Consider the following 71,534-nt stretch of genomic DNA (forward strand, 5'->3'; position numbering starts at 1 on the left):
TCCGCTGTCCGCTGTCCACTCTCTGCTGCCGTTCAGCCCACAGCCCGGCCAGGTGACGCGTCTAGAAGGTGGCTCTGCCCCGTCTCGTCTGCTCGGTGACACCGTTCAGGGAGCCGCACATCAGGTACAGGGGAACCTGAACAACGCGGGGTCGGGGCCTCCAACCCGCTGACCAAACCTGCCAGCTCTGCGCACGCGCAGATTCCCAGCAGTGGATTCGCGGCCGCAGATTCGCGGCCGGGTGGAGATGCCGAATCTGCGGATGGGAAACCCAGGTGGGGGCGGCCAGCTGGATATTTATTGGGGGGGAAATCCACATATAAGTGGACACGTGCAGGTCAAATCCGTGTTGTTCAAGGGTCAGCTGTAATTCTCAGCTCTGAGCATTAGATTCCCTAGAAGGTTCAAAGTGAGGCCTGTGGTAACGGCTTGGGCTTTCGGGGGGTCCTGCATGGGGACTTTTTAGGAGCTCGCCAGGACATTCTAGAGTGAGGTTGTTTTAGAACAAGGTCTGTGGTCTCCACCTGTGGCACAGGCCTTACCTGGGGGCTGGTTAGCAGCACGGTCTCAGCTCCATCCCAGCCCTGCTGAATCCAGACCTGCGTTTCGATCTGACCGGGTGGTGTGGACACGCGAGTGTGAGAAGCCCAACTGCTCAGCCCCATGGCGTTTGTTTCCTGGGGCTCCCCTAACAAACCACCACAAATCGGGAGGTTCACACAACGGAATTTTATTTTCTCAGAGTTCTGGAGGCCGGAGGTCCGAAATCAGGGCGTCAGCAGGCTTGGCCCCCTCTGAGGCCGTGAGGAAAAGGCCTGCCCTCTCCCTGCGTGTTTGGGGCCGTCCGGCTCTGCCTCGCCACATGGTCTTCCCGCTGTGCTTGTCTGTGTCCAAATGTCCCCTTTTACAAGGACAGCAGTCATATCACATCCGGCCCCACCCTAGTGACCTCAGTTAAACCCCACTCCTCCTGTAAGACCCTGTCTTCAAATTCAGGCACATGCTCTGGCCGGTGTGGCTCAGTGGTTGGAGGGTCGGCCCGAGCACCGAAGGCTCACGGGTTAGATTCCCGGTCAAGGGCACGTACCTGAGTTGGAGGTTGGATCCCCGGCCCCGCTCGGGGCACGTGTGGGAGGAAACCAATCCACGTGTCTCTCTCACATCGATGTTTCTCTCTCCCTCCCCCTCCCTCCTTTCCACTCTCTCTGAAAAGCAAAGGGAAAAATACCCTCAGGTGAGCGTTAACAACAACAAAAGGTCACTCCTCCCCACAGCTGTCCTGAGCGCTAGTCCTCCAGGTGGAACGAAGCGGCCCCGTAACCCTCCCACCCTTGCGGATCCCCCGCGGCTCTGTCTCCCACTGGGCTGGAAGCAGGTAAAGGGCGGGGCTCACGTCACATCCTTTCTGCCCAGCACAGGCTACCGTGGGTGAAATCCCTTAGGAATCAAAACTCAAAATCATCATTTCAAAAGTCCCTACGTTTTATTTATTTATTTTATATTGATAGTATGATTCCAAAGGTGCCTACGCTTTAAACCGGTTGCCGGTGGACGGGCAAAGAGAGCGCCGTCAGTCATGGAGACAAAACGGGTGGTCCCTGCTAGTCAGCAACTCTGGGCCCCTTTCCCTGGGGGTGGCCCACCCGGGCGAGGCTGAACCCCACGGGGGCAGGAGGGACATGCCAGGTGAGAAGGGGCCCCCCCTTGCTCCCCTCACATACCTGCTGCCCGAGCCAAAATCCTGATGACAGGTGGTCATTTGAGTCCCCAGTTACTTTTTAACAAGCGGCTGCCAAAACAGACTCCTGAAGTCTCCTGACCGTCGCAGGGCTGGGACGGACACCTGTGCCCTGAGGACAAGGTGCCTGTGCTGCCCCAGCCCCCTCGGTCCGGCGGGACCACACCCTTCGGGGCACGGCCCCCCCCGTCCAGAGACGGGCAAGCTTTAGAGCTTTGTCCCTCTGAGGGGCCTGGCAGGAGGGCACAGGTTTTCCTTGGGCTCTGCTGCAAGTCTTCCTGAATTTTTTTTAAATAACTAGGTCTAGATTGTTTCACGTTTCCACTCAAATCCCAATAAGTCCTTGTTCCTACGTTTGATTTCTCCCCTTCGCCTAGAGGGACACGAAACACTGCGCGCGTCTGTTTCTAACAACAGCTGCGTGGCTGCTTTGATTTTTTTATCGATTTCAGAGAGAGGGAGGGAGAGAGAGAGAAACATCGATCCTGAGTCACTGATCGGCTGCCCCCTGCACGCCCCCTACTGGGGATGGAGGGCACCACTCGGGCGGGCGCCCGGGCCGGGAACCGAACCGCAACCTCCTGGTTCCTGGGTCGACGCTCCACCGCTGAGCCACGCCGGCCGGGCAACAGCTGCATTTTCACACTTAGAGTAAAGGGAGCAAATTAAAAGGAAAAGTGAAGCTGGGGCTGAGCGAACTCATAGCGGGAGGTGGGCGGGCGTGCGAGGTAGACGCGGGCGCGGAGGCCGGGCAGTCACCGCGAAACCTGGCCACCACGCCGCCGCTGAGGGAACGTACCCCACGGTGCGTTAGCTCCGAGACGCGCAGCCCCCCTTCTCCCTTCCTGCCCGACACAAACACCCCGCGCTGCAAACGCGCTTTCGCTTTCCCCGAAAGCCGGCCCTTCGGTTCTCACGGCGCTCTGGACGCCGGCCGCGCAGGGCGGGTGAGTTCACACTCACTGCATCCTTAGAAGGCAGGAGGGCACAGGCCTGCTCTCCTCCCGGCCCTGCTTTTAGGACTGGGCGCCCTGTCTCAATCCGTCTTTCCGTGCCCCCCCCCGCCCGCCCCCTCGTCCCAGCTGACGTTTCGGGATGTTTTCTGCTCCCAGATCTGAAAACCCGTGGAAAGCTGGAGCTGGGAGCAGCCGGTGGCATCTGCGAATGTCTGCGCAAGTCCCCTCGCCACCGCTACTGAATACAAACGCACCCAGAGGACCAAAGAGAAACAGGCCATAGGACACAACTCATTTGAAGTTAAAAAAATTAGATTTACTCACAGCTCTATGATGAACTTAAAGAATCCTCCCGGTTCACCTCTCGTAAAGAGTTATTTTAGGGGTCACTGTAGAGAAAGATATTGCTTTTTTTTTTTTTTCTAAATCCAAGGACACCACAAATACAGCTTCTGCCGGAAGGGGGTGTGGGGGGCAAACGCAACAGTGCTGCCTCTTTTCCACGGAGAAAAGGCAGCTTCTTATTTTTATGTTACAGACTTGTCAGGACACTTATATTTTTCATAGCATTACAAGTTTTGGGTTTTTTTATCCTGCTTAATTGTTCATGGAGATTTCAACACCAAACCTGCCTCCTTGCCAGATATCTTTGTAATATGAATGCTTCCCACTGGCTTTATTATAATAGGTTTCCCGTGGGAGCCAGCATTCTGGCATCTGCTTTGTTATGATATTATAACCATAATTAACATTTAGCCCTCACTGTATAGCCAGCCTTTATCCATATTTTCCACAAAATATAAAAAGAATGCTCTTTCCCACCCCATCCTCCACCCGGGGCCTCACAGCGGTTGGCAGCCTCATATTATAACCCGAGGGAGCTGTGCCCTGTCCTGAAACCCTCCCGGCGCCCCCCGGGGTCCACGTGCGGCAGGCGCCTTCCTGGGGGGAGGAAGGTCGAGTGAGCCGCCAGCCCGCCCGACAGGAAGCAGGCGAGGCGTGGAACCCAGGCCACTCGCCTCCTCGGTCAGAGGCGCAAAGCTTCGACGCACCCGCTTTTAGACGAAGATGGCACTGGGCTGAGTAAGACAGGGGTGAGCACAGATCCCGAAAGTCATGCTTCGTCTTCTGAAATGAATCCTAGAGACGGAATCCGGATTAGACGATGGGACCCCTGCTCAACAAATACCAGTGAGCGTCTGCTTTGGGCTCCAGGCCCGGCGTCCCCTGGCCCCGTCCCTTAGAGAGGAGTGAGAAGGCGGCGTAGGAATGACTGAGGACTGTGATTCGTAGGCTCCGAATCAGGGAAACCGCAGACACCAAGCGGCACTGCTCACCCTCAACAGTGTTGAGTGGGTGGCCAACAAGGACCGACTCGCCCAGGGCTTCCCTGGGATCGGCTGTTTCTCTCTTCCGCTTCCCTCCTGTGGTCCCGACTCTTCGCTCCTAGGCATCTTCCCAGGAAAAGGAGCGTATCACCCTGTTAAGTCTGGGGGGACAACTAGTCCGGATGGTGACCCAAAAGAAGGCAGCTGTCACTCAAATTCAAAACACGAGCCTGGCCACCACAGGGAAATTCACCATCGGCAGAGCTGATTAGTGCTCGGCGGACGTGCACACATGTCCATCCTGGCTGAGCTTCACTCCCGTTCACACAGTCCTGCAGCCTGGCTGGCGTGGCTCAGTGGTTGAGAGTCATCCCATGGACCAAAAGGTCACTGGTTTGATTCCCGGGCAGGGCACACGCCCAGGTTGCTGGCTCGATCCCCAGCGGGGTGAGTGCTGGAGGCGGCCGATCGATGTTTCTCTCTGTGTCCCCCTCGTCCTTCCTCTCTCTGAAATCAATAAAAACATTCCTTTTTTTAAAGTTGAATTACAAAAGCCTTGGAGGAGACCGTGGACTGTCTAAACAAGAAACAAGTGCTCTTTGCGCAGATCCCGAAACCAAGGCGGTGCTGAGAGGCCGCCTGGCTACAAGCGCGTTGACAATTCAGTGCACTCGGGAAAGCACAGCGCCGCCTGAGACGCGGGCGGCGTCCCGGAGCCAGGAGTCCTGCCGCAACGCAGCCTCCGAGCCTCACGCGCTCGCAGCTGAGAAAACCGCACGCTGGCTTCCCAGAGGTGCTAGGACTCTGCCTCCGAAACACAAACCAGCTCAGGTTTCCGCTTGGAGCCGGCGCCGCGGTCTCTGGAACCTTCCACGGCCACCTCTTCCCGGGTGGTGAGAGTGACGTGACCGTCCCGCGCCTCTAGCTCCTGAGGAATTCGGGGGGTCGCTCCATCTGAAGCACCCTGGCTGGGCGAGTCCACCCGGGGCCCTTCCGCGCCCCTGTTCTCATAACTTCCCGCAGGCACCGGGCGCAGACAAAGGCACAGGGGCCCGGCAGCGGAAGGAAAGCGGGACAAAGACGAACCGGGAGGGAAGCTGCCCCACGGCGCAGACCGAGGGCACCGGCCTCGTGGAAAGCGAGACGCCCCTCTCCGGGCCCCGCTGGAGTTCAGAGCTCGCCCTCAGGCTTGCGACATTCTTAGTCCAGGAAAAATGTTGGTGAATCAAGATCATTAAAAGCTAAACGTTAGAATCAGACTGAAATTGGGCACATGATGCGGGAAGCTGCACTCGGCTGAAAATGGACTAATCGGAACAAAATCGGCACGTGGTATATGTCATAGCACCCTAACCGCCCTCTCTCTGCCCATCGCTGGGGAACGGGGCGGGAAAGACTCAGCCAGCGGCCCTGAGGCCGTCCCCCACCCCCCCCAGCGCAGCAGCTGGCTCCACAGGACACGGGTCCGCACGGTCTCACTCATTTCCGAGTGGGTGTGATCTGAAAATTAGGGGATGGCCCCGTGTTTTGACTACAAATGAAGCTGAGCCGCGGGCATGACCCTGACTTGAGATTTGGGGAAGGGCGGGAAACCGGGGCTCCCCTCACCTCCACTTTGCCTGCTGTGCAGGGGGCACAGCCGGAGAGGACAGCCAGGCGGGTGGCGTCAGAAAGGAGCGGCTGCCGGCTGTTAGCTCGGGCCCGCTAACGTGAAAATCAGCTTGAGCACCTCGGCTGCTCCCCTGCCGCTGAGCAGAGATCCGGGAGAAACCACTTTGCAGGGCGATCAGCTCCCCCGTCTGGCCCGTAACCCCGGGGAGACCCGGGAGCGTGTGGGTTTTGATTTGAACGACGAGGGCCCGCTAAGCCGTCCAGCTCTGGGCCCTGTAACGGCCGTGTTCGTTTACATTCACTCGCAGGCGCTGCGCGGAGCCCACACGGGAGCCCGGGAGACGGGCCATTGCTGAAGCATTAATCCAGACGCCGAGCGTGCTGTTCTGCTCTCAGGAGCTTCACTTTCACGCCTTGGGCAGCTTTATCGGGTCTCCGAACAATTCAGTAAGTGGGGGGAGCAGCGTCGCCCTTCACCCACAAGGGCCGGTTTCAATCTGAGCCTTCAACTCGAACTCGAGAGACACCCGGCAGGGGAGCCTTCTGACTCTGACCTACATCCATTCCCCAGGGTTACGCGAAACGACTCAGCCGTGATGAAGACACTGAATTTTACCTCCGGGGGCCTTGGGTGGACCCTTAGCTGCTAATTTGCCAGTGAGATGATTTTCTTCTCAATGGGACGTTTACGCCCCACAGGGAGGAAAACCCCCTTCACGTTTAATTTGCTCGTAGATAGGCAGGAGAGGGCACCAGTGAACGTTATGGGTACCAGGGACCTGTCGCTGTTCGCCAGGCCTACGGCAGTGTGTGTGGCTGCTCCTAGGACGGCTGAATTCTATGTAACTACGGAGGGAAATGACTGCCTGACCCGCCCAGGGGACCGCTGGCCTCCTTGCCGAATCGCGGCTGTGACACTAGAATTATTCTCTCTGGCTGGGGAAATCCCAGCACTTTCTGGAGTGTAGCTGGATATTCAGGACTCGCCCCTCGAGAGGGAGTTTAGGCTGTTGGGTGCAGGGGGCCCACCGGCTGTATCAGATAAGAGCAACCGTACGCCCGGAGCACAGGCCTCACCCTTCGGGGGCTCGGAAGCAGACAGGGACCTGAGACCGGCCGCCTCAGCGGCGCACCCGGGAGAGGAAAAGAGAGCGGGAACCGGACTGTCAGCGCCTGGCTCCGGGTGCCCTCTGCCCGGCCTCCTGGCACGGTTAATTTGCAATTAACAAGGGCCTTATGTTCCACCCCCTAAGACGGAGCCTGGGGGGGTTTCCAGGAAGGGAGCAGGCGGGTGGGCGGTGAGCCTTCTGAAAAACAGATAAGCCTGCGTTTCGATCCTGAACCGCGGGTACGTGAGCTGCTCCCTCAGACTCGGGCGAGGCCGTTGCTGAAGGGAAATGGGGCGTTTCCGTGAGGTCACCGTGGGAAGCAACTCCTCCCGCATGTGCTGGGCAGCACCTTGCGGGGACGAGCTGGGTGCCACGAGGAGGGCTCGCCATCTTCGTCGACGTTAGCCGAGCCCGGTTTGAAAGGCCAGTGTGTGGTGGGCAAACGCCCGAGGTCTTGTAATGAGCAGAGGAAAAGGAAACTGCAGAGCGCCTGTGGGCGCCAGAACAGAGCAGAGAGCCCGAGCTCTCAACGTGGCTGCCCTGGCTTCTGGTCCCGCGTCTGCCACTTGCAGCTGTGTGACCTTTTCAAGCTACTTAACCTCTCTGTGCTCCAATTTCCTTATTGGTGAGAAATTTTTAAAGTTCCTTGTGAGCACGAAATGAGATCATTGTGAAGCTATTGGCACAAGATGCACCATAACTGCAGGAAGGCTACCTGTCAGGCCCTTTGCTGGGGCCTTACTGGGCTGTCCCAAGTTTATTTCTAGGTAAAAAATATGCATTGGTTACAATTGCACAATTGTTGTAAAGCTCAAGTGAAATAATCAACAGGCAAGGTGCTGGCTCTGTGACCACTGCGTTAGGCGTCCCAGACCCTTTCCCCGCCCTCCTGGGACACGGACGCAGACTCACTCCCCACTGCTCCCTCCAAGGTGTGAACCTGGTGCTGGGGAGACCCTGGAGGAAGTGACAGCCCTGGGACAACAGACCTCAAAGAGCTGGTAGAACGTGATGGGCTTCAAATAAGGGAAATTTAAAGCGGGGGACACACACTAAGCCACCTGGAGCTCCACCTGCTCTCGCTGTCATTTCTCCCTTGGGACAGGGCTGCCTCGGCCCATCTCTGAGCACCAACAATGGAGCCCACTGACGTCCAAGCCTATGTGAGGCGGGGGGGGGGGGGGGCTGGCCGGGAGGAAGAGCCCCCCTCTCTCCGGTTGTCACCACACCCTCCCAGCTCCCCCTCTGCGCCCCAGCATTCACCCTTTAGCCCTTGGAACATGGATGGAAGAGAAATGATTGTCCAGGGAAGACTGAAAACACCCCTCTCGTCTCTTGCCAGAGTATTTGCATTTTTGGAAGAAGTTCTTATTTCTCTTTAAGGCTCGGAGTGAGGAGCTTTTAGAAAAGCTAAAAATAGCTGTTAAAGAAGGGGGGAGGCAGCAGCAGCCCAGCGGCCTGCTTTCTGTGCACGAGGCCCGGAGCTCTGGCAGGTGCCGTCAGCGATCGAGCCTCGCCCCGCACACCGGGCAGGAGAGGGGCCGGGGCGCCTGGGTCGCTGTTTCCTGAAAGGTGGAGCACATAGCAGGTCAGGTTTCCATGAAAACGTTTTCCCCTCTGGTCACCACGTGGGCTGGGCTGAGAAGCACAGGACCACTTATTCTACCAACTTCTAGTAAACGGCCTTGGCCGAGTCCTTCCCCTCTGCATCCGTCACGATGGTCAGCGATACGTTCTCACTGGTAGTTGTGACATTTCGAGGCGCACCTGGCAGACCGTGACCTTTTCTCCAGGTGCTAGGGCCCTGCTTTCCTCAAAATCAACTTTCATGATCATTTCGGCCTTGGCCCCTTGTAACAAAAATTAGAGCGGCCGCCCGGCCGGGCGTGGCTCAGCGGTTGAGCGTCGACCTAGGATCCAGGCGATCGGGGTTCGATTCCTGGTCAGGGCACATGCCCGGGTTGTCGGCTCAATCAATGACTCTCATCATTGATGTTTCTCTCTCTCTCTCTCCCTCTCCTGTCCTCTCTCTGAAATCAATAAAGATTATTTAAAAAAAAAAAATTAGAGCGGCCACCCTGTGGAATTTAGGGGGAAAGTACAGCCTATGACGGGCCATTCGTTACTTTGGATTATCCACGCACCCCCCGCTTTCAACATCAAGGAAAATGAAAGTCGACTGTAGCATTAAACGGTCAACTGGAAGCTTTCCCTTTGATTCACCCTGGTTGCATTTTTTCGTCGGTGCCAAGGAGGAAACTCCTCGATGACTGACGAGCGGGTAGAGCCAAGCCCAGGAGGTGCCTCTCCTACCGACAAACCAGGCCGCGCAGAGGAAGGCATCCTACCTGCGTTTATGCCGCAAGCCCTGGACCACAGTTGGAGGGCGAGGCGGGAGCGCCCGAGGAGAGCCGCACCGTTTGGTCTGCCGCCAGAGGCGCTTGTAGAGACGCACGCCCTCTGTCTGTACTTCCCCCTTCAGGTTCCTAACGGGCAAACAGTGAGAAGACAAACGTCCCCATGAAAACACATCGATGCTGCGATGACACCATCACAAAAGCGACCAGGAGAAAGCTTGCAGGGAGCAGGTGTTCAGCGGACTCGGGGCGCCGGCCCTCCTCCCGCTCAGCAGGCCCCCGGGGCCATCATCCCAACCCCGGGAAGTAAGAAGCCAGGGGCTGGGGTGGGCGGAGCGGGTCTCGGACGGCCGGGCCCAGACGGAGCAGCGGGCTGTGCCGGGCCTGGACTCTGCTGCAGCGAGATCTCCCACTGGAAAGCGAGTTTCTTTTCCTGTTTCCCCGCTTTGAACAAACAAAACCGGAACATGGGAGTTCACGCAACTGAGCTCCTCTGTAAGAACGCAGGCCGCCAAACAGAGCGGGGCGTCGCCAGGGTCACAGGATTCCTCCCCCGGGAGGGGGGCCCAGGGGACTGCAGCTCGGAGGTGGGTGCTGCCAGGTGCACCCAGAGAGTGCGCGTCACAGGAGAAAAGACAGGGATCGAGGGGCAGGGAGACAGACGGATAATCACGGGGATGGGAACCGACCACCTTGGCTCATGGCATCTGCGTCCAGCCAGGAGAGGAGGGGCAGCCTGACCGGGATTTCGGTTGCAGGTCCCTTCTTGCAAAATGAATGAAACCCCCTGGCCGCTGTCGCTCGGTTGGCTGGGCCTTGCTCCGGGCACCCAGAGGCGGTTGGTTAGACTCCCGGTCAGGGCACAGGCCTGGGTTTCGGGCTCGATGCCCAGCAGGGGGCAAGCAGGGGGGCAGCCGATCCACGTTCCTCTCTCACACTGATGCTTCTCTCTCCCCTTTTCTCTCTCTCTCAAAATCAAAAATAATATTTTTAAATGAATGAAGTCATGAGGCTCAGCCCCCGATCTGCTCAGGAGCGAAGGTTCTACAGCCCGAGGAGCGACCGAGACGCCGCCGAGAGGTCAGCGGGAGTGCGGACAGACGGAGGACACCCATCTGCCCGCCTGGCCGTTGCCCACCGAGCTGCTTGCCCCCCTCCCGCTGGCCACGTCCGAGGTGCGAGCAGCATCGCGCATTTGGAGAGCGAGTCCCCGCGGGCTTTCTGTGTCGGTGACAGAAAAGAACCCAAAAGGCAAAGCCCGTTTCTAAAACGCTGACGGCAGAAAGGTAATCGAAGTTGCAACGAAGTCAAGCTTCTTTGAGGACAATTTTGAAACGTTAAAGATTAGTTTTGGGGTTTACAGTTTTTTTAAAATCAGCATGAAGCTTTATCATCTGCTATAGAAAATCTGCTACCATGTCTAAGCCGCTGGAGATCGTATCTACACGTCGAACCGGGACACGTTTTCCCAAGTCTGCTCTGCTAACCGCACGGTTCTGGAGGAGACTGTCTTCACCGCCTCCCCCTTTCGAGGAAATATTTTATAACCATGAGAATGTGATTAGTCTGTTTACATTTCATCAAAACACACAGCAAACGCTGGATAGCTCACCCCTGAGAGCTCTGCGTCATTGATGACAGATTAGAAATAAGTGTTCAGCAACTTAATCTGATTTAGCATCATAAATATTCAAATCTTACAGATTTGTTCCACAAGACAGTTGTTGAAGTGACTTTAATTTATTTTCAGTGTTGTTGCCTCAACGGTATAATTCTGATCAGTTGCTGAAATTGTGGGGTAGCCCATCCGTCCACTGGGCACTGAAGTCTCTCTCCCCGCCCCCCCCCCATGAATTATGATGCACGCGATGGAACCTCACATCCTCGGGCCATCCCGCCCGTTTCAAAGTGAGTGTTTGCATTGTGTCAGCTCCGCGCATGCAAAGTGAGTGGATGCTGAAATTCCACCGTTTTCAATCATTTTTTCCTGTGAAAAATCACCTCCAGGAGTTCTGTTTCCAGTAACACGGCAGGCTACGTGTTCAGACTAAACACTGAGAACAGCTGAAAATTATGGATGTGTTTTTAATTCTTAAAAACATCTTTCTGACATAATAAGGAATTATCCGGCCAAAATCTAAGGGCAGGTTGGAAACAAGGGCAGTAAGAGCAGCAGCGAAATCACGTTTGCCTGGAGAGCGAATCTGGTGAACTCATCGGCGTGGCCGTTACGAGAAGGCCGGGTCCTGCTGCAAAGCGGAGAGCCAGGCGGAGACCCCCCTTCCACAGAGCTGGGTCCTCAGGACCCCAGCCCCACTGGGACGTGGGCGTAGGGAAGACGAGCCCAGGCTCATGCCCACAGGGGACCCCTGGGTGCCGAGAGGGCTGGGCTGGGGTCTGTGAAAATTTGTACTGAAAAATACGCTTTATAACCAACGGGCAGATCCTGCCAAGGACCAAGCACGTCCTTTCCCAGTTCCACTCAAGGACCAGGGACATGATGACCAGGGGTCAGGGACTGTGAGCTGGACCCCAGCCAGGATTCCTTTCACTGTCTGACTCCCTTGACTCCATTCTAACCAGGGGACCACGGTGGCAGTTTGGGCCCCCAAGTCTCAATGTCAGTTTAATATTCCTCGAAGCCCTGGCTGGTGTGGCTCAGTGGTTGGAGCACTGGCCCACAAACCAAAGGGTCAAGGGTTGGATTCCTGGTCAAGAGCACGTACCCGGGTTGCAGATTCGATCCCCGGCCCCGGTCAGGGCATGTGCAGGAGGCAACCGACCCATGTCTCCCTCACATCGATGTCTCTCTCTCTCCCTCCCTCCCTCTCTTCCACTCTCTCTAAAAATCAATGGGAAAACATCCACAGGGAGTATTAACAAAAAAGTAATAACAATCCCTGAAAAGCTCAGGCGCTCCTCCTTCCCCAGCAGGCATTTCCCTGAGGAGTGCTGCAGGTCCCTTAGGAGAAGCGGGGGGACCGCTGAGCACACCTGCCGCGATGCCGCAGGCCCGTCCTGGGGGCACCTCTGCTTCCCAGTCCACGGCTCTGAGGCTGAGAATTAGCTCAGTCAGGCCAGAGACCCTGGCCGGTCAAGAAACCAGTTCAGAACCTGCTCCTGAGGGCCAGGGACGGGAATGAACGTGCGCCCTCGCAGCCCTGAGGTTAGCAGGGAGGCCCTGCAAGCCCAGGTCCCGGGTTCCGCTCCTCCCAGGGTTTGGGCCCCTGGCACCCGTCAGTCAGGAATGGAAGCTGATGCGCTTTGGCAGCCTGGAGATCACCCCCCCCCCCCCCGCAGGGCCCAGCACCGAATTCGGAAAAGTCCTCCAGAGCCCTCGTGCCCACAGGGCAGGGTGGGCCGAGTGTCAGGCGGGGACTTGAGTCCTCGGGGTGATGAGGGCCTCACACCAGGAATCGACCACAAGCATCGGGGTAACTGTATGAACAGAGGTGTTTATCGCAGTTTCCTTTGTGTTGCTGACAGTGGGACAGAGGGAAGGAAACTTCCCGGGGTGAGCCCTGCGCGGGGCCCTGGGAAGACAGGGGGCTCAGGGACTGTCCCGGGGATAAAGATTACATGGAATTAGGCGAGGAGCCCGTGAACTTGGCACAACAAAGTCCAGACCCAATGACTGGGAACCCGAAAAGGGAAAGAGGAAAAGTGACCCCAAACTGTTATGTTATTTGGAAATAAAATGGAAGTTATTATAAAGAGTAAAGGTCTGATGGCCCTAAAGCACCTCATAGGCTGCTGTAAAAGTCCAAGGGCTTCGGAGGGAAGCAGGTCAAACCCCTCCTGCGGGGCTGGACCCACCACCCAGCACCACAGACCCCGGGAACCCTGGATGGACCCACATCTCTTCCCTTTTTATTTCTTTATTTTTATTTTTAATTCTCACCTGAGGATATTTTTTCTATTGCTTTTCAGAGAGAGTGGAAGGGGGGTGGGGTGGAGAGAAAGAGAGAGAGAGAGAGAGAGAGAGAGAGAAACATTGATCTGCTGCCTGAAGCCTGCAGTGAGGTACATGCCCTTGTCTGGAATCGAACCCTGGACCCTTTGGTCCACCGGTCGACGCTCTAGCCACTGAACCAAACTGCCAGGGCTGGACCCACATTTCTTTACAGATGCTCCACTGGGAGCTCCAGACAGGCCACTCATGAATTACGCCACTGGGACAGCTTTCTGCACCTCCCAGTGCCTCAGTTTCCTCATCTGTAAAATGACAATGATGCCACTCTCTTCACAATATCGTCACAAAAATTCAATAAGAGAAGTCTCATCGAGTGCTTCAGGCTGCCCTTATTTATTTTTGTTACAGGGTCAGTTTTGTGGGTTTTTGCAGAATTGCCACAGTGAGGTTAATGTATATGCCCCTGGGTGCTCGAGGTCACCGCCCAAGGTCACCGAACAACAGGACACAAAGGCCTGACCCCAGGTATGGGACTTTCAGCTCTGACGCGCTGCTGAGCCAGGCACCCCTCTGGGGGCCTCAGTTTACCTAGCTGGTCAAGTCCTCGTGTCCTGATGGCCTTCGAGTCTGTGGTCTCACAAAACCCCGCGGGGCAGAGGTGGCAGTGGGCGTGGCTGGTCACTCCTGAGACCCGCCCAGCCCTCCAGGCCACCTCACTTTGTCCTCTCATGTGGAAGCCACCCTTGGGGGTCGTTTGTGCCCCTCTCTGCGATCCCGCTGGTCAGTGCATGTCCACTGTGTATGAAGCCCACCCGGCTTCCCTCTCGCCTCAGAAAGCCAAGGGCAGATGGGTGCTCTCCTCCATAAGGGCACCCACCCGGCTCCAGGGGACGCCCCTAAACAGGCACCTTCTCTAGCAACCTCCAGGAGCCAAGTGCTGAACAAAAGTGAAACTTGAGACTTTTTCTCTTGATTCCCTATTATGGGCATTTGCTATTGCTTTGCAGCTGCATTGGCGGGTAGGGTGCACTCACACAGGAGCATGCAAGGGGAGCGTGTGCACACACACACACACATACACACACGCAAGCGCACACACTCACACACACACTCACACACACATGCACACTCACACACACACTCACACACACAGTGGGCAGCCGCCCCAGGGGTGAGCACTCCCAAGGGCCCAAGAACAGCCCTGGGTGTCCACACGGGTGGCTGGTTTCACAGTGGGAACCGGGCTTCCTGGACAGGCCTGTGGATATAGTCCCTGCCAGCTGCCAAAGTAAATGACAAAAAAAACGGATGCAAATGAGGAAAACAGTCCATTCAACACCCCAAGGCTCCTGCACCGAGATTCCCAGGGCTCCGGACATGGAGGCGCTCGGATATGCAGACAGAAAGGAAATCAGACTTCTGCCCCTGACTCCATGCCACCTCGCCGCTCTCTTGTCACATTACGTCTCTCAGGGACTCAGTTTCCCCATCTGCAAAATTAGAGTTTCTATTAACTGACATCTCAGATCCTTTCTAGTTTCCAGATCACGGGGAATCTCTCTACAACAGGTTTTAATCCCTTGGGGACACGGGTCCCTATAAATATCTGATGAAAATGTGAGCCTTCTCCCTAGAAATCCACGCAGAGTCTCATGAGCACGCAGAGTTTACACACAGAGTGTGGGAGAGGGCTCTGACCACCTCGCAGCCTGTTGCAGGGGGGCGGGGGATCTCTGAAATCAACCTCTCTGAAAGGGGCAAAGATACAGCAGCAGGCCAGCTGCAAAGCCTGAAGCTTTAGTTTAGAAATAAATATAGCTACCTCATTCGGAGCTTTTAAAAACTGAGCCATGAGTCTGTAGAATACCTAAAAAAATAAAGGATGGGTGCTACCAGAGCAGGACCCCCTGCTGGGATAAGCTGGGTGCTCCCCCTGAGGCTGACCAGACGCTCGGGTCAGACGCAGGAGAGCGGGCACTGTGCAGATGCCCAGGGCGGCTGCTGATGGATGGAGTGTTTCCCCCAGATGTTCGACCTGTTTCCAGAGCAGGAGGGAAGCTGGCTACAGACCAAATCAAATTGTCACGTTCCTCTAATGTCTCAGGGCTCGGGTCTCGCCAGCCCGGAGTGGGGGCCCCAAAGCGCCGCATCGCGGTTGGACAGCCCTCTATCCAACCGGCCTTACTGAGGACGGGACAAGCGACCAAGAACCAGAGCGCGCAGCGACTGCAGAGCCGCAAATCCAGCCACCGCTGTCCTGCGTGTAACGCGGCAGTTCACAGCCAGAATCCCCCGTGTTGACCGCTGCTAGCCTTCCCAGAGGGAAAGCTTTGAGTGTGCATGTGCGTGCATGTGTGTGCATGTGTGTGCGTGTGCGTGCGTGTGCACACATGTATGCATGTCTGTGTGTCTCTGCATGTGTGTGTATGCGCATGTCTGTGTGTCTCTGCATGTGTGCGTGTGTGTCTATGTGCGTGCGTGTCTGTGTGTGCACACATGTATGCATGTCTGTGTGTGTCTCTGCATGTGTGTGTGTCTGTGTGTGCGCATGTCTGTGTGTGTCTCTGCATGTGTGTGTCTATGTGTGTGCGTGTGTCTGTGTGTGCATGTGTGCGTGCGTGAGTGTGTGTGTGTGTTGTGTGCTCACAGCATTAAACACCATGACTTACCCCAGGAAATGGGAAAAGAAGGAAAAGAACCCCCAAACTTGTTTTCATTAGAAATAAAATGCAAGAACGATTGTGAAAACTGTGGGTGAAATAGGGATTTTAAAGAGTCCTTTATTTCCAGTGTATTTGCGGAGACAGCCCTCATCGGGACACCTCGCTCTCGGCTCTCCTGCCCCGGGGGCGGCAGGTGTCTCCTGGGGAGCAAGAAAAGACAAAGCCATTCGTACAGAGGGCCGAGGACAGCAGCTCACAGCCCTGGGGTGTCTCTAAGGATTGCTCCACACAGGGTGGGGGCGGGCCACCTGAGCTCCCTCCCTCCACACCTGGGCGAAGGCTCAGCAACCGTGGCTGGTGGAGTTGGCCCAGGAGCACAGGTCTCCTGACTGTCGGGATATTAAAAAATTGCCAAAGCAAGCGCGGGGTGAGGTCTGGAGAAGGGGGCACAGCGGGTCTGAGCTCCCACAACTCAGTGGCAGGGGCAGGGGCTCACCGGGACCCCCTCACATCGACGTCCTGAGCCTCTGTCCTCCGGTGGCTAACGGGGTGACGTGCGTGGGAGGCGGGCGCAGGCTGGAGGGATCCCTGATGGACAAACCTGGCTTGGCGAGGAGGGTGGGGGTGCAGGAAGGGCACTTCGGGGCAGCACTCCCATAACGATTTTCCAAGCCCAACAGGATGCTGTTTTCTTCCAACGAGTCTGGTGTCCTTGTGGCCTCTTGCCCTCGATTCAGATCAGTTAGAAATGCAGCTCCCCCAGGGTGACTCTCCTTACAGACCGTCCCGCCTTTCGCGTCCCTCGGCTCAGTTGATATCGAGTCATTTCTTTCGAAAGTAGCCTCTTTCAAGTAGTTTCCCGGCAGGCATTTCAGCGCCGGATTGTACACACACTTAAAATGTCACTTCCGCCATCGGCTGCTCCTGAGGCGAAAGCAGTTCAGGGGTGTCCTTGTCTCAGTGTCTGCCCACGAAGGGGGGCTCGTCCCAGAGGTCGAGGGGACAGGTGGGGGAGAGCGAGGCCGCCCTTACTCACGGGCCCACATGCCCACTCGCCTCACGGGCGCAGGAGGAGCCCAGCCCTGCTCCCGGCTCCACGCCAGAGGGGAGCCAAGGTGCTTCCAGAACGAAGGAGGAGGCAGACAAGGCAAAGCCTGAGCTCGAGCTCTGCGGAGGGTGCGCAGAGCAGGCCGGGGCCTCGGAGGACAGGCAGGCTGGACGGACGGAAAACCGGGTCCCTCCGTGTTCTTAGAAATGTGCAGAAAAGGCGGTGCACACGCAGGGACCTCGGCTGCCTCTTCCTGTTCTTGTAAGGACGTCGCTCCCACTGGGTCTGAGCCCCACACCCTGTGACCTCACTGTAACCTCTGTGACTTCCCTAGAGGCCCCATCTCCAAATGCAGCCACACGAGGGCTCGGGGTTCAACATAAGGAATTGCGGGGACCCACACATTCAGTCCCTAGTAACCACCCTCCCCACACACATTAGACAGCCCAGCCCCCACCCCACACACAGGAAGCCCAGCTCTGTCTGTCCTGTTCTGTTCTCCGGCCTGGAGCCGTGGGGGGGAGCGTTTCATCAGCACCCCAAGAGGCAGCTGCTCCGAGCACCGCCGCTAAGGCACCCAAGTGTGTCCACTGCGTCCAGAGCCTGAGAACTGAGTTTTTAACCAGGGACTTTATTAGCTGCCAGCTGCTGAGAGATGAGAAAATGCAATGAGACCATTCAGGTGCCTGGCCTTCCAGCTAACGTCCCCTCTCGGGGGTCAGCCTCTGCCTCCGCACATTCAGAATTTTCCCGCCAGGTCTGTTCTGTTGAGCAATTATTTCCAAATTAGGTTCCCAGGTACATGGCCAGAGAATGCTGGTATTACCCGCAGAGATAACAACCAATCGCTTTTTCAATAAAAGGCAAAGCGTTCTCCAAATAAGCAATGTCATTAGAAAACTCGGGGACCTGTCATCCTCTCCACCCACGACTGAGAGCATTAACCGTCGCTTTGTCCCTCTGGCTGGGGCTGGGAAAGTATAGAGCGAAGGTGACAGAGGGCCACGGCCAATGCTCTCTCATCTTAGGCTATCATTAAACAATACTCTTTCCAAATTATTTTCTCAATTCAAAATACTCAGGCACTCGGTAAAAATAGGAAACCTTTATTTGTGGCTCCCGCTGAAAGACAACACTTGCGAGCCTCTCTGCAGCTCAGCGTGGCCCCAGGCCGGCCAGGATGTGCAAGGTGGAAGGTGTGGGTCGGGAGAGGGAGAGCTCTCAGGAAGGCTGCTTAGTAAAAGCAGAAGGGGAGGGAGGGGCCCGCACCCCGCTTCCTCTTTTCTCTCTCTGAAATATGGATGCGATCTCTAGGACGCCCACGGGTGTCTCGCCCTTGGGGTAACCTTGAGATTTCAGCAAGCTGTGAGCTGGGATGGGGGGACAGTGAGACAGGAGGAGCCTGGGTCCGCGGTGACCATGGGGCAGCTGCCCAGCCCTCCGGGGCCTGCACCACAGGCCTTAGCAAGAGAGGGGCCAGCCCTTCTCCCACTGGAGCAGCTGTGGCTGGGGTGTCACGTGACGTGCGGCCAACCGGGTGCTAACCGGTGCCACGTGCACACATGCGCTCTGTCCAGCCAGACCATGGGCCATCGAAACCCAGAGTTTAGCTAAATGGCCCCTCTTGTTTTTTCATTGATTCATGCAAGAATTATTTGCTGAGGTTCTGTTTAGCGCAGAAGGAATTCTGTCCCCTAAGGTTCCCACTGTCATTTGAGATTTAAGATCAGTCCTGACTTTATTAAAATACAAGGCAACAGGCCCCAAAAGACTGAGTCTCCCGCTGGACGTATGGCAGTGTGAGAACCGGGCTGCTGGGCCATTTCCCTTTTTGAAAGCGTCAGGGTAGGAACTTGGAGGAGACGTGACAGAGAGTGTTGCGTGTGTGTGTGCAGTGCATGTGTGTGCAGAGGTGTGGGGGGGTTTGCACGCATGCACACTTGTACTCTCACGCCTGGGAGGGTGTTGTGCGGGTTTGGGGGGAGGGGGGAAGCAGCCGCAGAAGGAAAGTGTGAGGAGGGAGGTAAACGTGGCTGAGTGAACGCTTCCTAACAAAGCGCCGAGACTCCTGCTAACATGTCCATCCACACGCTAACTCACCTGCTCGTAAGGCTGTTAAAACTCCAGCCACCACAGCAAAAAATGTGGTTCAACATCTCCACTCCCCTTAATTTTATCATTTTCAACAGAAACGGAGTGCGACGTAAATAACTCACAGCGACTGCGCTCCTTTCCCTGAGACTTGGCGCAACTGCACTCACCAGGCCCTGAGCCTCCCCCGCGCCTCAGCCCCAGAAGCGCGCGAAGAAGACAATCCCGTAACCTCAGCACACGCCCGGCTGACTCGGGGACGCCACTTAACGTGACTCTCCCAGGGAAAAGGCCGTGTGTACGCTCCTCTGATGCTACTTGTTACTAAACGCAAACATTTCACGTAAGAGCCGCACAACAGACAGTAACCCGCAGCGGGGAGAGGCCCCCTAACCCGCCGGGTAGCCCAGGCTCGGTGAGCGACGGGGCCGCAGGCCCTGCGCTGAAAGTCCACAGCACCTTTCGGGGTGTGCTCGGGCCTCTGCCGGAGCGCGAGGCCCTGTCCTTCTTTCCAAAATCCGGAATGGCGATAACTAAACCAACAGCTGCTGCCCCTCCCAACATGACAACCTCCGCTCCCTGGAATTCGCCGGAATCACCCGCTTGCACCTGCACGCGTCTCGTTCCAAAGAGCAGCCCCTCCCCGCGCCCGGCGAACAGGGCGAGTTTCACCTATTAGCTGAATTATTCAGCTGATTCCCCACAGCGGCAGGAGCAGGGCTTCGGGAACCAGCTTCTAAGTCAACAGCGAATCACATTACTGACGATCCGAGCACATTAATTAAGAAATCCGTCAGGAGCGGGGCTAGGGGGGCTGGCAGCTCTTCAAGTCGGGGCCTCGGCCTTCCACTCGGAGCCACACCTGGTGCGACGTCGGGTGTGGGAGGTGAGCGGCGACGCTGGGTCTGGGCGTGGGGACAGCCCCACCAGGCAGAAAGGTAAAGCCATTTGTATTTTGGGCAAATCATTCAGCCTCTGCAGGCCTCATTTCATCACTGACGAAGTGAAATTGCCATGTTTTCTCAGTAATTTCACTGAATTTCTAAAAGGGTCAAATCAATAATGTATGTAAGTTGCTCTTATTGATGGTGCAATATTAGGATTAGCATTAGATTAGCATAAGCATTAGCATTGGAACTAGGACTAGTACTAGTTCTACTATTACTGGTGTAGAGGTAACCAAACCCTCAAGGACAAAATATATTTTAAAATGTTCTTTCTATGGAAATGTTAAATAGAATACTCATTCTTTTAGGACTATGACATTGGAAATAAGAATAAAGTGGGCCCTTCTACGCGTTTGAGTTTCATTGACATTTATTGGCCTATTGACATAAGTTCAACCACTTTAAAAACAGCCAATGAAACCAACAGCTCCCTCAGGGGTCTGGAGGAAAGAAAATAGTCTTTGTACATTACTCTTGCTGGTTTTAAGATCAAGAACTAAATGTTCTTTAGCCCAGACAGGAGGGTCCTTCTACCCCATGCAACTTGCTGTTGAGGTTACTCCCCCCCGAGCAGTTGTCCTTGGTCCTGACACTTTCTTTGATCTGTCCAGCGAAAAAAAAATTCACTCTTAGCAAGTTTAACCCTGCTGAGAAAAACTAAAAAAAAAAAAAAAAAAAATAGCCATTTCAAATAATTATGATCTTAAATATTAAATATTATTCATACACAGACCTTCAATCTAAAATACTTTATAACCCTACACTCCAAATTAAAACAAAACATAGTCTCCAGATTCTTCCTAATTTATGACCAAAAAAAACTGTAGTTACAGGGATGGAGGATTCCTGTTTCAGATGATTCCATAAATAAAAACAAGAGATTTGTCCTTGAATGGACCTGCTGATCCCCACGGGGTACCTGTGTTTGTCAATTTCATTAACCTTTCAAATGAGCACAACACGCTGCTACGTCATTCAGTGGAATCTCATGGATGTTACGTATAGTCGGTCACGTTAGAATCTTGTCTTTACAGCTGTTGGAAAACATACTTTCCAAGATCACTAGGGATGTGTGAAGACCAAACATCACACTCCACAGCTCGGGTAACGGTCCCCGCTCGGCCTTGAATTCTGACCAGGGTGTGACCAGGCGGCTGTCGCTGGGGAGGGACTGAGCCACCTCGGACGTTTTACACAAGAACCTGGAGCGGCAGAGCCGAAGGAGAGCCGGAGAGAGTGATCTGCTGAAGGCCTTGCCCTGAGACTGGCAGTGGTAAGCTGACAATGGTTCAGCAAATAGTCACACACACACACACCCCCCTTGGAAAAGAGCGAACTTTCCCGCCCCCTGACTGTGGGATTGGCCAGCTGCTCGTTCTGGCCGATGGGATGTGAGTACAGGTGATGGGACCAAAGGTTCCAATGCACTTGCACGGTTGGCTTGTCCTTTGGGGCTCCTGCGATCACCCAGATAGCCACTCCCCATCTACTGTGAAACCCAGAATAAAACCAGCAGAGCAGACCTGAGCCTGACCGGAGCCTAGGACCGAGCCCAGCCAGGATAAGACGATCAGCAGAACCTCAGCCAACGCACAGACTCATGTCTGCGACACATACGTGTTTGTTACAAGCTACTGAGATTTTTTATTTTTGATTTTTTTTGTTAGCCCTCACCTGAGGATAGTTTTTTTCATTGATTTTTAGAGAGAGTGGAAGGCAGGGTGGGAGGGGGGGAGAGAGAGAGAGAAACTTCAGTGTGAGAGAGACACATCAACTGGTTGCCTCCTGCGTGGGCCCTGACCGGGGCTGGGTTTCAAACCTGCAACTCAGGTACGTGCCCCTGATCGTGACAAGAAATCAAACCCGAGACCCTTCGCTGCAGGGCCGACGCTCTAAGCACCAAGCCACGCCGGCAAGGGCCAAGCTACTGAGATTTTAAAAGTGTTTGTCACATAACATGACTAGGCCCATAGCAAACTAATACAAGGGCAGAGAGACGGAACTGTCCTGTTTGACTGCTCACTGTTGCCATAGGATCAAGGACATTCTGAGGCTCACTCGGCAGCCAAGCCCCATGGGGCCTGGGAGGTGAGCAGGACACACACCCGTGGTCACTTCAGTCCTATGTGGCCAAGTGGCTGATGTCGTTGCCCACGTGCTCTCCACCCCAGGGGCCCCGTGTGTCAGGGATCAGCATCAGTCCTTAACGTGCTCATATTGGCCTGAAGATGTAACGGCTACTTTCTCTGGTACAATGTTAGGAGCCTTCCGCAGATGAGAGAGAAAAGGGAACCCACGCCACCCACAGAGAGGGCCTGGCACCCCGATCAGCAACGGTGGAATTTTTTTTTCAACACCGATAAACAGGAAAGGAGTTTGGTTTTGAAAAATCAACCGATTTCCTTGCTGCCACTGTAGCTAGGTTGTGTATCGAAGACTGCAAAAATAATTCTGGGCACAGAAGGGAGATGGAATATTTCTGCACCCAACGCTGGGCCAGCTTGGCTTGTTCCCAGACACAGAGAATTCTGGTGTCCCTGTTTAAATAAAGAATAAAATAGAGCCGGGCAGCCCGGTGGCGAGTGCCAGCCATGTCATGGAGCAGAGGGAGTGGGCGGTGCTGTGAAATGTTTCGCAATTGCTAACAGCAGCCCTGTCGTGCAGCAAACAGCTGGGAGGAAAACCCAGGTGTGTTCACACGGCCGCTGTTCCCACCGCCCCTCTTGCCGCTCTCGGTGCTGGCCGGCGTTGCAGGGCCGCAGCTGACCGCAGAGTCGCAGAGCAGGCGAGCAACTGCGGTGCAAAGGTCTCTGCCAGGGTCCCCCGCCGTAACCCTCCCAGGCCCTGGTTCGATGTCTCCTGTCCTACCCACGCACCAGTACCCAGGCCAGGGCTGGGCAGAGGCTCTGCTCCATGACCGCTGCCCATTGCTAACAACCTCATTAGGTAAAAACCCGAATGTGGGCCCAGCTTGGGGGGGGACGACTCTAGGAATTCCCGTATCCGAGCCCCGGCCTGGCCTTGCAGCTGGGCGAGCCAGCCTGTTTGGGCCCCATGCCTTTCTCCTTGCTGAGCAGAACCTAGACTCCTGCACAGAGACGCCTCCTCGATGACAGTCCCAGCAGGGTCCCGGCAGGTTTCAGGAAGAACCTGCAGAAATGCAGTAAACTGTGCAGTTCTCCGAGATCCTACAAGGGAAGTGAGTGGGTGAGCTGGTTCCCTCTCTCAGTCACGCACACACACACATGCACACCACACACCCACTCAGATACACACACATGTGCACTCACGCACATGCACACACTCACACAGACACACACATGCACACACACACATGCACACCACACACACTCAGATACACACACATGTGCATGCACACACATGCACACACTCACACAGACACACACACACTACACACACAGGCATGCACATACATACACATGCACACACACACACACACACACACACACACACACACACACCAGAGCACTCTGGGAGACCTTTCATGAGCTCTGTGGTTGAGGGGCATAGAATTTTTTTCCAAGTCACCTTTAGTTCAGGCAAAGGGATTGGGAAAAGCCGATGGGCAGGAAGTACTGGCATTCTGGTGAGCACATTTCTCATGCTGAAGACTGTAATTTCATTAACGATCTGGTCTAGGGTGTTTTCACTATTGTTCATGTCTCCCGGCCTTTTTTTCTAATGCAAAGTTTCAAAAACAGGTGGGTCTAGGGGGTCCTCGGGCATCTGGCCTTGTCCTCTGCTCTCCTGTCCCCAGAGACATGCCCGGGCTCTCAGGAGCATCTCAAGAAAACTCAAAGCTGCTGATCCGGTCACCTCTCCGACCCAGGAGGGAATGATGTGCCTGCCCGTTGAATCCCAACCTGACAGCATTAGTTCTCTCTTCAGGGTCTGACCAGTCAGAACTGGCCGTGACCCTGGGTCCCAGTCCCCAGCCCTCCCTCTGCCTTCCCTCGGCCTATTGCAAATGCGTCACTTTCTTCAGGGATCTGTTTTCTGAACATGGGGCAGGAGGCTGGTGAGTGAGGCAATAGGGAGCCGACTGGCAGAGTCCCTCCCAGCAGGAGGCAGCATGCTCGGGATGCCTGCTGCCAGGGCCCCACCCAGCCGCCCCAGCTGTGGGCCTTTCACCCGGCCTGGGAGGAAAGCCAGCAGCAGCCACGTGTACACTTCACTCACTTGCTCATTGAAGGAGCGTTTCCTCCTCACCTGTCCCAGGCCCTGGGACCAGGCTCAGGAGATGCTACAACAGAGAGGTGCTGGCCAGTCCTGCTCCCCTGCACAGGGGCCGGGGTGAGGATTCCTCTCTCTCCCCGGGGGGACCTTCGAGTGCTGGGCTCCCTGTGGGCTCTCAGGCAGCGATGCTCGCCCTCCCAGGGAACCGCGCGAGCTGCAGGCTGGAGATAAATTTCTGCAGAGGTTTCAGTTTGACTTCCCTTCTGAACACCCCTGTTCGCGTGCTGGGGGGAGTCCACGGCACCGGTCCTCACTCTGGTCTCCACCACAGGAGCTCCCAGGGGAGGACCTGGGCACTGACTGTGTTTGGGCAGTAACCAGTGGCACCACCAGCTCCGGGCCCGGGAGAATCCGCGTTCTGTCACTTCACTACTAGCTGTGTGACCAAATCTAAGCCACCTAACCTCTCTGGGCCCTGATGTCCTCCTCTGTAAGAATGAGGCCAGTTCTGCACCCCTCAGAGGGCTGCTGCGAGGATTAGATGAGATGATTAGGAAAAGCCCGTAACACTGTCCCCGGCGTGTGACAGGTATTCAACCCACAGCATGACCTCAGCGGCACCTGTCCTGGCACCCTGACCGGAACAATGAGTACCCAGGTATTGTCATTCTGCACCTGTGATCAAGGGGCCCTGGCCCAAGAGACATGGGTGAGCATGAGACTAAACCCAGGGAAGAGGGTGGATGCGTCCCAGCACATCAGGGGACAGAGCAAAGCCGGCTTGGTCATGGCAACACGGTTGTCATAAACCCCAGGCAGTGGAGGCTCTTGGCCGGGGCAGGGCCGAGTGTGTCCTGGACGCCCGGAGCCCATGAATAAAGCATCAGGAACAGGGCTGCTGCAAACCATGGAGCATCAGTCACGGGAACATCTGTCCAGTGGGGGACCTCCCCAGAAAGGGAGCCCTGGCTGCGCCCCTCCCCAGGGCCGTCCGACCATGCACCCCAAACAAGGCCATGCCATGGACGTGGCTCTCGGGTTCACATAGCAAAGGACACTGACTGCACCCTCTAAATATTTGATGTTTTATAGAATGAAAATGTCCTGGGCTTCCTGGGGGCAGGGCTCTCTTCACTCTGCTCTTAGGGGGCAGGAAAGGACGTTCCTGCCTCCAACCCCTGAAGCTGCCTCAGTGTTTTCACCTGTCAAATGGGGGAGAACATACTCCACCTCCCAGGGTTTCATGAGGATCAAAGAAATTCACGTCAGCGAAGCGCCTCGAGGAAGGGGGGTGCTCGGCGCAGGCGGCAGCTCCGGGGTTTGCTGTGCTCTCTGCAGGGCTTCAAAGTAAAATGAAACTAAGTGTTTCTGACGACATCCGTGCGAAGGCAACGGGCAGAAGCCCTGGCCGGCCTCACTGTCACTGCGAGGACTTGACGACAGTCAGCAACGCAGCTCTCAGGCAGAGCCCCGCCCAGAGGGCCCAGCGCCGTGAGAAAGGCGAAAACTCGGCGAAGACCAGGCTCTCCCCCAGCCCAGGCCCCTCTCGGAACCGTCGGGGCGACACGACGCCGCTCACCAGAGGCCCGCGAGCACTGAAGGCCTGGGTGCGACGCGGAAAACCCAGCGAACCCTCAGCAAAACCCACGGGGAGCCTGGCAGCCCCGAATTTCCCCCTGCGATCAGTGAGCTCGCTTATCTCTCCCTCCCCTCCTTTGCCGCCCATTTAAAGGAAAGGAAACTGGGTCATGCGCTCAGCAGAAGAACGGGAGAGGCTGTGTTTTGGGCAGTGGCTGCGGCCTCGAAAACCGCGAGCGAGAGGGCAGGAAACGCTCTCCGGAGGCAGCGGCCCCGGGAAAACAGGCCCCGCGGGGGGGGGGGGGGGAGACCGCAGGCCCCGAGGTGCGCAGGCCCCGTGAGCATCTCGCGTCCACGGGGCGGCAGGTGATTATCTGCTGGGAGCGTGGCCCGTGGCCCGTGGCCCGTGGTCCGTGGCCCGCGGCCCCGCATCCTGTGCCCGGAGCTGCCGACCCGGGGCCGCCACGAAGGCTGGAGCACAGGCCGCCCCACACGCAGACCAGCAGAAGCAGCAGTTCCTCTCAGGGTGTCACCACTGTTGCCACCTCAACCACCACACGAGCTCCCCAGAAAGACGGGGGGGCATTCCCCACCAACTTGTGGGCTGGAAACCATCCTGCAAGGGAGCGGCCGCGACAGCCACCCACGACCCAGCAGACGGCACCGTCCTCACCGGCTGGCCCTCAGGACACTGAACGCGGAACCAGGGACTGCGCCCTGTCCCCAAGGGACCGCCCAATAGCCTGCACCCAGCAGACGCCCAGGGAGGTCTGATGACTCGGCGGGCGAAGGGGAGGCGGCGCCCGCCTTCCACACATCCTGCTCCACTTAAACCCCATCAAACAGACCCACAGGCCTCCAACGTTTCGGTCTGGGGACCTCTCTGTGCTCTTAAAAATTGGAATTCCAAGCATTTTTGTTTCTGAGGGTCATCAATATACGGCGTCCCCAAAAAATGCATACCCACGCTTTGAATAATCATAAAGCCAGTGTTTATTAAAATACATTTCACTTTCAAAATTGAGCTACCGGTTGTTAAAGCCTGTGTACATTTTAGGAGACACTCTGTATTTCCCACAGTAGGGATCAAGACTGTGGAGACGGCGTGTCCCTAGGAATTGAGAATAAAGAGGTAAATGCTAGACCGAGCTTCCCAGGGCGCAGGTGACCACAGGGCGGCAGAGGAAGGGCACTCGGGGGGACACAGGGTGCGGGAGGGAGATGGGAACCAGCCACACGGTGGGGTCTGCCACAGGCCTTGAAGGGTGAAGGAGCGTGGCTCTGCACTGCCTCTTACGTGTCCCCTTAAGTAATCCCCCGAAAGCACGAGGGAAACCCCCCTCCAGGTCAGGGTCATGTAACCAGGGTCAAACAGCTAGCGGGGGGGCCAGGCTCCCCCGGGACCACTCACATCCCAAAGCCCAGGCTCTCCCCCCTCCCCCCATTAGTCAGAGGGAAACAGAGTCCCCTCCACTGTCAATTGCTTTGGTGGTTTCTCCTCTCGACAGGAAAGTTCCAAAGTGTGAACACAGGGCGGTTGCTCAATGTTTTGAAATCAGAACCTACATTTTGAAATTCCCAGAAACATAATCAAGTGTGGAGCTGCTTCCCGAAACACGTGTCCCTGACCAGGGGGACGTCCTCGGGGCCGGAGCCAGCGCTGGCTCCCCCACGCGTCCTGGAGCTCGGAGGCACTGCACACGCGTTCGCCGGATTGCCCGGGCAGAGTGTGCCTGACACGTACAATCTATCCGTGCATAGACCCAGAGGCTGTTTTCATCTAAATTTAGTTTTTCTGAATTACACTAGAGCCACACTAAAGGGAAACTGAATAATCGCTGGGAACCCCGTAGGCCAATGAGACGGTTATAGGGGCTGAGATAAAGGTTTCTCCCTCTAGCCATGATTTACGTTCACTGTGACGACTGATGTATATTCATACGATGACCAGCAGGTGCCACAGGGTGAGCCCCTCAGCAGGCCCCGCCCGTCGGGACCACGCCGAGGGCCACGCCTGCCGCTCGCTGGTCCAGACCTTCCTGATAATTCAGCAGCAAACACATGGCCTCAGGATGTGTCTGGGACAGTGGTTTAGACACAGAAGGGGAAGGGGTGCTCACACGATTCAAAATGTGCAAAAAATATATTATTTCACCAAGACACCTAAGACAGGCGTCTTTCCTGAAGAAGGTCCCTCCAGGACGCAAGTCCCCGCAGAGCTCTAAGCCCCACCAGCATAACGTCAGACAGGCCCCTGGGTGCCAGGCGCGGCCGCGGCCGACAGGGAGGTGGCAGGGGGACAGGGCAGCCGAGGCGTTGACACCAGAAGACAGAGGAGAGCGGGCAAAGCAGAGCCCCCCTGTCGTGCCGGAGACCAGCCACTTAGTCACCGTTGTGGGTCAACGTGAATCCGCACTGACTACGAGGAATCAAAGGAGAAAACTCCCATAAATAATCAAACATTTCTTGGACAAGCATTTCTTGGACATTTCCAAACCTAGGAGGAGATTAAATTGGGCCTTTAAAAAAAGAGAGAGAAAAGACTCAAATTTTAAGAAAAGAAGAAGAGCCATTGCCTTAGCCAGTTTGGCTCTGTGGTTAGAGCGTCAGCCGGCAGACTAACGGGTCCCGGGTTCAATTCCAGCCAAGGGCATGCACCTCAGTTTCAGGCTTGATCCCCGGCCCTGGTGGGGGCACGTGGGAGGCAACCAATTGGTGTGTCTCTCACATCGATGTTTCTCTCTCCCCCTCCCTCCCACACTCCTTGAAAAACAATGGAAAAAATATCCTTGGGGGACGATTTAAAAAAAAAAAAAAAAAAGCCACTAAAAAAATCAGCCTCTATTTCTTAACACAGATCCCTCGGCCCCTCAGTGTCATCAGCCTTTTTATTTCAACACAATCTCCCTTTATCTTTCTTTCTCTTTGAGCCTCAGATCAGCCGCGCGTATGAACGCGCATGTTTCCCACTTCCTGCCCACACACTTTTATCTAAATTTCTTCAAGGTCCCACAATGTGGACCAGCAACATCTTTCAACACCAGCGTGACTGTCCCAGCCGGCGTCTGATGGTCATTCTGCTCCTGGCTGTCCCCGTGGACGGCTCGGGTGCCTCCGTCCCTCCCCCGGGTGCAGGTTTGCTCCGGGCACCGAGGACTCCGGCTTGAAGGGGCGGGAAAGGGCCCAGCCCTGGCGCGGGCTTGCCTTCTGTTTGAGACAGATTCTAATCAAGGAAACAAACGCTCCGGCGCTTTCGGGGGAGATGAGCGCCCCGAAGAGAGCGACACGGGGCCCTGGGCCGGACGGGAAGCTCGTTGGCAGGACTGAGAACCACGGCGAGAAGGGAGAGGCCTGGTGATGCTTTGGGGCAGAACATTCTAGAAGGAATTCATAACACAAAAGCTTTGGGAACCAGGACAAGCATGGTCTACTCAAAAATGAAATTTTTTTTAAGTAAAAGAAGGCAAAAATGGCTGAAGTTACATCAAAAACAAGATGAGGGAGGAAAAATCGGCAGAGGCCGGAACACAGCAGGCTTCCCGGGTCACGGCAGAGAAGCCGAAATCCACTCCGTGGGCCATGGGGGGCCACGGAAAATCCCACGCGGAGCCGTGATAAAGAGCAACGTACCTCCCACAAAATGTTCACGGATGCGCTTAAGAAACATACCACCGGTGCCCGATTCTGCCTGAAACGGTCTCACCGCCGCACAGGTCACATGGGGAGAAAGGGGAGGCTGGGCATCCCCAGGAAAGTCCATTTTCAATTGTGTTCTCATGCTAGCCCCAGAACATAGCTCGGGGCTCGTACTTGGCTCGTCATAGATTAAGAATCTGCTTGGAAGCAAACTGTTTTCAAAGCACCTTTGGTTTTAATTCGTTTAGCATTTTAATTTCAAGAAAGGGTGAGAAACCTTAATAAGAGGCGTCTTCCATTTGGGTGTTTAAATCCGCACCGTAGTGCGGCAGGAACGTCGCTTCTGGTGCGCCAGTTAACTATCTCAGGAATCCTGCAAAGGTGAAGGCCACTGTGGCTCAGAGCCTCATTTCAGCTTGTTCCGTTTTCTTTTCTTTTTTTTTTTTTTTATATCTTTATTGACTTCAGAGAGAGGGCAGCAGAGGGAGAGAGAGATAGAAATACCAATGATGAGAGAGCCATTGGGGATCGAGCCCGCCACCCGGGCATGTGCCCTGACCGGGAATCGAACCCCGATCTCCTGGATCCTGGGTCGATGCTCAACGCTGAGCCACGCCCAGCTGGGCTCGTTCTGTTTTCAATTCTATTAATCCTGGCTGCAGATGACCAGACGGTCTAATTTCTTAAATGTGACATTTTTATTACACGGGGCCTTTGATCTGAGTGAATCTATTGGCACTGACGGTCCCTAAAATTCATCTTCACTTTTCACAATGCATTTTGTCAAGTGTTTTTCCTGGACCTCATTTGATCCATGTTTAGACGTCAAATACGTCTCTGTCTCTCTCCGTCTCCACCCTGGGGTCCCGGAGAGCCTTCATTCCCTCTGGGCCGAGCTGGGGGTGAGGGCCGGAGGCCAGAGACTCACACCTGGGCTGCATACCCGGGCCCCGCGATCATGACCGAAGCTGCCACGTGGAACATGCTTCTGTGCATGGAAATAGAAACGGTCTTTACCCTTCTCAGTTAGTAGCCAGTGTGAACTACCCCCGTGGGGCGGCTGTGGGAGGACACAGACGCGGGTCCCAACCATGACGCCCGCCCGCTAGGCTCCAGGCGTGGGAGTGAAGCTGTCTGGATTGTCCAGGCCAGACCACTGAATGCCACTGAGCCACCCAGTCCACACCAAGGGAGGCAGAAGGGCCCCAGCCCAGCCCTGCGGGGAATCGTGGCACAAAGCCATGAACTGATACTAAATGGCTCTTGTCTTTCCTGGATACATTGTGGCGGAGCTCGGGGTGCAGCAGAGGGTGAGCAGGCAGAGCTGAGAGAAAGAAGGCGGAGTGGAAGGCGGGGTGGAAGCGGGGTGGAAGCAGAGTGGAAGGCGGAGTGGGAGGCAGAGCTACGCCCGTGGTCACCACGGAGGAACGGAGCCCCCACAGCCTTCGAGACACCAGAGCACAGGCACCTGTTCATTCCACATCAATTTTTAAATTAAAGGGTTTCATTTAAAATCAACCTTTGCCTTAGCTCACTGAGTGAATGCGGACTGCTCAGAAATACCGTTTTTAAAGCATGCCATGAAACATAAAAGCACCTTGAAGGAGCGTTTCTCCAGCTTCGCCTCCGCGGGCCTTCCCTTGGCTGCGCGGGGCTGTTTAAAAGTGAAGCGGGAGAGCTTGTTTATGGCCGAGCCGCAGCTGCGGGCCCACGTGCTCATTAATGATTCAGACCAAATCAGTGTGTGACATGCAGCGACAGCCAGCTTATAATGCGGGTTCTTTCCTTGTCATAAGCCTTGCGGATTACCGACAGCTTTAGGGTTTTTACCCATCACCAACCACATCCAGGCAGGAAACCTGGGCCACCCACTTGTTTCTCCTTCATTAGCTCCAGAACCAGGCGGGGACCCCCCCAATCTGGGCCATGCCCCCCAATCAGCATTCACGTCCACACACCCCATGGCAGTTATCTTCATTTAGGACCAAGACGACAATCTTTTACTGGCCACGTTGTGGTCATTTGAACCATGGCCCCTGAAGATGCTCGTGTCCTGATCCTTGGAACCTGTGAGTATGTTGCCTTCAGTGACAAAGGGGACGGTGCAGCCCAGACGAAGGATTCCGCGACGGGGAGATTGTCCCGGGTAATCTGGGTGAGCCAGTGTGACCCGGGGGTTGTACTATTTTCCCTTCAGGTGGCACCCAGCCATCACGTTCCCTCAGACACACACCTGCCTCCTGCTTCCCGTCCGCCCGACACGTCCCACTAAACGGGGGACGGCAAGAGGGTGGCAGGGGAACCGGCAGGCACCCACCCGCCAGCGGGGAAGAGAACAGAGGTGTCTCTCCGGACGTCCGAACGAGCACCTGCCGTCACTCCCAAGACATCTGCGTGCTCCTGGGCGTGGTCCCCCGGCGATGCTGAGGCTGGTGTTTGCAAATCCTGACGGTGCTCTGCTCCTGACCCGGGGCCCCTGCTCCTGGCTCGCCGAGGCCTCTCTGCTTTAGGTCCTCTGTTCATTTGCTCACACGGCTCCGCGTCCTCCCAACAGCGGGTCTGGGATGGACGCAGGCTTGTCTGAGCGAGGGCCCGGCACGGCGGTAATTGTAATTTTTCCTTCGGTATGCATGAGTGTTCCTGCGGGAACATAATTTCGTTGGACACGTTAAATCATGTCATCGGCAGTCACAGGCCGAATGAATTATTGATCGGTGGCTGTGAAATCAAAGAGCATCTGCAGGATCACATGTGGACGCCGGGGCGCATTCGGCGCCAATGTCGGTCCGGAATCTCCACCTGAGCGCGCCCTGGAGGGACCCGCGGGGCTCTGCTTCCCGCCCGCTCAGGTATCGGTCTTGGCCTTTGAAAGGGCCCTGCAGAGCCACCGGTGAACGCAAGTGCGCCGCGATTGTCTTTCGGGTGACGGTCTCGTACCCACGAGCAGAAATACACAGATGGGTTTCCCAGGCTGTACATCATCCACACCCACCCAAAGGACGCCAGTGACGTCAGCGCCACCACCAACGTTCCTCAGCATCGCCGGGTGCTGTGGGCGGCCAGCCCCGGGCACACACTCCCTCACTGTGCTTCCCGCTCAGGCTCTTCCTCCTCCACGTATCCACGCGGCGTGTTCCCTCTTCCTCAGTCACCGTGTGATTCACCCATCTCGGTCCTGTTGGGCAGCACCAGCACCACCTCCGCTGGACGAGCAGGGAGACAGAGAGGGTGGGGAGCTCTCCCACCGCTGCACAGCTAGTGAGGAGGGGAGGCCAGAGTGGAACTTGGGGGCTGGAATCCAGGGTGGGCGACCCTCCCCCGGTCTCTGCAAAACAGGCAACTGTCTCTGTGATCAAGCAGATGTTCAAATGTCAGAGAACCTGTGTGGAGCCTCCTTGGAGCTCTCCCCACCCCCCCCCACCCCCCAGGACAGTCCAGGGCCGTGGAGCTCAGCAAGCTGCCAGAGGGGGACGAGCTGCCAGGGCCCTGGTTCAGCACATCACTACCGGCCCTGGCGATCTTCTCGGGGATTTGTCCTTGACTCCAAGGATGGAGACACCAACCACCCTGCGCCACGGGAGGGAGGAAAGGGCCCCCGCCCAAGACTCTGTTTCCTCCTTTCTCTTCTCATCTAGCCTGGGATGCGTGAGGCAGGGCGGTGGGTGGTGTAGGTCGGGTGGGGGGTGAGGGGGTGTCCAACCAGCTTCCAGCACTCTCTTTAGAATATGAAAGCAGTTAACACCTTTTGTTTCCCACCTGTGGGTCCCAGTCACACGAGAAAGGCCCCAGGCATCCTCTTACTGCAAATGAAACTAGCAGGTGCCCCAGGACGACTTGTTAACAGCCTCTGGGTGGAGATGTGGCCTGGGAGAGGCGGCTGCACATTCTCACAGAGTGGGCCCTGGCTTGGGGTTTGACAGTTAGCCTCACCTCGGCCACAGCTGTCACCCGGCCTGGTGACAAACCCTCTGCATTTATTCCCTGAGGCCTGGGCACAAAGCCTGTCCAATCTTGGAAACGAGCACAGGGCGTCGCCTAGAAAAGCAGCCGCAGTTCAACAGCTGTAGACTGTGTGTCACTTATCAGGACACTCGGCGCAGTGAAGGGCTGGTCCTGGCCCGGCTGTGACACAAACAGGGTGGCAAAGCGGGGGGGGGGGACTGCAGGTGAGAAGGAAACACAACCACCTCCTCCCAGCTTCTCCGGGCTGGGAAGACAGCACCTCTCCACCTGCTCCGGGAGCAAAATCGGGGTGCTTTCCAAGCTCATTTCAATCCCTACGATCAAATTCCAAACAGCCTGGCTGAAGGGAAGGTGCTCCGTTCAGAAAACCCACCGACGGCGACTTCGGGGCTGGTTTTGGCCCCTCCAGTTGCATTTTCTACCAGTTCTGCACCATCCCAGGCACATGACACAGCCCACCTGGAAAATGCACGGATTCGGAGGTCGCCGGTCAATAAGTCAATTCCTGCTGGATACGACACAGACGAATGAGTGTCACAGAATGGGAGGCACGGGTGCCGACTCCCCTCCTTCCCCACGCCCCAGCCACGTGACCTTCAGCCTCCCACGGGAGCCCCTGGGGCCTGCTTCCACATTGAAAAGCAGGGATTTTTTAACATCTGCCCCATCTGTGTCAGGCCTGATTTGTCTGGCACGGTTGTAAGTCTCAGATGAGTTCATGACACCAACGTACCCTGCAGGTTGCCGACGCCCCTGCAAAAGCCTCTCTCCCAGGCAGACCGCGTGTCAGAGCCCCTGTGGCCGGCCAGGACATTTGACTGTTTGAGCGAATAGGGTGGGTAGAGATGTGTTTTGCACATGACTATGTAGGGACCCGAAGTAAACACAGTAGGCTGAACTGTGTCCCACAAAAAAAATCGTCATGAACAGAAAAGGGGGCTGAAGGACCAATCTGGTGAAAGTGGCAGAGACGAACAGGTTGGGGGAGAGACCAGAGGAGGGCCAAGCTCGTGGCGGGCGGCAGCTGGCACCCGGAAAGAGGCCTGGGTTTTGCGGCTGGGCCAGGGGAGGGCAGAGTGGGTGACAGTCCCTGTGGAAAAGTACAGTCAGGCCTGCCCGGCGTCATCCCGGCCTCACGTGGGGCTGGGACACAGGCTTCAGGGGGACTCCATTCAAAGACAAACCCTTGCTCCCAAGTCCCAACAGTCCACAGGCAAAGTTCCTCAGTTTCCCTGTCAGAACACGGGGGCCCCACAGGGTGGGGAGGGAGGAGATGGCGGGAGGTGAGGAGGGGGCAGTGCCCTAAAGTGACAGCACATGGAGGCCTCCCCCAAATCGTCAAAGGGGCCCGAGGTCCACAGCTACCCCACTGATTCCTAGCTGAGGTTCCCTGTGCCTGGCGCATCCTTGGTTCTAACAGAATTCCCACCAAGCGGGTGAGTTTGTCTACATTCATCAATAGTTATAAACATGTATCTGGCATCAGGTAGGAGCTGGTTCCTCTAGGACCTTGAAGCCTAACAGGGTGGAATCTCCCCGAATCCAAAGCCAAGAATGGACAGGGTCACTGGGCAGAAGGGGGTAGCTCTGAAAAGAAAGGAGGCCACCAACATGGCCGAGCATGGTGGCAATGAGGGGACAGGACCCCCACAGGCCCTGAGAGGCAGTCCAGGCCAGTGGGTGCAGCGAAGATCCTGAGCACATAGTAGGTGGGCAGTGAGGTAGCGGATCCCAAGAAAGAGCTCTATGGAGGGCCTGCCAGCAGGCAGCAGGAACCCAGCTACTACAGCTGGGACTGAGACCACGGGTCAATGCCAGGGGAGGCCCACAGGTCAAGATGACACTGGAGAAGGGGGATGCTGGAGGTTACAAGGGAGGACTCAACAGGAATCAGGAAGCAGCGAGGACCAGTGTTGGGCTCAGGGGCAGCCGAATTCCAGACAGGTGACCCAGCAATTCCCTGGAGCCGGGGCCCACAGCAGAACCCCAGACACGAGGCCCAGGTACCCCGACCACAGCGGTGCAGGCCCTGGGACGGGAACACCTGGGACTGGCCAGCACAGGGAAAGGCAGTTTCCAATTATAGGAAATAAGGATTTGGGGGCCTTGGAAGTATGCCCAGGCCTGACAGATAAAACCAACAGCTTAAGATTATTCTTTTCTTTATAATAAAATAGCAAACTCATGTCGTTAAGAAAAATCAGATGACAGAAAACACAAAGAAGAAAGTTAACCCATATTTCTTTCCCTAAAAGACATCCATCATTAACAGCCTGATATATAAGCTTCTCTCATGCATATACTTGGGGGGTTTAGCTACGTACATATATATACATATATATTTTACCCAAAAATGTATTTATGCTCACAGATGCTTTCGTGAGCAGCTTTTTTTAGTTAACAATATATAATCCGTATGTTCTAGTGTCAGTAAATATAGGCCAATACCATCATTTAAAATGATTGGTGTAGTATTTATTTTATACATCTACCACATGTGCTTTACAAAACCTCATTTCAAGAGAAAGACTCTAAACCAGCCTCTCTCAGGGGCCAGTGAGGTCATAATACGGAGGCATCCCGGGGGAGAGGACCCTTCGGTTAAATAATCAGAGAAACACCCTATTCAATATCTCCCTCTCTCTTTTCAATATTCACAATGCACGTTACCATTTTTAAAGCCCGTGAGAAGCCCTTTGATTTAAAAAACCATTTTTAATTGTGTTTGCCCCATAATTGTTCAAAACCCCTTTTCTGAATGAACACTTAAGATGGTCTTGTAGACCCCAATGCTCCACGAACTGCAGGCTGATTAAATTGTACGTAAGAGCCATGGGTACCCCAAACTATCCATTGGAACTAGTGATGCAACAGGAAACTGGCTCCCCATTAAAAAAAAAAAAAAAAAAAAAAAGGCCCTGACTTGTAGTCTCTGCCAGGTTCCATGGTGTAAATGCACCCACTGTGTCTGATTTGAAGGAAAGCTGTTTAACAGCCAAGGGGGACCTCAAGGAACTGGTGTAGCTACTTCTTGAGAGTTCAAGGTGCCTCTACCCTCTGTAGCCGCCAAACTGGGCAACATGCTCAGAAAGCAACAGGCAACACCTGTCAACCTCTGCACAGTTGACAAAGTTCTCGAGAGCAAGGTCAGATTAAATCTTTGTGAAATGGTAAATGAATTAATTTTCCCCTGGAAGACCCGTGCTATTCTGGCGAATACGTCTACAGAAGGAGATCAGAAAATGAGACGAAAGGCAACAAAATTAATTCAAAATCTTAGAGGAGCTTCTAGGAGAAAGCAGAGGTTGGAAAAACAAAGGCTGAGGCCTCCAGAGGCAGGAAAGGCCAAATAAATAGAAAGGGGGGGACATTAAAAACGACCACTGTGGGTCATTTCTGTGTGCTAATGGGAGATTCATATACATATATACATATGTACACACACAGATACATACATGTAGGTAGCCGTCAGGGAAGGTGGTTTAGATCAAGCTGTGGGATTTTTATTTTTTTTTTTTAGGAATGACAATGGCTTTTTTGGGTGCACAGTGGAGAAAAGAACATTCGAGACCAAGAGAACCCACGAAAATCCCAGAGGCATAAAGGAACCTGGTTCATATTTACTATTTTTTTAAAAAAAAAGAAAAGAATTCCTCATATTAAATTGCTCAAAACGGACTTGAACCCACAGCCTTGGGTCGGCCACCACAGGCTGAATGAACGACGACCCTGGCGCCGCCCCCCCTCCGATGGCAGGCACCACACCACAGGCTGTAAGAGCTCAGCGCATCTGTCCGAAGCCCAGGCTGCCTCCGGGGGGGACGGCCTGAGCCACGAGGATTCGCTGACCGTCAGCTAAACCGTGAACAAAGCGGTCACAAACATCCTCACGGAAAGACGCTACGGTCCTACCCCAACCGCAATCGCTCCCGGCTGCGTGAGCTGGGCCCCGCATCGCGGGCAGGCTGTCGTCCCCGGCCCCCTCCTCTGCGTTTACCTGCAGCGCCAGGTAGGTGCCCTGAGCAGATGGAGCCGCCTTGCCGTTGGCAGGCGCACAGCTGAAGGCAATGTGCCTTGGACGCGCCCCAAATGAGCCACACGTGAGAGTCGTCAGCACCTTGTCAGCTCGCCAGCCCGAGCAGCTTCCCCTGGTCCTGGAGGCTTGAACCACGAACGCTCCTTCTTCCCCCCTCGCCTGCCAGTCTTCCAGCTTCAGGGCCCCTTGCTCAGGGACGCGAGCTTCTGAAATCACATTACACGGAGAACTTTCCCTGACAGGCGCATAAGGGGAGCCGTCGAACGGTGTGGCCTTCCTACAAAAGGACAGAAAATCCCGGGCCCGCCTGGTTTTTCATCAGAAAAGGGGGGTGCAGGTTCCCAGGACCTGCCCAGCGAGATTCCCACACTGACACCGCTTCGTGGGTCACACGGTGCTCAGCTTCACGGAGCCGCCAGGGACCCACAACTTACTGCACAAGGTGTTCCTGCAACACAGTTAGAATTAAATGAGCATATGGCAGAAGGAATCTGCCAGTGGGGGGGGGAGGGGGGAGTAATATCACAGGGAAAATGCTGGAAATGGGGCAGAGCTGCTAGCAGGCCTGCGGACAGAAGGATGCAGACCTAGGGAGCAGGAGAGGGCCGTGGGCGCGTCCCAGGGAGGAGGCCACCCCAGGGCTCAGGACAGGCCTGGCTCCCACCTGCCACGCGAGGCCCTGCTCCCAGCTGGTGCCCACGTCTCTCGCGAGGTCTTAGCAAAAAGGCTCCTTGCTTTGTGAATCAATCCTTTTTGCTAGAATTGAAAGAAACTTTACAGGGAAGGGATTAGCAGAGAGTTTAATTTTTCCCCTTAACTTCTGTTTCAGTCGCTTTGCCTTCAGAGAGGGTTTCTTTGAATGCTTTCTCATCAGGACTCGGGGTCACAGAATCAGAAGGCTCAGGGGTGCCCCCTAACCATGAGGCAGAACAGCCTCCTGGCAGCTCTCATTCACCAAAGCCTTTACGCATCCTCTTTCCCTCCTTCCTCCGGTCACGTGGCCTTCGAGGCAGCCAGACAGTGTGTGTGATCCTGTTGCCTCTAACCTGCGGCTCTGGCTGGCTGGCCGGTGACGCTCTGAGCTGTGACACCTCAGCTGAGTCATCCTGGCTCAGCTAAGGAGACCTAGTGATTAAATCTGACCCTCCTTTGGTTCAGTTTTCTCAAGCAAAGAACATCAATTTCGTGGCACCGGTTGCTAGTTCAGGTTCTTGACTACAACTTCACAGAGTCACCTCACTGGCCACCAGGAAGGTGGACCTCGGCATAAGCCCACTATTACTGCTTGGAAAATGCTGTGCTAGCCACTCTCCAGTTCACCACACCTCCCGATATCCACGCCCTCCTGCAGCTCCCGCACCTCAGATCGTGGCTGGCCTGGTGCAGTCCGTGAAATGTGACGGGGGCATTGCCATGTGACCCGTGAGGCTGGTGTGCATGTTTCTTCCTCTGTCTTTTCAAAGTCTTATTCTGGAGACAGCCAAGCCCCATGCAGATGTCGGAGCACCCGAGACGGCCATGCCGTGAGGAAGCACAAGCCAGCATGTGGAGGAATGGCAGGGACGGGAAGACCCAGGCCGCCGTTCCCACCTTCCGAGCAGGCACCACGCATATGAGTAAAGAAGCTGTCTGGGTCCCTCCCCTCAATCCTTCAGATGAGTCCCAGTTCCGGTCACCATCTGACTGTAAGCACGAGAGACTCCAAGAGAGAACTGCCCAGCTGAGCGCAGGCAAGCTCAGAGCTGTGACACAGGACAACGGTGTTGCTTTAAACCACTAGGTCGTGCAGCAAGAGACAGCAGGACCCGCTCCTCTCATATCCAAGTCCAAGGTTGGAAACACTACTTGGGTTCCAGGGACAAGTGCATTTGCTCATTGAACATCTAGCCCCCCTGCTTTGACTTCCAGACTAGAAAGCATTCGTAGAAAGACTGCACAACAGGAAATAGAAAAGAAATAAGTGGGCAAGGGTCTGAGCCAAAACAACAAGATTTTCTATGAGCACCCTAATAGAGACATGTAGGTCACCACAGCACAAATCACCCAGGATGGTCATCGCTACATCTCATTTCATTTAAAATAATATCAAGTGGCCTTAAATCACTTTGCCTAACTATTCACAAAAAATTCAAATATTTAAAAATGTGATGAATGAGACGGGGCAAACTTGGCCTCCCCTCAGCTTTAATTATAAAAAAAAAAAAAAAAAAAAAAAATTATTTTACATCTAACAGCCAGCCCATGAGTGGAAAGATATATTACAAACACAGCACCCGATGAACGTCTGGATGTCCAAATGTTCTTTCTAAAAGGATTTCAGTTGTTGAAACAATGGTAGGAAAATGTCCCTATACAAAGATACAATGTATCACCACTCCTTTGAAGGATTTAGATGTAGATGTTTAAAGGATACCATGTGGCTGTTTCTAAGTCAATAGCATGTGCCGTGGCTTCTTTGTCAACAACCTATTTTTCAAAAAAATCCTGCAGTCCACTTAAAAAGAAAAATTTTATACCCAGCAGTCACATATATGTGGAGCATTTGAAAGTTTCAACACCAAAAGGAAAAGAGACCCCTCCAGCTACCCGAGGCTGGGTGTTGGGCGCGTACAGGAAACAGCAACATGACCAGTCGGCGTGGCTCAGTGGCTGAGCGTCAACCTATGAACCCGGTCAGGGCACATGCCCGGGTTTCCAGCTCAATCCGGTCAATGCTTCTCTCTCATTGATGTTTCTATCTTTCTCCCTCTCTCCCTTGCTCTCTCTGAAGTCAATAAAAATATATTTAAAAATAAAAGGCAACAGCCCGGCCGGGCGTGGCTCAGCGGTTGAGCGTCAACCTGGGATCCAGGAGATCAGGGTTCGATTCCTGGTCAGGGCACATGCCCGGTTGTGGGCTTGATCAATGACTCTCTCATCATTGATGTTTCTGTCTCTCTCTCTCTCCCTCTCCTTTCCTCTCTCTGAAATCAATAAAAATATTTTTTAAAAATAAAAAAAAATTAAAAATAAAAAAAAATAAAAGGCAACAATGTGTGGAGATTATTCTCCCAGAAATCAGGGGACAGGGAGCGGAGGGGACAGTTGGTGTGCTCATTACTACAGGGCTGCCTGGTCACCTTCTCCATCTGGATCTCACCAGCGGGCAGCATTGGCGCCCGGACAGCAGTCCTGTGTGAGTGGCGGGCAGCTGGGGCCCTGTGGGCATCGTCTCCAAAGATGTCAGCATCCGCCCAAGCCGCTTTATATGGGAATAAATGGCAGATGGCGGTGTTTTCATATTTAATCAGTTTCACCAAATGCAGCTCCAGCTCTCAGAAAAGGGAGCCATCTGTGGCGTGTAGGTGTGCGGGGCCCGCGAGCGCCGCCATCCAACCTGCGCTCGGAGGTGCAGCCAGGCACGCCGACAGGGGAACCGGGAGCCAGGGAGCAGGCCTCGTTCCCCACAGCGCCTCGTGTTTGTATTAAATACTTGCGTCTAATCACACTCAATATTTATGGCTGCCGTGCCCTTCCTCTGAGGTTTGCAACACAAGCTTTTGTTTCCTGCCCAGCATAGCTCCCAACCACGTGCAGACGCTCCTCATTCTAAACGGCCGGAGAATATCCTCACCGGGGGAACAGTCCCTTTCTCTGCCTGAGAATCATCTTTGCAAGCATTTGATCTTTACCTGGATGTGAATTCTTTCAGAGTAGGTCGGCTGTGACTGCCAGGGTGCTCAGCTTGATACACACACACACACACACACACTCACACACTCATGCACACTCACACAAGCCCACGACGCCAATATTAAATACTGTTGACATGCATTGGAGTGTCACCATGGGGTGGAGTCAGACCAGATGTGAAAACTGGAATATTTATTTCAAAAGGCTGGCAGGTGGAAGCCCCACTTCTTTGGCCCTAATAGTGAAATTTGCCCTCATAGTGTCTCTTATTCTACTGTGCAAAGAAAAGGGGCCTTTGGACTTTGTCCATCTGTTAGACAAGTAGGTGCTGTGGAAGCTGAGCTGGGCCGGGCTCCTAGCAAGGTGTCTGCAGACAGCCTGGGCTCTCAAAGGGCCACATGTCCTGGGGAAGACCAACGTGCAAAAGGAGTGACTGAGGCAAAGGAGGCATCAGAGAACCTGCCCAGCAGTGGCATCTAAAGGATATCAAGGAGGTAAGGGCAGGTTGGAAAGGGTGCAGGGCCAGCCAGTGTGGCTCAGTGGTTGAGCACCATCCCATGCACTAGAAGGTCACCAGTTGAATTCCGGGTCAGGGCACATGCCCAGGTTTCGGGCTCAATCCCCAGTAGGGGGCATGCAGGAGGCAGCTGATCAACATTTCTCTCTCATCAGTTTCTACCTCTTTCCCCCTCTCTTTTCCTCTCTCCAAAATCAACAAAAACATATGTCAAAAAAAGAAAGAAAAAGAAAGAGAGAGAGAGAGAGAGAGAGAGAGAAAGGAAGGAAGGAAGGAAGGAAGGAAGGAAGGAAGGAAGGAAGGAAGGAAGGAAGGAAGGAAGGAAGAAAGAAAGAAAGAAAGAAAGAAAGAAAGAAAGAAAGAAAGAAAGAAAGAAAGAAAGAAAGAAAGAAAGAAAGAAAGAAAGAAAGAAAGGAAGGCGGGGCCCATGGCCACGTGTGGAAATGTGAAATCGCTCAGGCAACTAGTCAACAAGCCTGGCACCTAACAACTGACCATTGTGGACAGGTGTGACCGTGTCCTAGTTTCCAAACCAAGCGCCCCTCCGACCACCCCAGGTGAGTTTTATGTTTGGACCGGGTCAGAAGTCCTCAAGGTCACGACTTGTGTTTCCTGTCACCAGAACCTGCCACCTAATAATAGTTCAGAAAATAGTCCCTTGTGCTCTTTGTAGATATTTATGTAAAATGCAGGCATGAAACCTCTTTTGGAACATGCACTAGGAAAGATGGGCGTGACCATGCCTGCCTGGGCGGGGAGGGGGGGTCCTCACTGCCCTGAGAAACTCTGTGCCCTCAACAGGGACAGAACATCTCCTCTTTGCCCTGGTGCCAAGAACCTCAGACTGAACATGGAGCTGGGCCCCGGTTACTACGCTCACCCCATGTTTCAAAGTGTCTCCCGTCTACTCTTGTTCATACCCTTCCGTTTCTAGCTCACCTTTGTAAAATTTGCTGAGTCTGTGCTGTTGCTTGGTTGGATGGTTGATTGGTTGGGTCTCGGAGTGTGTGCATGTGTGCGTGTGTGTGTATGTATGTGTGTGTGTGTGTGTGTATGTTTGGGGTACGTAGCCTCAAATTTTCTTTTACGGGGATATAATTGACATCTGGCATTATCTTAGTTTCAGATGCACAACATAGTGATTTGATATTCGTGTACATTTTGAAACAATCACCTCAATAAATCTAATTAACACCCATCAGCACACAAAGTTACAACAAATGTTTTTCTTGTGATGAGAACGTTTAAGGTCCACTCTCCTAGCAACTTTCTCCTATGCAACACAGTATTGTTAGCTGCAGTCACCTGCTGTACATGACATCCCAGGACTCAGGGAGTTTATAGCTGAAAGTTTGTGCCTCTTCTTTTGAAAATAGTTATATAAAAATGTAAGGTTTTTTAGTTGATCTGTGTCACCAGGTGGATGGGGAGAGGAGTTAAATCCGCTGTTTTGACAGTGGCAGGAAAGGGGCCTCCTGTGTGCATTGGGAGCCTGTCCCCACCACAGTCACCCTCTGACTCGCAGGGTGGTCTGCACCCCCGGGACGGAAGGGGAGCCAGTCCCCCATCAAACAAGCCTGTCACAGAAGAAATGCTGAGCAGGGAGATAAAACTCCCTCGCACTCCGAAAACAATTTAGTTTCCACTAAAGAGGGGGGAAAACAAGGAAAGGACAGAGTCTTTATTGGGAGGATTAGCAAACGTTTAGCCGGCACAAGGAGCCGGCTGCTGTGATTGCCCTTCCTCGGTGGTGGCGGCAACCCCTACTGTCTGCCCAGCATCCCTGCTCCCCGATTCCCTCTGATGAAAATCAGCCGGAGAATCCCATCCCCCGTCCACGGCCCGCGAGTCAGGCTGAGGCCGAGAGACCGCGCGGCCCCCCGAACTTCAGGTGTGAAAAGCGGAGAGAGCCGCTCTCTTTCCTGGGGGTCCTCGCCTGCGGTGGGTCCGTCGGCCAAGTTTCTCGCCGCCTAACGGAGGCTCCTCTGGGCCCAGGGTAAAGAGAGAGGGTGAAACTCACACAACTGAGTTTCTGTCGCTTGTCACTGAAAGAAGCCCAACTAGCGGAGTCTCCATTTACAGGGAGAAGGTTCAGACGGGCAAGATGACCGCCTGGGTCACCAGCACCGAGACTCCAGGACTCCCGCAGCCAGCTCAGGGCTCTGCGGCTACTCCAGGTCTCTCACATGTCCTTGCCTTGGCCGAGAGGTGGCCAACGTCCTGCACCCAGAGGTCACCCTCAGAGAGACGAGCGATGGAAATCTTCAAGGTGTCCCCTCTCAGGCCCCTCCATCCCTCCTCCTGCCCCCTCTCATCTATGGTCACAACGACAAACAAGACCAAGTCCCTTGAAAATCTCTTAAAGGTTCCAAACCTGACCCCTGCCGTTGTCCTGAGCCTTGCTTCTGGGCCGTCCTGATTAACACGTTTCTACTTCGTGGACTTCAGCGCTGAGCTCCTGCCTTTATTTAAATGCTCTCGTCTTTCCCTGGGTCTCCCTCCTGCCCAACACTCCCGGCTGCTTTGGGCCCGGCCACGCCCCTCAGGCGGAAGGTGACAAAGGAGTGAGAACGCAGAGGCCTGTCCCCGGTCCTCTTAGCTGGACGGAGAAGGGATGTGTCGTGCCCACTGCGGGGCAAGGGCCGGAGGTTGAAGCTCAGGCTTAAGCACCAATTTACTGCGACAGGGCGTCAGTTACCTCCTCCCTGGAAACTCTTCCTTCACCCGGAAAATGGAGAGAAAGGCAATAAATGCATATTTCAGAGCGCGACGGGGGAGCCTGTGAAATCCTGCCCACAGCCCTGCCCCAGGTCTCGGGCCTCGCGGGCCTCGCTGGCGTCAGCCTCTGCCGCCCGCCCTCTCGCCTGCCTGCTCCCGAGCCAGTCCCACAGAGCTAGCGCATCTCCTCATGCGTAAATGTGCATGCGAGGGGCCGTGTGACATTACTGCCGTGATGAATACTCTAATTACAGCTCTAACATTAAAGCTGGCACCAAACATTAATCCCTCGGGGCCACGCAGTGCCAAGGATGCACTACCAGCCTGGGGTGGGGGGTCCTGGGGACCAAGCTCGTGAGATCCAGGGCCTTCACCCTTCTCAAAACATAGGGGGAAACTGTTACAGCAGAGCCCTGGTGCACACACACTCACACTCACACTCACACACATTCACACACACTCACACACATTCACACACACACTCACACACACTCACACACTCACACACACACTCACACACTCACTCACACTCACACACTCACTCACACACACACTCACACACACTCACACACTCACACACACACTCACACTCACTCACACACTCACACACTCACACTCACACACACACTCACACATTCACACACTCACTCACACACACACTCACACACTCACACACTCACTCACACACACACACACACTCACACACTCACACACTCACACTCACACACACACTCACACACTCACACACTCACTCACACACTCACACACTCACACACACACTCACACATTCACACACTCACTCACACACACTCACACACACTCACACACTCACTCACACACACACACACACACTCACTCACACACTCACACACTCACTCACACTCACACACTCACTCACACACACACATTCACACACACACACACTCACACACACACTCACACTCACACACACACACATTCACACACTCACTCACACACACACTCACACTCACACACTCACACACACTCACACACACACTCACACACACTCATACACACTCACACTCGGCACCATGCCACCCTGGCACCCCTTTTACTCTATGTCACTGCGATGGCAGATCAGTGGGCGCCGGGGATGTAACCAGCACCATCGATGAAGGACACCCAGAGGCTGGATGCGGCCAGGACACCTCCCCATGTCTCTCCAGCAACAGGGGGGTCTTCAGTAGCATATTCCCACCCTGCGCATGGGCGTATGCGGCACAGAGAAGTAATCGTAACTGTAGCCAGAGCGAGGCTAACGCCTTGGAGAGTTTTTCTGGTGCCCTGTGCACTGAGCCCAAGTCGTGCAGACAAACACTGGTGGAGCCAGGACCTAACTCAAGCCACTGTCCCAGAGGCAGACCTGGCAACACGGAGGAAGACGCCTGCCATGGCCTGGCTTACACGGGCCCTTCTTCAAAGTGGAGGCCATGGGTGCTAGGGAGGCGCAGTGCCACACGCACCACGAGTGCACCGTAACTATCCTGTGAGCCGCCCCTGGCACTGTAGCCTCCTGCATAAACGATGCTGTTGGTCACAGTGTTTAGCATGTGATAGAAAATAATTTCATATTATTTGATCGGCCAGCGAGGGTAACTTTTGGGAACATATGCTGTGGCATTGTCATCATGAGGCCTGTTGGTTTGCATGTTAGCGGGAGGCTGAGATGAGGAACATCGAGGGCCCCCGGGCTGCTCTCTCTTGAAAATCCGATGCTGACGCTTACCCCGTATCCCTGAGTTTTCAGATTATCACGTGAAGGGAGTCTGAGTTCGTGGCCTCTGGTAACAAATCGCCAATTCTACAAGCACTTGTTAAACCTATTTATCTACGACGCGGTGCGAGGGTTTACTTTCCCTCGTATTTTTACACTGACTGGATGTTGTAGTGGTTCCTTGGAGGCCAAGACAGGCAGATTTCAGTACCTGTCCCCTTACACAGACACATCCTGACGTGTCACTGTCCCCGCGCATCTCCACCGGCTAAGGCTGCACGGGAAGAGGGGGGGGGGGATGGTTCCAAGGGACAAAGTTGGGGCTTCCTCCTGGGGTTCCCACAGCCCCTCGTCCCTTTGTCCTGATATTTCTCACACCGAGTGGCAGGTATCTGTGTCCTGGTCTCTTCCCTCTCCACAAGGCAGGAGCCCTGTCCCGCTGAAGGCTGTGCGGTCTGCACCCAGCGCCCATGCCCGGCACATAGTAAGTGCTCAAGAAAAGCTGTACCTGGAGGGATGTAGGCCAGGAACCTTCTTCTGTCTCCCCGACTTGGACCGAGGGCGTGCTCCTGGGGGACCCACACAGTGAATGCTCACCGAGGGGGTGAGCGGCTCAGATGGCAATGGTTCAGCGTAATTCTCAGGCTGTGCGCCCCGCAGGATGCCCACCTGTGCCCAAGGTGTTCCGGCCAAGGGCTGCTGACACCTGGAGAGCCCTGGTTGGGGCTGGACCCCAGCTGTAGGAGTCCCCCCGAGTGTGAGCGGGCTCTGGGGAGCTAGTAAGTTCAGATCCAACTCACCAGAGCATGATTAAGGCAGATGGTGAGTTACTAATAACCATCCTAGCTGCCAGTCACTGAACAGTCACCACGAGACAGAGACTGAGCAAGTCACACGGTTACAGGCTGTGTCTCTGCCTGTGTTACAGGCTGAGAGAAAAACACCCCTCCTCCGCCTTTGAGTTCAGGGAGGGTGGTGACAGCCAAGGGCTGGGGCAGACGAGGTGCCACCTGCGATGCAGCTTACACTCCAGGGCCCTCCCCTGCATGGCCCTTCGAAGGCCCTGCCCAGTCCCCAGCCCCAGTGCACAACTCCGCCCGGCCGGGGGTCTCCCTCTAGGCCCCATGCAGGTAGCAGAGGCTCCAGGCTGCAGTCCTGTGGCCACGCCAGCCAGCCCACTGCCAGTTTCCCTCAGATCCAGAGTCTACCCAGCAAGTGGGTCCTGACTGCTCTCCAGGCTCCGTGTCCAACTGTCAGACAGGATCCGAACAGCGGCCGTCTGTCCTGCTGGCTCTGCTCCCTGCCTGGGGCCCTCACAGCCCAGCCTCGAGGGCCCGCTCACCACCAACACTGCTTGGACTTAGGGGCCAGGGGTGCAGGGACCTGGCGGAGCTGAGCTGGACCCGTTGCTCAGGGAGGCGGGCACTGGACCAGACCCGGAAAGATGCAAAGTCAGCGACTCTCTGAGGTCAGCCGAGGTGCCCACGTCAGCAGGAGGCTTGCAGCTGAAGGAGCCTGCCCAGCTTCCAGTCATCCCGAACGGGTACCCACGGGCCACGCGGAAGGTCGAGTTCTCCTTCCCTCGCTCAGAGAAAACGGCGTGGGAAACTGCGGTCATATGAAGAGGTAAAGAGCAGGGAGCTGAGAAAGCGGGGAGAGGGCCCTGCAGGGCGGGGTCGGCAGGGACCGTAACGGCGCACTTGCCGTCCTTCTGGATTTTGTCACCACTGTGATATTTATCCCGTTTTTTAGATTTACGATTTGCTGTGAATTTCCCCCGTTCTAAATAAACTTCACCTTCTGTGCCTAATTTTACAGTCACCAACTCGTACTCTCTCTGTCAAAGACACACCGAACACCGGACACGCTTCAGGCCTCACAGAGCCTGGCCCCACCCGGCTTTGAGGAGTTCTGGCCGGTGGGGAGGAAACCCCCATTTCCTGCCAGGAGGCCGGCAGGGCCTTGCCGATCTAGCAACAGAGATGCACCCCCTTTGTTTGAACCCTGTCAGGGGGGTTATGCGTGACTGTTCTGGGAAACACTCACCAGGGTTTAGCCAACAAGAGTCACCAAGGCATGAAATGCCAGCTCCAGGGCCGGAACGTTCCCCCGGGGCTGCAGCCCCCACCGAAAAGCCGAGCCCCACGCCATCCCTTCACCCCTACTTAAAAGAGAAGATACAGAAAAGCCAGGGTGCCAGGACAGTCAGAGCCGTGGGCGCAGCTAAACTATTGAACGAGCGGATGAAATGCCCCTGGTGGGAGAGCTGGTTAGACGGAGTGGGATTTATTTTACCACGGGCGTGTCACAGGGCGGCCTGCGCTGCGACAGGGCCCGGCTCCGGGAGGCGGAGGCCGCCCAGGCCGCCTGCGGGAGGGCGAGCCGCGGGGTACGTGTGTCGCTTGACTCTTTCGGTCCCAATTCCCCTTCTGCAGCGTCTGCGTGGGGGGGGGGGAGGCTGAGAACCAGAAACCTGCGCACAGGGAACCCACGGCTTCTTGTATTTTAAAAATCCTCACTCTCAAAACAAAACCACTGCTTGTTTCTATCGGGCCAGCGGGGCAGCAGGTCACATAGCAACCTCGTCTGTCGCCGTAGGAGCATCGTGCTGATTCATGCAGACGAAGCCAGGCTGGCAGCAAGCAGTTAACTTTCCTGGAGACCAAGAACCCTGTCCTTGCCCTGGCCGGTTCGACTCTGGTTGGAGCGTCGGCCCAAGGACTGAAGGGTCCCGGGCTCGATTCCGGCCAAGGGCACGTCCCTCGGTCGCAGGCTCGATCCCCGGGGCCCAGTCGGGGTGTTCGTGGGAGGCAGCCGATCAATGCGTCTCCCTCACATCCCTGTTTCTCTCTCTCTCCCTCCCTCTCTCCCTTCCAGTCGCTCTGAAAAAAAAAAGCTATGGGAAAAAATATCCTCCGATGAGAATTATTAAAACAATTTTTTTTTTAACAAAAAGAATCACATCCTTGTCAGCAATGCAGCCGTGAAATCAGACGCCACAGTCATAGTCTCTTCTGCTGCCACCAATCGCTCGGAAGGAGATGAAGGGAAAACACACGTGCGAGGGTGGCGGATGGTCCCACGGGCGCCACGCCAGGCAGCAGCGCCAGCGGTGAAGCCACAGACAGGAAGGCCGGCGCTCACTCCTGAGCAATTCGCCGGCTAGTGCCTCCTCTACTGTGCCAACGACCCACGCTTTAGGGTTAAAGAGGGTCTGATTTTGTATCACACTTGCGTTTCTGAAAATGCAGCTCACCCAGACATTTTCTGTCTAAATCCCGGTACCACCTGCGTAGCTGAGACGCGCTTCTCCGATTCCCCGCCAGAGAGCACGTCACTCCAAGCCGGTCGAGAGTCCTGTCCCAGGCATCGCCTTCCTCCCCCTTCCTCCCCCCAGCACTCAGGAGGACCTTTCTGCATCCCTGGACACATCTATTACTAGAGCCCTGTCCCCTGGGGGGCCCGGAGCTCCCTGAGGCCACAGGCGGCATTGCCCTGAGTCGCTATGTTCTCAGCACAAGGCCATGCCTCTGTGACTGGTGGGGGAATGAACGAATGAGCAGTCCCAGGGGCTCTCCGGCCTTCCCCCTCCCCAGCTCAGCCTCGGGCCCCTCTGGGATTTGCATGGCCTGGTCTCCGTCGGTCTTAGGTAGCATGACTGGGGTCCCCCTGCCAGCGATTGTGACAATCTAGGAAATACCAATGGCCTGCAGGTCACCTTTAGTCCATACCACCCTCTAAAAGATGCATATGAGGTTCCGTTTGATTGGAAACAGAGCATTTGTATTGAATTAAAAGATTTTTTTTTTTTTTAGCTCAGCTGGAGTTGCTCAGTGGTTGAGAGCCAACCCATGAACCAGGAGATCGGGGTTTGATTCCCGGTCAGGGCACATGCCCGGGTTCAATCCCCAGTCGGGGGCGTGTAGGAGGCAGCTGATCAATGACTCTCTCATCACTGATGTTTCTCTCTCTCCCTCTCCCTTCCTCTCTCTGAAATCAATAAAAACATATATTTTTTAAAGATTTCTTTTAGAACAGAAGGGTAAAAGCCTCCAGGGTCGCCCACATGGACAGCGGCAGAGTGCGCATGGAGGGCTCCGTCGTGAAGTTTACTGTCAGTGGACAACGAGGAATCCCCTTCTGTCCTTGAAAGAATGACCTGCTAAGTCAACCTGAAACCCCAACGTGAAAACATATGCAAACGTGTGAAAATGAGCTTGTCCCAGCTGGGACTCGGCCACCAGACCAGAGACGCTCTGTGATTTGTGGACCTCGAGCCTGGACAGTTTCATGAGAAAGAGGCAGGTCGTCGGCTCAGTCATTCTGGGCCCCTCCTCGTGTCTGTGGTTCCCTGTGTCCTTTGCATCTCTTCCCGTCTGTCATTATTGGGCCGCTTTTCGTCATCATTTCAATACCAACAGGAAGGCTGGGAGAGGCAGAAAGAGGTAATATCATAACCCAGTTGGCAGTATTTATGACAAAAGGCTTGAGTTTGAGAAAAGAGGTAAATTTCATCTTGGAAACGAGAGCTCTGAAAACCCCAGGGCCCTGCCTGTAAATTCACTTCCACAGGCCGACCACCTGTGTGTGTGTTTCGGGGGCTTTTCTGAACAAGATGTAACATCCTATTGGTTCCTTCATTAATTAATGAGTTAAACGCCATCTTGGTAGGCATTCACTTGTATTATCCTAAGGGCCATGACTTACACCCTTTTTAAAAATTATAATTCACATAGGTCTACGTTTTAATTAGAAATTCAAAATTCAGTTTTTTTTAAAAAAAAAAAAAGCATTTCCCCAAATGCTGAAGGATTTGTTCTTATGAAAAAGAATTACTGCAATTTTAGAAACCAATTTTGAAATTTTAGAAACTGATGCTGAACAGAGTTTAGAGAGATGAAGGGGCCTGTAGCCCGCAGATCATAAAGCCGCATTCAAACCATTATCTCGGTGGTTTTTAACCTTTGTAACCGAGCGTCAAAACTGTCTGCCAGCCTCCACCACAGACACACGCAGCCTTCCGTCAGGTGGACCTCCGCCCCTCCAGAACGCGTCCCCTCTGGTCAGTGACGCCTCGCTCAAGGGCCTCCCTCAGGACCTCACGAACGTTTACATTTGAACAAAGGGCAACATCTCCCCTGGGTGGGAGGAACTGTCCGCTGCAGATGGAGTTGCGAGGTCTGTAAAAGAGGCCGAGGCGACTGAGAAAATAAAACGCAGAGCCAGGCATTCAAAATGAAGGGCCTGCAGGACGAACGGTGGGGGTCAGCAAGGGTCCAGAGAGGGACTCCCCGGGAAGCCCCTGGGCAGCTATCTGTTGGCTTCGGTTCAGTCCATGCCCTGAGCCTCGTCGGGAAGGCTGCTCTGGCCCAGCCTGTGCAGGTGGCTCCTCTGAGCCCTGGGCCCCGGTCCAGGGACCGCCGGGCCGGGCCCGTCCACATGAACGAAGAGAAGTCCTCTGGGGGGCCGCCCCGGGCCATCCCCCCAGCCGGGGAGCGGCGGAGAACACGGGACAACCCCACCATGGGCAGGCACCCCCCAGGCTGCGCAGGGCTAGCCCTCGACGGTGGCACCAGGCGCCAGGCACCACGGCAACAGCGGGGATTGCGTCGTTGTCGGGTCCCCTCCGTGGCTGACCTTGAGAAGCAGAATGGACTGAGTTCTTTGGACTGAAATCCCCTTCCCTCGTTCACGTACATTTTGGAGGACACCCTCAGGAGGCAGGCGCACGGGGGAGGGGACACACTTCTGTGCAACAAATAACTGGAAACATAAAAGCAACTTTCCCACAGTTGTACCCAAAGCGGCTGAAGCAGGCGATACAGTTGCACCGGTTTTTCTCTACTCTGTGTCCACACTATGTTCTAACTGGACCTCAGCAACAATATTTAAAAAATCAGCGTTGAAGAAACAGGAGTTAAATACTCGAGAACTTTGGGGCGGCTCCAAGTCCAGTGTCTGCGCTTCCTGGAGGGTGGGGGGCTAGGGGGCAGTGGTTATGGTCGGTTTCTGTTTACGCCTGTGGTGACCCACATAACAAACACCGAGGCGGGGTCCGGCCCACCGGCCAGACACCGGAGAGTCTTGGGCTCGATTCCCGGTCACGGGCACCTACCTCAGCTGCGGTTCGACCCCTGGCTGGGGAGTGTTCGGGAGGCAACCAATCAGTGTGTCTCTGACGTCGATGTTTCTCTCCCTCCCCCCTTCCGCTCTCTCTAAAAATCAGTGGAAAAAAATATCCTCAGGTGAAGATTTAAAAAAATAAATAAAAAGAACAGTATTCAGTGTAGTTCTGTCCGGGACCATGGGACGTGGGGCGAAATGCAAGTTACGGAAAACTGTGTGGAAGTCACCTGCCCTCTAACGAGCACAAACCAGGCTGCAGGCGGGGGCGGCTGAGCCCACTTGAGCTGGCCCTTTAAGTAGGTGAGAGGACCCCAATCAGACGCCCCAGAATAGGCCCCGGGAGCTCCCGCGGCAGCTTTCACTTCCTCGGGCCCCAGGGCTCACTTCCACATAGACCTGGGGGTGGCTGAGCGGGACGCCGGGGGAGGTTGGTGGTTGAGGCTCCCGGGCACCTGCAGACAGGTCAGCGGGGGGACCGCAGTGCAGACGTCACCGGCCTGAAACCGGCGGCAAACAAGAAATTCTTGCGAGAGCCATCACCTCTGCATGCAGACTCGGGGTCCAGGGCGGGGCGAGTGCTTTCCTTATGTGCTTATGTGCTTTCCCGGTGGCCTCCGTCCTAGGTCTCTAGACACCCGGCTGCTCTGTTCTCTTTAATACCAGAAAGGCCGAGACTCGGAGGACTGCAGAGTCAGAGCCGCCCAACTCCGTAATGGTTCAAGCCAGTGAAATGCTGTCCCCTTAGCGCCGTCCCTGGGCTCTGTCTAGAGCAGAGGGGACGCAGGCTGTTTTCACTCAGCACCTGTATCGGTGCTGAATCCATGGGGGGGGGGGGCAGCTACGAGTCCTTAATCAGGGAAACATCCTTGACGGGGACAGATCGTAATGGGAGCCGCGCAGGGAGGGAAAACGCGGACGAGCGGGCCAGGGCCTAAGGTAGGGCGGCAGAGAGGACCCAGCTTCCTCCCACCGGCAGACAGGGAGGGAGCCACTGCGGGTTACAAACAGGAACTGGGCCCTCGGAAAACACGGAATCTGATCCCCTTACCCCTCAAAGTGCAACTGAGGGACAGATCCCAGCCCCTCCTCCCAACGTTCATAGAAAAAAGGCGATAGGCAGTGTATTCTCCTATGAGACAGCCTCAGTGGTCAAATTCTTAACATTAAAAAATAAATAGATTGTTGCCCATCGCAGGTCATCAGCCCCAACTGGAAACAGAGGGGACAGCTGGGCGTGTTAACACTTCGAAAGCCTTGGGCCAGGTGTCCCAGGCACAGTGTGACCCGTCCCTGCCCGTTTCCCGTCCTCGCCTCTGCTCTGCGTGGCTGACGCTTGTGAGAGGGAGACACGGCCCCGGCGGCCATGTGAACTCGAGGACCCTGGTAACGGCCGCAGAGCAGCCCTATAAGCGGGGTCCACCCGGCTCCTTCAGAGGCGGAAACCGTTGGGGCATCTGAGAAGCTATAAATAGTACTTAACTGCTGTTTTTTCTAATTCATTTTTTTAATCTCTCTTGAAACCCAGGTAGAACCTATAGCTGAGCCTGGTTGGGGCATGAGAAAAGGCTCAGGGACATGGCCAGGACCATGGTTGCTGGGCGAGGGTCACACCTGTGGAGAGGACAGTCCGACCTGTTCAGATCATGACACCCAAGAGAAGAGCACCTGCTGTCGCTGACTCAGTTCCTGGCATTTACTCGCCTGCAAAAGGGGGGTAACTTGTACGTTCCCCTTTTAAAGATGAGAACACTGAGGCTGGCGGAGGTTAATGACAGCCAGAGGCTCCCATCTAGGGGGTACTGGGCGCGGACCCAGCAGAGCCAGGCCTCTCGCCTGCACAGATGCTCACAAAGGGGAGGGTGGGCCTGGGCCCGGGGCTGAACCGTAGGGAGTTCCAGGGGGAGGGCACTGGCTGCTCAGCACACGGGGGCCACAGGGGTGCTGGGACACAGGGAGAGACGGTGAGCTTAGGGGTCCCTGACCTCGGCAGCTTGCAGACACCAATCCCGTCTTCTTTCCTGCAGGTCTCTGAGCAGGTGGAGCACCAGGGACAGGCTGGCTTTTTGTCTGGAGAATGGGGCACAGGTTGGCTTTGCCTTTGAGGTTAGAAACAGTAAGACAAGACCCCTCACGCTGTGTGCTCACCACCCCAAGTCAGGTCTCCTTCCGTCACCATTTACCCCCCTTTACCTTCCTCCGCCCCCCGCTAACCCAGCCCCCTTTCCTTCTGGTCACCCCCACGCTGTTGTCCGAGTCTGCAGGGCCAGGTGAAGGGGTGAAGCGATTAAGAAAAAAGAAAGCTTTTCTATTTTTCTGTATTACAGTTGAGTTACCTTTACAGTTCAAAATTAATTTTAAAATAGCAGGCGGTTAAAATAAGACCCTGTTCTAAAAGTGCATTTTTTGGTTGATATTTTTATTTTAGACTGTATTGTCCCATGGAAAAAAAAATCAGAAGACATGGCCCATTTTCCAGGCCAGCTCACAAACGCCTTTTGCTCTCGTTACAGTGACCTTACCTCTGAAAACAAACCTCTCAGTGGGGTTTCCACTTTTGCTTCTCGGGGAAACCATCTCCAGCCATGAGCCTCTCATTCTGCCTCGCCAGCTGCAGACAGGGCAGCCGGCGCCCCGGGGCCGCCCAGGGCTGGCTTCCTGCGCCCTGACTGGAAGGGGGGTCGCTAAGCCGCGGGGTGCAGAGCGGGCAGAGCGAAACCAGAGCCCTGTGCCCGAGAGCAGGTCTTCAGGCCAGGAAAGTGCCCTGAAACCAGGCCGTGGGGCAGGTGGCCGGGCAGCACCCCTGAGCTGCGGCGGGAGGGAGCGGCGGCCGCAAGGCCGGGGTGCTGGAGCGGGCCCCCCTCCTGACTGCAGACTCACCTTAACCACAGGCTCTCCCTCGCCGGGACTCTCACAGGCTTCCTCCGCCCTGCTTTCAGACGGCGTTTAGAGAAAGTTTAAACCCACTCGGGCACATCTCCTGTACCCACCCAGGTCCCGGGCTTGTGCCAATCGGCAGCTACAAGCCATGGTTTCACCCGGAGTCTTTGATCCTGCCCAGGTCCCGCGGCTTTTGTCACCTGTCCTGGAGGTAGCGGCACTGGCAGGGTTTCTGGAGCTGACCTGCAGGCTGGCCGTCCACAGCCCTACCCCTCAGCCCACTGTCTCAGGAGGGTCTCTGGGCATCCTGGTCAGCCCCACGCTGCCCATCCTGCCAGCCCGGCCATGCCAGCTGCCCCCTCTCCTGTCCCCACCCACGCACACGTCTAGTCTGACCAGAGGCCCCTGGCTGCCCGTCAGGCCACCTGGCAGACTTCCTGTGGCCAGCTGCCGGCTGCCACTCCTGTCTGTTGCCCCTTCGGCCATGTGCTCCATCTCCTCCGACCAACATCCACTATCTTTTCCATGATGGTTACCAGACTCCCCATGTGAGCTTATGGCCAAAATCATCACCAGTGCCCCCATTTTCCCATAACCAAAGGTCAGTGAAGGCGTTTCCCAGGCCTCAAGGTAGGAACTTTTTATGAGCTAAGGTGATGCAGGCTCCCACCTTAACCAAAGCTCAGCTCCCAGCTCCCTGCTTCCTTCACCAGGAGAACGTCGGATCTGGTGTACACAGTTATCTTGAATAAAGATCCCAGGACAACACCAACTCAAGGGATTGGGAAAAGGTAAAACTGAGTCTGAGCTCTACAGGTGAAACTAAAAATCAAGAGAGATTTATCATGAAAATATTTCTTACTCTGCTACTCAATCCAACTATCTACCTGCCTGTAACAGGTGCACCCACAGGGACTGCCAAGCAAATGAGCCCCTTGTTTTACAAAGATGCCCAAGTTACCTTCCATTAGCCATACTGATTGGTTATTGAGAATATTTGAGGAGCTCTCATAGGGATTTTTAAATGTGTATAAACTGAATTTCCAACTGACTGCAGAATGGGCTCTGAGAGATCAGAAGGATATTTCCCCACCGATGTCATCGTGAGAGAAAGTCACCTTTTAAAATTCCTCGGCACAAAATTAACTTAAAATCGAGTCGGGTAGTTTTACATCTTGAAGATAATACGATTAACCAGAAGGAACTGAGAGAGAGAACAATATTAAGCCCAAGTGAAAAAAAAAAAAGGCTTTAAAAATGTAACTGTGAGGGAGCTGAGTCATTTTGCAGAATCTCCAGGCCGGGTGGAAGTCCCCAGCGCGATCACGGAGGGGTCACCTAGTTCTCTCCTTCCTGAGCCAACCAGCCGCACGCGCCCTGTGGGGAGGGGCGTCACCCGGCTGAGCTGGTAACATTGTTGCTCTTTGATTTTGCCGGCGCTGCTGAATTGAAACTGTAGCAAACCAACCAGAAATCCCATCAGATAAGGGGGTGGCTTTTGGCACAGGCTGCAGACAGCAGAGAGGTGGAGAGACTCCAGTGAGGAGGGTACAGAGATACGTACGCGAGTTTCATAGTCAAGATCAACTTCTGTGCCGAAACCCCGAACAGCGACGCCGTAGGCCAGAAAGTAAAATTGACGACGACCAGGATGTGAAACTGGCCGGCAGCCCGCTCCTGTTGCACCGAGATCTTCGCTAGAAGCTCACAGGCCCCGTCGGCCGACGGGCCGGCTACGGTCTCCTCCTTACCCGGCTCCCCCGCTTCGGCAAACTTAGGCGCACGATTTAAGTATGGGGTTCGGTGACGTTTTAAAACGCACTTGGGGTTCCTTGGAGAGTTCTGAAATTCCCGTGGCAGCTGCATACCTCCGTCCCGGCGGCCTTTGGGGAAACCTTGTCAAAGCCACACTGGGGACCCGAACTGCCTGTGTGGAAACAATGTTTCCCTGTTGTGAGTGAAAATTCCATGAGCAAAACTTCGTGCATCGTGTCCCGTGGAAACAGGTATTCCCTCTGAAAACGCTGGCCTAATGCGCTTGCTTGTGATGCTGACCGTGGAAGTGAGGGGCAGAACCGCACATGTGCTCCTCCCCTTTTTCTCTCCTCCCGCCTGGTCCTTCTGTCCCCAGTGAGAGTGGCGGTGGCCTGGCAGGGAGTCCCCTTGTCACAGAGAGCACGCGGTCTCGCCTTCTCGCCTGCGTGGTGCGTCGGTCTTTAAAGGACAGCTGAGAGCGTTCTGGCTGTGGCTGTGGCAGACGCTGGCACCTGCTTTTTGCAGACTTGGCCCACCCCCACCCCCACCCCCCGCTGATGTCAGGTGCTCATTTGCCAGCAGCTCAGGCCTCAGCTGCAGTTTCCAGCTTTGATCCGAGCTGAAGCCCATGTTGTCCCAGTGTCGTGTGTGAGTCTGGGTCTGGAAAGACCACGAGGAAGCAATGAAGGGACATGGAGAGAGGCTGGGCCACCTGCTCCCCGCCAGGATGGGATGAAACGGCGCAGCTGGCGGGCCCAGGGAGAGTGGGGTGTGGGGTGGGGATGGGAGAGGGGAGACTGGCATGCACCCCACCCGGCCGCCTGGGACTTGGTGCTTCGAGAAGCATGAGAACCCCGCCCTCGAGGATGTAGAGTCCAGGGGCCTCCCAGACACACGGAGACACGCTCACTCTGCTATATGTCAGGCCGGTGCAGGCACGAGTGGGGAAGCATTGAAGAGCCCGGGGACACGGGGAGAGGAAACAAAGACAGGCCAGAAGGACAGGAGTGGAGAACATAACCTGCCAAGGTCTCCAAATCACCCAGAAAAGGGAAAGATAGAGGGGAAAAAAGAGAGAAAAGTTGCCAGGACCTTTTCTCTCTTGATTTAAATCGATAGCGTGTCCCAAGAAAATGTACATGCACTTCAACAGCGTAATAAACACTGACTTTATAATCGCTCACAGTGTGTATACATTTTTGGGGACACCCTGTATTTATTGAGCACCTACTAATAAAATGGCTTACGAAGCACCTGCTCCCACACCACAATAAGGCCTGGCTCCTGGCCTCCAGGAGGTCCCGCGGCCTGCGGGCAGGTCACGCTGAGATCGGACCTCCTTGCCCTGCACCAGGGAGTCGGCATTCACCAGTGGCCGGGGCAGCCTCAGGCCAGGAAACCCAGGGCAGTGCCAGGCGAGAGAGACGGACTTCACCCCACTGGCTCGACCAACCCTGCCCACCCCCATCTGGAACTTCCTGCTCGGCCTGCTGTCGGGGGCACCCCTTCCCTCCTACGCTTCCCCTCTACATGCCCCAAACTCCACCACCCTGCTAAGAGGCTGTGACCCTCAAGCCAGCTCCTCGCCTGTTCTCCGTCTCAAACTCCCCTGCAAAACAGGGGTGATTAAACACAGCACCTCACGGCGTCTGCTCAAGATGAATGGGTTTGTGCTTCAGAGGCACTTAGCACAGAGCAAGGGCTCACAAACTGAGTTATTATTGTATTACTGTGATCTCATCCACACCCACGACCTCATCATGATTTGTAAGCTGCCCTCACCCTGGTCTCGCAGGCCCCTGGCTGGATCATCAGCTCCCAGCCCTCCCCAGGCTGAGACGGGGGCCCCGCGGTGCCTTCCTGACACCCCTGGGCCTACCTCTGTCTTTGGAGACTGTCCCCCAAGAGTTCATTTATTGCTGCTCATCCCACTCATCCCAAAGTTCCCCGAGGTCCAGAATCGCCCATCCTCAGCTAGAAGTCCCTGGGACAAGGCCAGTTGTTGCCTGGTCTAAAGTGGATGTTGCATTAATGATTTATTAACCTGCCAGTGAGTGGATCACATGCCAACCGAGTCCTCTACACACCAGCAGCGGGAGAGTCAACGTGGCCCCTCCCTCCTTCCTTCTGGCTGTTTCTGTGGGACCTTCCGGGACAAGCCGCACTCTCTCGTGAGAACAGAGGGGCCTCAGTTTCCCCTCCCGGACCCTCTTCCTGCAGCCGCAGTGACTGACTTTCAGAGGGCTTGTCTTTCCTTGGATTCCTCCCTGTGACTGAGAACTATAATCACCCCTGCGCAGCCCAGCTTGGCGAGGAGAGAGCCAACCGCACTCACTGCGGACTTGAAACACGACAGTAGAAACAGCCAAGGAAAGCTCACGGAGCACCGAGCAATCAAAAGCACAGGGAACACGAGGCAGAACAGCTCCCCGGGCACTGCAGAGCATTCCTGCGGGAGCCTGGGGAAGTCGCACTGCAGAACTGCCACCAGGGGCGGGACAGAGGGACAAGCTCTGCTAGACCGCCGTGGAGACACAGGCATTTCTCTCGGGAAGAGCCAGGCCACCAAGCACAGCCCACTGTGTCTCCACCCCTCTCCGTATTGCTTCCAGAATTGTTCCGTCCCCCAGCACGGGCACCCGAGGGCCTGAGAACCGGGAAGCACAAGCCCCTGTTTAAGTTTGCAGCTGAAAACTGCTCCAGAGGCACTGGACCCATTTGACATTTGGGGGGTTGTTCTAAAAGATCCAGGGTTAAAAAAAAAGAGAGAGAAAAGGGGTCACTATAACCATGAATAACTTGAAATAAGCAGGACTGTTTCCCCACCTAGGGCCAGCTGTAGGGATGCACCTTTGAAAACGCTGAGTCGGAGCAGAGAGAGAGACTGTGAGCATCGCAGGTCTGTGAGCTAGGGCGGCACCAGAGTTACCCTTAGAGAGAGTGCCATGTAATATGTTGTCCAGACTAGGACATTTTTTAGAGCAAACAGAATAATTATCACTAACCGCACCTGGCCGGCTGGGTGTGGACCAGCAGGGCCCAGGCAAACGGGAGAGTGCGGCCACGCACGGCGGGGTGCCCCGGAACCAGCCCCGCGGACGCCAGGCGGCCTGGATCACAGAGGCCACATGTGCTTTTTCATTAGAGACGCTCTCTGGACTCAGCTCTTGGCTCTGCCCTGATGCTGTTTCAACCCAAGTTACACAGGCGTTGTCCCAGCAGAAGCTGGCAATCAAATACGGGAAGGACGAGACAGAAGTGGGCCAGGGCGCTTGTGAAACCCGCCCCCGCCCGGCGCCTCTGCAAACAGGAAGCGTTTAGCAACCGGAGGTGCGCGGGGAGCTGCGGACGCCACCCTGTGATCCGAAGGTGGCTGTCGCTGGGCACATCGGCCCATAGGACGAAGCGTGCCTCCCGTGCCCAGGGGTTCCTGCCTGAGAACGTTCCCGTCGGGACACTGGAAACGGGGTGAGGAACGGATAGCTGCCATGCGCACGAGGCCACCTCAAAGCTCCCTTCAGAACTCAGCGGGTGGCATCCATGGCACCATCCCTGCCTGTTACTCAGGCACAGGGAACTGGAGGTGGGCTTTCTCCCAGCCAAGCCTCCCAAAGTAGAAGCACCCTAAAATCTGAGACCAAACAAGCCCCCCAACATAGAAGCTCGCTAAAAAGCTGAAGTCAAAGTGCCCATATATTTTTTTTAAAGTGATATCAATTTCTTACACTCACCAGCTGATTTTTTTATTCCTGGATCCTTCCTAAGGAAGAAATAAAATAGATCTGAGTCCTGTGACCACCCTCACATGCAAAGCTGCAGGAGGGAGGGGGCTCCCACCACCTCAGTGCATCCCCTGGCGCTGAGGCTCCTGGGCCAGGGCATCGAGCGGGTAATGGGGAAAGCGCGGTGGAGATGCCCGTGGTGGGGAAGGAGGCACTGCTTCTCTTTGGCAGCACTGCCAACGCCGAGCTGTGAGCCAGTCACGGCTTCCAGGAGCCTGCGGGGTGCGCGAGCACTGGGGGCAGATCTTCTGATCTCAAGCCCTTCATTCACTCGGGACAAGGCTCTGAGTCTGCTACTCCCTAGATGGAGACACCCTGCAAGCAGCAGGCAGCAGAGAGCTCAGGGACTGCACAAAAATACCAGTTTTCTGTACAGGTGTTCTGCATGTGCATCTTACGAAGGCACTAGAACCTCCCGAGTCCTGTTTCCCGTTGACTGTCTCCAATCTACATAAAACCAACGCATCCTCCAAAATGTTGCCCCCGCCTCAGCCTCTTTCCCCAGCATATTTCACATCCTAACAGAGCAAAACCTATTAATGTGAACTAAGGTAAAATCTCTTGAACTCAGAATTCGCTGATTCGAGATCATTCAGATTTGGCTGAAGTTTAACTCTGCCCAGCAATCCTTTTCTTCTTTCACGCAGCAATTTAAATTTATACACAGTGTTTGAGGGAAGTGTCAAAACTCATCAGAGAATACATTGTTTCAACACATCCGCAGGACTCGCTCCCAAATAATTGTTACAGGAAATAATTGTTACAGGAAATAAGTCGTTGTTAAATATTCATTCTCGGCTCCCTAAAGACTTGGAAAAGGCAACAATTCTATCTTAGTTGTGTTACTGTGACGCTTTCAAAAAATCCTGGCTGGTTGCTCCCTGATTGTCACAAATGAGTGTCAGCTCATTCAACCTGAGGTGAAAAGGGTCCCACGTCTGATAGACACTGACAAAGGGATTTCACAGCATTCGATGATTAGTCCCGTAAGAGTCAGCGCGGATGGGGCCTTTCTATATTTGAAAGGGAAGGTCCCCGCGTTTCCAACTGCTCCACCGCTGAGCCCTTTCCTTGTGCCCCGCCCCGTGCTCTGTGCGCTACGGGGGATGCAAACCTCACTGGGAGGCAGGACCAGAACTTCAGAGAGTAGTTGGATCTCAGAGTCTACGATGCTGAGTCCAAATGAAACAGAAAATCTCAGAAAGGCAAGAGATGGAGCAGAACACATCCTCAAGTCAGGGGGCTGTTTGGAACCTGCAGGACGTTGCATGAGCCGGGAGAGCCCTTCCCTCCACCTCCAGGGACCCCTAAGGTCACGAACCTCAGCTCAGCAGCTCCTGCACCGGGGCCCTGGGGACGTCGGCGGGCCCTGGCCGTCTTGCTCTAACCACAGCGCCATTGGGCCACCACGTGCCCGCAGGCTGTGCACACCTCTGCCATCGCAGGCCACCTCATCATGTGCCTAGCTCTCTCCACAACTAGACGTGAGCCACGCCTATGCCTCTGAGAGTCGTCAGCATCTTGCCAGGCATCAGGCATAAATTAAACTCTTAATCATGCTGCACTGAACGAATCAATGAAGGAATGAACGAGTGAGCGAGTGAGCGAGTGAGTGAGCGAGTGAGTGAGTGAGTGAGCGAGCGAGTGAATGAATGAGTGAACTTTTTCCTGGGTTCTCCGTCTCTTGGAAACTTTCTCGCTCTCATTGGTGACCTACAGAGCCGGGCAGCGGCGGTTTGGGCCGGCAGCCCTCCGGCTCAGCGTTCCCGCCCCTGGAGTTCAGACACGGTTTTCAAAGGTCAAGGTCTCCCGCAGCTGCAGAGGCCGCCCCGCCCGGGCGGAAAGTCCCGGCGGTGGACGGCGCCGCTGGTTTCCGGACCAGTGGCGGCAGGGTCTCGGGCGCCTTCGCCTCGCTCGGGCCGGGCCCACGCGCGGCTGTGCCTGCGACGCCTCCGTGGCCACAGCACCGCGAATGTGGCGATGGGCGGCTGCGTGAGCAGGGCTTCTGGCTGCCTTCCTTTCATACCTCTCCCCGTGGTTTCATGCATCGGAACCACGCAGTCAGCCGCACTCAATTCTCCTCTCACATCGGTTTTCCTGTCATCACCCTCCCCGATGCACCTGGTGCCCACGATCCCGGATTCTGAGTCCAACAATCTTGTTTTCATTGGAAACTAGTCTGTCTTGACCTTTTCATAACTTCGTGTGGTAGATGCATTTTTTCCCCCCAAAGTTTGAATCTCTCCTTGACCTTGACCAGGTTCTAACTTTCAATATTCTGATTAAGTTTGATTCTAACCTGCGCTTCATTTCCAAAAGGGTCCTCTAAACCCCTCGCCCCGCCTGCAGGGTCATGGCTAACAATGGGAGTGGGGGACTTGGGGGTGCGCCTGGCTCTGCCTCCACTGTGCCAGGACCTCTGGAGGTGCTGCCACCTGGGAGAGGTGGCCTCTTGGTGACTCCCACTTCCTGGCCCTTCCTCAGGGCCCCATGCAGGCAAGACACCCCAAAGATCAGCTTCCTCACTCCCAGCAAGACAGAGACTCCGACGGCCCCACATTCCCACGACGCCTCCGCCCCTCCCTCGATGCCTTCCTCGGTCCATTGGTCAACCACGTCCTGGACAAAGGAGAGAGGGGAGCAAGCTGAACAGGGTACAGATGCCACAGCACCCCTATGCAATAGGGGACAACGCAGCCTCTGTCATCCATCGGGCCTGGCCGTCTGGGCCCGGCTGGCGGCTGTGTGCTCCTTGATAAGCTTGTCACCTTTCTGTGCCTCTGTCACTCAGATGTGAAAAAATAGTACTAATACCCCATGGGAGGCGTCTGTGTGAAGATTCTTAGTGATGACGTCATTAAGACCTCAGGGCCAGGCACACAATCAACACGCAATAAATGTGCTCCTTGCCTCTCTGTGTATCTACCCGTCTCTCCATAGCTACCTGTCCCCTTCTTGTTATTTCCTAACCAGCATCCTGGGAGCAGACACTATCCCGAATTCATCTTTTCACCCACCAGAGAAGGTAGTCACTACGCGGTCATTGATCCGATGTTGTTAAATTCACACTCGGGCCCTGCTTTCTGTCATTTAGAAAACATTTTAATTACTACAAGACACTGCTCAACAGAAATATGGGCTTCTCTTTGCTCTTTCCATACCTGTTTCCAGGATTTTCTTTTTTAGCTCTGTACGTAATCTTACCTCTTGTGAAAACATCTGCAACCCAGACCAACAAGGGGCCTGGGGACCAGCCCTGCAGACTGCCACATCATATGTGCAATGTCACACGCATGGTCGTGTTGATAGACACACACGCGCTCACTCACGCACACATATGCACACACTCACGCGCACACACGCGAACACACACGGGCGTGGCCCGAGGGCAGCCCCGGCGAGCTGCTGAATTACAATCAGATGCACACATTGTTCTGTGGGTGCCTCACCCAGTGCCACCCACAGACCACACAGGACCTGGAAAGCCCAGTGACCTGGTTTTGGGGGGAAACAAGAAGGCAGAAGGTGGTTAACTAGATGCATCAGGTCAAAAATAAACGTTGCCCTAAAAGGCGGAGACGGTTGAAGTCGAGGTGCGTTTCCTGCTTTGAAATGCTGGTAACTGTTTGAAGCACCTCACAGGCTCCACCTGGGAAAGGAGGAATCTCAGCATCGAAGGCATTTTCGGCCAAATGCCCAGCAGTAGTGACTATGCAGTAAGTGCAGACAAAGGTGTGAGTGTCAAAAGAGTGTCCCTGTCTTTTTTTTTTTTTTAATTTGACTTTTTAGAGAGAAAGGAAGGGAGAGGGAAAGAGAGAGATACATTAATGTGAGAGCAAAACATCAATCGGCTGCCTCCTGCACACCCCCTACTGGGACAGGATTGAGCCCGAAACCCGGGCATGTGCCCTGACCAAGACTGGAACTGGCAACCTGTCGGTGCACGAGAGGACACTCAACCAACGGAGCCACACTGGCCAGGGCAGGTGTCCCTGTCCTATGGGGGCGGGGGAGGCGCCATGTAACAGGGACAGTGGCGTGAATCGAGCGTATTGGTGCTGTGAGGAAACCCGCTGCAGTGAGGGCCACGGGGCAGGGAACGGCCAATTTGAGTTTACAGATGAACTCTGCACATGGGATGCATTAAAAAATACATCACGTAAAAATCAAGTCTATTCAAAACCACACTTGGAACGGCGTCCAAACATCCCCAACCAAGGCAAGTCATGAAAAAAAACGAAAAAGTACCCGGACCACCCCTCTCTCCAGCTGACCGCCCCAGAGGCAAGTGTCCAGCCCAGAAAGTGACTCGCCTTGTCTCCCACCAGTTTGTCACGGGAGGGTTGAGTCTATGGGGGACAGGAAGACTCCTACGGGGGGGATTTCCCAAACCCGAGAGGCCTGTCGGTCCCTCCGGGGACCCCAGGGAGGGAGGTGGAGGGGAGAGAGCGGCTCCTCTCTTATACCCCCTGGCGGGGGGCTCTCCGTCTCCCTCCAGCCCACCAAGGTGAGTTTCCCACTCGAGAGCAGACGCTCCTGGGGGCCGCCTCCTGCAGAGCCCAGCCCTCACCTGGAGAGAGTGAAGCGAAAGGCCCTGCCCCAGGGTGTGATCGCTTCAGCCTGGCTGTTGAGTTTAAGGAACAAATTGCTCAAAGGCAGGCAAGCTGCAGGGACAGAGATGACGCCGGACAGCCCATGGATCTGGCTCTTCTCCTGCCCCTTCTCCAGAGCAGCCGGGTGTAACTCTGCCCTCTCCCGAGGCCGGGGCGCTGCGGTGCTTCGTGCCTGAGCTACGGGGGCTGCTGCCTCCACTCTGGAAGGCTCCCCCTTACCGCTCTGCCTCCTCTCCATCAGTGTGTGGCTCTTTTTAAAATTAGCTTCCCCACAGTTGCCACAACCTACAGGAGACTGTTTTTGTCCAAAGCTTTTTAAAACGCAGATTCATCAGAGCTATTCTAGATAAACATATGCCACCCTATGTATAACCAGGATTCTGGGGAGGGTTGTGCATTTACCATCTGATAAAAAATGTCACTCTTCCCCCACCAGCCGATGCTCCTCGGCCCGGCACAGCCGCGTCTATTCTGGTGCCTGGGATTCTATTCCCGCCCCGAGTCGAAACTCGCAGGGTCTTTGGGGAACTGAATATACATCAGCTGTACGTTCTCCTGCTGCTGCTGGTGGGGAAGCTGGTTGTCAGCAGCCGGGGACGGGCCGGACCCAGCTGGAAAAGCCCCAGGGCCAGGCGGGGTCATGGAATCCAAGCGGGGGCCACGGGCCGGGCAGTGGAGGGCCCGGCCTCGCCACCCCAGGCACAGCCCCTCTGGGTGAAAGTAGACAGGCTGGGGCGCCCCCACTCTGGCACAGGCACCCAGCGGGAGGCGGCGTTGCTGAAAGCCGCCGTCCGTGACTTCTGTCTGTCCCTGCCAAGCCCTTTCATCCCCACACTTTAAATGGATACATGTTTTTGGTTTCTTTTTTAAATGTCTTTATTGATTTGAGAGAGAGAGAGAGGAAGGGAGAGGAAGACAGAGACAGAAACATTGATGAGAGAGAAACATCATTGATGGGCTGCCTCCTGCACGCCCCCGACTGGGGATCGAGCCCGCAACCCGGGCCTGTGCCCTGACCGGGGATCGAACCGTGACCCCCTGGTTCATGGGCTGACGCTCACCCACTGAGCCACACCGGCCGGGAGGATACAGGTAGGTTTACAAGACTTTCTTAGAACAAGGCCGTATTTTGTTACTACATGCTGATGTCAAAGAAGCCCCTGGGCCCCCTTCAGAGACGTTTGCTCTGCAGAAACCCCATCTTTTCTGGATCCAGAGCTTCATGAGGATTTCCAGAGCAGGAGATCCCCGGGGAACCCAGGTGGAGTCTGCAGCTGTGACTGACAGGTCCGGGAAAGTCTGGCTAAAGGGTGGGTGGAGCCCCCGGCGCTGAAGCGCCTCCAGGGTGCCTCACCCAAAGGTCAGAGGAGGTCAGAGCTGCTTCATGGGGCCACAGGGGATGGCCATCCTGAGCCTCCATCGGTTCTCAGGTCGCCTGGATTATGGGAGTTGGCGGTGTACCAGAGAGGAAGACTTTGGGCCGAAAGCGACAGTAGCCCCGACCACAGCAGCTTAAACAAATCAGGGACTTATTTGTCTGGTTCAGTGGCCCCATTCTGAGACTTTCGTGGCCTGTCCCTCGTGGTCTCCGGTTGGCGAGAACTGCCCCACCTCGCACATCTGTGTTTGTTTTATCCGAGAGGAGGAAGTCAACCCTGTCGCCGTTTTCAGAACCTCTAAGCAAGCGTCCCTTCCCTTGGCCCCTCACGGCCAGCCCTGTGCCACGGCGGCCACTGCCCGCTGGAAGGCAACTGTGTGTGGTCAAGGGGACTTGGAGACCGGACTGGGACCACCAGCCTGGAGACCTGCCCTGTCCCCTCAGAGCCTGCAGCACAGGATCGGGTTTCAGAGTAAGGAGCCTGGGTCCTTCCAGGGATGGCCGAGCTGTGCCCAGGCCGTGGGTGCTGCACCCCGGACACCCGGTTGGAATTGGGGCCCTGGGGCTCGAGGAAAACCGTGACCTTCGGCAACCAGAATTGGCCAACCAAGTGGTAGAATAAGTGAAAGACTAAATGACCATCTGCTGGGCACTGAAGTAAGAATTGTCTGTGGCCCTGGCCGGTGTGGTTCAGTGGGTTGAGCATCCGCATGTGCACTGAGAGGGTTTCCAGCTCGATCCCCGGGAGGGGGCGTGCAGGAGGCAGCCAGTCGATGTTTCTCTCCCACTCTCCCTTTCTCTCTCTCTAAAAAAAAATCAATACAACCTTATTTAAAAAAAAATGACCCCAACATTGTTGGAACCATGTTGTTCCACCCAAAAGACGCCGGATGTGTAGTTGTGAGCGGACAGGAAACGTGTTACTTGTTCCTTCAACACCAGGAAGGCTGGAAGGTGTGACACGGTACAGGACAGTGCAGGCAGGACTCAATTTGCATTAAAAAGGGTGCAAGAGCAATTAGCACCTCATTAATATGGTGTAAGTGTTAATTCACACAGATCTCAAGTGACCCCCAAGTTCTTCTCCCCCAACTAGTGGCTGTTTCAGGAAACACAGGGCAGGGGCCATCCCACCTGCGCAGCCCCTTGGAAGGGGGCTCAGGTCACGGACATCACAGCAACCGCGTGTCGGCTCAGCCTGGGCCACAGCCACACCCCGGAGGAAGGGCCACCTGTGGGGTCCACACAGTCCTCGGGGTGCCCCATGCTCAGGGGGTGCCTGGTTACCGTCTCCAAAACTGCTGCACGCACTGGGTGCCATGGAGATGCGGTGCCCCCCAGGGAAGGGAGGGGCTCCTGAGAGCAGCTAAGGTTCTCCTCACAAGCCGGCAGCTAGTACTGATCAAAGCGATTGCCTTAAATAATTGATTTGTTTATACCAGATTTAAAAGAAAAGAAAAACCCCGGAGTGTTTGGAAGAGCCTGAGATCTAATCACACCACTTGGGAATGAGAGCTGTTCGCAGCCCTGTCTGCAGGGCCGTGGGGTGTGACAGGCGATGCCACATCAAAGGGCGGGCAGAGGAGTCCACCGGGAAGCCAGCTCAGAGAGGCACTGTGGGTGGCACTGCCCTGAGCAAAGGTCCTGCCGAGCCCCCTGCCCCTTTCGCTCACCACCCGGAAGGAGACAAAAGGGAGGGAAGGTGGGGGCACCACCCTGGGCCGGAAGAAGGCCCCATTGCTGTCCTTCCTCACGTCCACTGCAGGTGCCTGACCATCTGGTGTGGCTGAACTGGCACACACACACTCACACACACTCACATACACACACGCACTCACGCACTCACATTCATACTCACATACACGCATACACACACATTCATACACCCACTCATGCATATACACACTCACACACTCACTCATACACACACACGCACTCACACAACTGGTGCCAGACCTGCCCCTCACCACGCTGTTGCTGCAGTTTTATGAGACTCGGGCTAGAGACACAGTGGCAGTCACCCCCGCTCCCACGTTGGAAGGACCACGTGCAGCCTTTCGCAGTCAGCGCGGTGACAGACAAGACCACGTCAAGAGCCGGGAGGGCTTCCTGGGAGAATGGGCATCTGAGCTGGTCTCCCTGAAGGTGGGAAAATGTCGGTGGCAACACCCAGGGTGAAGGGAGGGGTCAGAGCAAAGGCGCAACACAGGTGACTCAGATTCGTGGTTGGAACTAGGTCAGGGGCCATGGTTCTTCCGACCAAAACAGTAGCCGGGTTATAAAGGACCGGCCTGGGTCAGGCTCAGACCCCGAAGGTGGGGGCCAGGTGGGAGGAGGCTGTCACAGTGACTGGGCTGAGGGGCCCTGAGTACGTGGGGCCACGGGGGATGCATGGAGACGCACCCGAGGGTCAGGCCGCTGTCGGCTCTGTACTACACGGGTTTGCTGATGTGTTTTATTTTCTCCGAGGAACTGGGGGAGCGTGGGGACAGTGCCGATGGCGGGAGGCCCCGGGCCTGCTCTCTGCCCAGCACCCCAGGGGAAGCACCGCGTCGCAGGAACCCGGGGCCCGCGGAGCCTTCCGGGCCGGGCAGGGCGGTTCTGCTCCTCAGATCTGCACATTTGCAAAGGAAACCACATCAACACCCTCTGCTTGCCAACGCGGCCCTTCATTCATGAAAATTCGTGAAAAAAAATCACCAGGTATTTGAGAAGAGAAAACAATAAAGTTAAATAGTAAAGAGAAAGAAATGAGCACCTGATCCCAGTGAAAAGAGAAACAATTAGGACCGAGGAGAGCTGTTTGTTACGATGGCAGCCTTGGAAAGGTCTCCAGAGGGGAGAACACGGGGAAACCAGGGTGTCCTCTCAACAGAAGAGGACCCGCTCTTTCCAACGCAGGGGGCGCACCAGGCCCCAGGCAGGGCGAGCGACAGGGAATCGAGGACCATCTGCCACCCTCCCTTAACCTCTCGCCCGGAGACGAGGCGAGGACCCCGGCGCTGGGGAAAGAAGGCCGCCTGCAGAGAACAAGAACTGAACGGACCCGGGGCTTATGGATACATTGTAACGACGGAAGGAAAAGGGGCGAGACAGCGAATGGTAAGAACAGTTATTTTTAAACTAAAATTCTATTCCAAACTGCAACCAAGTGGCGTAGTGGAAAAACAAAGATATTTTGAGAGTTTAGGACTCGGGAAGTTGTCCTCCCCTTTCTGGGGAAAAACTCAACACCGCAGAGCAGGGACTAATTGCCAGGCACCCCCCCTAGCGAGGAGCGCGTGCTTTTTCTCTCCACATCAACCCTTTTTTTATCCTAAAGTTGTAGATGAAGAAACTGTGGCAAAGAGAGGTTACACCCTGGCGAAATCAAAAAGGAACTCAAGGGAAAAGATGCTATAAAGCGTCACTCACGTAAACGCAGGAGATGCCTGGAAAGAAAGCCGAGGCCGGCCGCTCGGCGGCGCGTCCGGAAAGCAAGAGACCGGTCAGGAGAGCAGGAGGCTCGCGAAGGCCTTCGAGACACACACATCCAGTTACTTACGTTATGTGACAAAGCCCCTGAAAGGAGTAAAGACGTGAGCGATGCAAATGTCCCTCAGCCAATGGTCACAAAAATGGAAAAGCCACAGGACAGGACAACGGCCGGGGGGGGCGGGGGGGTGCCGCTGAACGAAAAGGCAAAGAGAAGCCAACTTACAGGGGCCCTAACTGAGCGAGAGGCGGCGTTTAGGAAAAGAAAAATGCGTTTCACCTGGACTCCTAGAAGATTGCCCTTCAAACAGCGCCAGTTCGCTAACATCGAAATAACTTCTCCTCAAGGTGTTCTGCAGGGGGAAATATTAAACAATCAAAATCATAGAATAAAATAACTTTTTATTTTTAGCATCTCCTTAGAAGCATGGAAAAGTTCGTTACAGTTACAGTGAAACATATAAATATGATATAAAATATGACAATATAAAAACGAAACAGCGTCTCTGGACAAAAAGGGAAGATCCTAGAGGTGCCAGTTCCTCACCCTTCTTAACAGAGACCCGACAGGCGCCATCTAAAGTCAATGGATCGACAACACCAACGGCAGGGTCCTGGGCAGACGCCTCCCCCAGGATGACACAGGGGTGGCAATAAGCACATGAAAGGACACTCCAGGCCTAAGTCATCAGGGGAACGCAAATCAGACTGTGAGACTCCAGCACACGCCCGTGAAGATGGTGAAATCGGAAGCTGATGGATCGAGAAATACATAAGCATATTTCTTAAAGTTTGAAGCCCCCCAAAGAACTTTAAAAAATACATAATCAGCAAAACTCAACATGTGAGAGATCAGAGAGTGTGTAAAAGGCATTAAATTCCATTTCTTTCCCACTTAAGAGATGATACACACTGTCCAGAGTTCATGGATCAAGATAGAGGGGTAGAAACAGTCCAAGATAAGGCTACGGTGGTGATTTCCAGATGAATTAAAAGCCAGCGTGCTTATCTGTGGGGCCGGGGGGCGGGGAGGGGGAGGGTGTGTCTAGAAGTGAGTTACTTTTACTTGGTATCCTCTCTGCTGCTCAGAATGTTTTCTAAATAATGTGCCTGGCGGGCTTTTGCCATTCAAAACGCTGCTTTTGAATCATCGGTCGTTTTTCTGTTAGGGAAGAAAACAGCTGAGGGCTGGTCTATGGCCAGGGTGCCCCCCCCCCGTGCCCCCCGATCAGACGCCCCACCAAGTCCAAATCGGAAAGCCGAGCCTGTCACCGAAGGCAGCTGCAGCCGCCGACGGGCTAATTGCCGTCATGACTTAGGTGCCGTGAACTCGCAGTTCTTGCAGACGGGGGCTCTCACCGCCCCCTCTGGGAAGAAGTGTTCATCTTTGCTGCTGAGTCACCGGGCCCTTCGGTCCCCTGCGCGCCGCGTTTATTAGTCATAATGTGCGGGCTGGGGGTGGAGGTCGGGTTCGATGGCCCTGCGACTGCAGCTGACGTTTCGACGCGGGAAACGGCGGCTCGGCCTCCGCCCGCTCTGCGGCAGAGCAGCGAGAAAGGCTCATCTGATTTCGCTAATTCCAGGCAAAGGAAAAGTCCGCGTTTGTTCAATATCGGGGACTTTAGATGCTGCGGCCGGGTCAAACCCACGACCTGTAAAGGTGTCTTTTTCTTGCTATGAACCCTGGAGGCTGGGTTGGGTGGGCAGCCTCCCTGC

The sequence above is a fragment of the Miniopterus schreibersii genome, assembly GCF_964146895.1.
Source record: "Miniopterus schreibersii genome assembly, chromosome: 13".
Classification (NCBI taxonomy): Eukaryota; Metazoa; Chordata; class Mammalia; order Chiroptera; family Miniopteridae; genus Miniopterus; species Miniopterus schreibersii.